This window comes from Anopheles stephensi, chromosome X (genome assembly GCF_013141755.1).
Source record: "Anopheles stephensi strain Indian chromosome X, UCI_ANSTEP_V1.0, whole genome shotgun sequence".
In the NCBI taxonomy this organism is placed as follows: domain Eukaryota; kingdom Metazoa; phylum Arthropoda; class Insecta; order Diptera; family Culicidae; genus Anopheles; species Anopheles stephensi.
This window is the reverse complement of record NC_050201.1, coordinates 16,745,377-16,817,465: the sequence shown is the minus strand read 5'-3', so window position 1 is coordinate 16,817,465 and position 72,089 is coordinate 16,745,377. Positions and strand designations below refer to the sequence as shown.

General features: G+C 42.4%; 3 protein-coding genes across 3 annotated transcripts; 1 reads left to right on the top strand and 2 right to left on the bottom strand.

Moving 5' to 3' along the window:
- Positions 1 to 3,460: 3,460 nt before the first annotated feature.
- LOC118511405 lies at positions 3,461 to 9,092 on the top strand. The gene has a single exon (XM_036054456.1). It carries the CDS (start codon positions 3,814 to 3,816, stop codon positions 8,926 to 8,928), a length of 5,115 nt encoding a protein of 1,704 aa, XP_035910349.1. The 5' UTR covers positions 3,461 to 3,813; the 3' UTR covers positions 8,929 to 9,092.
- Positions 9,093 to 27,767: 18,675 nt separating this feature from the next.
- Positions 27,768 to 30,327, bottom strand: LOC118511726. The gene is made up of 3 exons (XM_036055173.1): positions 29,628 to 30,327; positions 29,363 to 29,556; positions 27,768 to 29,289 (listed from the first exon to the last, which is right to left on the bottom strand). Exons 1-3 carry the CDS (start codon positions 30,140 to 30,142, stop codon positions 28,694 to 28,696), a joined length of 1,305 nt encoding a protein of 434 aa, XP_035911066.1. The 5' UTR covers positions 30,143 to 30,327; the 3' UTR covers positions 27,768 to 28,693.
- A 28,083-nt stretch (positions 30,328 to 58,410) lies between these two features.
- On the bottom strand, positions 58,411 to 60,858 carry LOC118511862. Its single transcript, XM_036055446.1, has 3 exons — positions 60,008 to 60,858; positions 59,743 to 59,936; positions 58,411 to 59,669 (listed from the first exon to the last, which is right to left on the bottom strand). Coding segments are annotated over exons 1-3 (924 nt in total). The 5' UTR covers positions 60,010 to 60,858; the 3' UTR covers positions 58,411 to 58,941.
- Between the last annotated feature and the right edge of the window lie 11,231 nt (positions 60,859 to 72,089).

Genomic DNA, 72,089 nt, shown 5'->3' with positions numbered 1-72,089 from the left:
AACAATCATTTATTGATGGGGTTTAAACATAAATATGGTAAACCCACAGAACCGATAGCAATGAGGACAAGATAAGGTTGGCTAATTTACGGAAAAACAACTGAAAGCCAAGAAGAGGAATATTCCATGATAGTGCAAAAGAAAGAAAGTTTTCGTAAACCAATATCCAACAAATTTTCAGTAGAAAAGTCTGTATTGAAACCAGTTGTTCAAATTTCTTTACCTACGGATATCGCAAAGTCAAGCTTAAAACAATCAGCAAAAAGACGGAAAATAAAATCTGAAAAAACGGCTCTCAGAGATATCAATAGCCATCAGTCAAAGAGAGACAAATCCGGAGAGGTTCAAACGGGCTACAAATTAATAAATGAAAATCCAGTTTTTCAGGCACCAACTACAAAAAAGAAAAGAAATAGGATTTCTACCTGCAACGCAAACTCCAACTTTTTTATGGAAGTACAGATGAAAAAAGATCAAAAAGGATCTACTCCTGTAAAAACTTTACACGGGAAATACAATGAACTGGCGGATTTGAATGTTTACAACAAACAAATGTTTGAATCACCGTTAAACAAGAAACAAAGGCTACCCAATAAAGGACCAATTGAAAATAGTTTCATAGGAATTCATGAAGAAAATATGATTAAAGAGGTAATCGATAAAGAATTAACAACAATAAAGATGAAAAGTAAGAAAATAATTTATGATACATGGAACTACGAGGTTTTGACAGCCAGCTCAAGGAAAGCTACTGCAATCACACAAACGATGAAGCCTATAGGAAAAGGCAAATTGGCTTAATCAAAGGCCTCATGGTATTGTTCCACAATTTATCGACCTTTATATTAATCATGTTATTTCTCTTTTCAGCTGAAGTTTTGGGCAATACAACAAGGGGATTGATTACATATTTGATTGCAACCAACAAACTATTCTCAAAAGAAAAAAGCCTCTTGCATGCCACAAATGATATAAGAAGACAAGAAAATTTATCAAATCAAATCGACACAAATGATTCAGGTATCTAACTTTCAAAAGTTCAAAGTAGAAAACGATCGTCAAATGGACATTGCGAGAAAATTAGTTTGGTTAGTTTTCATTAGTTTTCTAAAAGAGTAGAAGTGAAGAGATTAGCTCAAACGTTTGAAAAATCGACTATGACTCTCTTTATATTAAAAGTCAGGTAATTGCAAGGCACCCGCACAAGAGCAACGCATTTCATCAGTAACGTCTGAGTTCAACCAGAATCAGAGAAGTCTTCAGAGCGTCATTCTTCATCCGGCAGAAACAGTTGGTCTGCTATCAACAATTAGATGACAACGGTCAACGTCGAAGGGAACTACGAAGCGGTAATATGCGGTTGGCTAGTGCTTAGATACGAAATTGGCTATCTCAACAAAAAAGTGGAACTTCAAACGGTGTGCGAAGTCACAACTATAATCTACGAAGAAAGCTAGCTAATGGTCAACTATCAAACGTTCAAGGTCGAACAAATGCTGTATGTCCTGCTAACGCCATCGAGAGACTACTGATTGGTCATATGGGCCGAGTCTGATGGAAAGCAAGGTCAAGATGCTGAGATCTCCAGAAGATGAAAAACCTGCTGTACAAAGTGATGAGAGAATCACTTCTTCTGTGCAACTAAATCAGAGCTGAACAACACCCAAGTCTACAATAGTTTCCGCATAACGCCTTACTGCGGTCTAAACTATAATCTTGGTCGAAAAGCTGATTACAATGCATCTTCAACTATCGATATCTAAATCTCCAGCATCAAAATGACGACTATTCTTCACATCGTAGCCACTTGAGAAATCGCCCAACTGAAGCCATCGTGTTTTAAGACGACGACGTGTGAAATCAACGAGCAACTACAACATCTCTTATCCTGTAGAGATTCTTGAAAATCGTGTCAATCAAAGTCGTACCTGAGCTTCATCGGCCAACGCGCAGCCCTACGAGTAGTCCAATGTGCAACCAACAGTGAATTATGCCTCACAACTATCATCTCCTTCGTTATCGCCTCGACAACCTACGAGCACCAACGCATCCTCACCGGCTAGACATCTGAAAATGGTTTCTTCAACCGACTGCAAGCATCGATGAACCGTCAACGGCAGAATGCGTGCAATTACAATCAGGTGTCGTTTAATGAGAGCGCGAGACAATTCAATTGATTAAAATATTAGGAAAATCAACTCAACAGGAGAAGTTAAATTTTATCTTGGCAGTAATACGTCGCGTTTATTTGGTAAAACTAGTAGTTTTACGAGGGCCGAAATGTTGCGAACGCGACAAAATAAAATTGAGCTAAACTGACTGACATGCAAGAGTTAGATGAGAAACTTTAAATAACTAAATATCATTGTTTAGTATATATTCTCATCGGCAAATATTGTCTTAGGAAAACAACCTTAAGTCACAGAGAGGCCTCATACCGTGAGAAAGACGAAATTATGGTAACATGTCAGGGTATGTCATAAAACATCTCGAAAAAGGGACAATATCCAGACATATGAAAATTATAAATAAACTCAAGCCATGTAATAAAAACGAAAGTGAAGAACATGGGCCGAAAAGGGTTAACACTAGAACACAACGCATACATTGTCATTGCGCGATTAGTTTCACGAAAAAACGACCAACGCGAATATCAAGGCACGGTCGTAGGGCAGTGAAGGAAAGACCAACTTGACGAATAGAGTAAACGACGCGCAGGCAAAAGGCAATAGGAAAATAAACATACGCACTTGAACCACAGATGCGCGATGCATTACCCATGGTCATAAAACGATAGGGTAACAATCGCCAGACATTGTAACGTTACAGACCTTCTACACTAGTCGACGCCTGGCAGGGGTCAAACACATCGGCATACCGAGTTAGGACAAAGGAGATCGATGTAATGCTATTGCATGTTCTTTTTCCCACAGAATTTTAGTATATAAGACAGGATTTTTTGAGAATAAAAGCGACTTGTAATCCAAACCTCAACGAAGAAGCTTGTGTTTCATTGTTTGGGTATCCATACAGAATCGGGAAAGTTTCACCTTTGCCTTCCCTTCGGAAATTGGTTACGCACTTTGGTGTCTCCCCACTCCGTCGGAAGAATTAGGCGAAATCTAGCCAAGCAAGAACCACGGTTAGATACTTCTCCTGGTTATCCAGGAAAAAAGGTTAATCGTCTGATCGAGCTACGGCATTCCCGTTGTCCATGCCGAGTTAGTGAAGTGCGAGTCCGCCGCTAAAAACTTCTCTTGGTTATCCAGGAAAAAAGGTTAGCCGCCTGATTCAAGCAACTCTGACAAGGCCAGGAATCTGCGCGGAGATCTCCGAATCGATCATTCCTTCGCGTGGTCGGTTCATCAACGGTTCGTTATCGAACTAACACTTGTGGATTGTTATCTGTTTTAAACAGTCGTTCGTGGTAGGCGGATATCGTGCAACTCCCTTTGTTTGTTTCTGTATTTCAGTGGTGTAGGTGAGAGGGTATTTTGTGTGAATGTATGGGTGTTGGTGGCGCCGCAGTGCGCGGACTCGGACTGAAGCGTCAGTCGGTATCAAGAGCTACTAATAAAAGCACGCACCAAAATCGAAGCTAACCGCGTTACTTAAATTGAGTAAAATAAAAACATATCACAACGTAGGGACTCAAAGGCAACGGTCACGGGACGAAACATTGGTGCGTAGTGACCAGGATTTTGTTAAATCCACGAGATTTTGGTAAATCCTACGGTTTTTGGAAAAACCGCAAGTGTCGTGTTAGCGTGCGATTGCTTTGCTAGTGTGTGTGCGCGAGTTTCTTGTGTCAACATGTCCAAGCAGGATAAATTGCGCAGCAAGGAGCTTCGTCGGAAGCAGTACTTGGACTCCATACAACGCGCGTGTGACTTTATTAAAAGCTATTCTGTAGAATGTGAAAATCAGGTTGCAACGCGTTTAGATCGCCTCGAAAAGATTTGGGAATGTTTCGAGCGGGTGCAGGACGACATAGACGATATGGACCTTTCTGAGGAAGATTGCCTAACGAATCAACGGATCAGGGCGGAGACAGAGGAGTTGTATCTTTATGCCAAGGCAAAGCTACAAGATATGCTGCCTAAAGAGTCGAAACCTGTTGCCGCTAGCATTCAATCGTCTTCGTCGAGAGTGAAGCTGCCGAGAATCACACTACCTGAATTCAGCGGAAACTTCGATGAGTGGCTTACGTTTCACGACACATTTGTGTCACTAATACATTCATCGAAAGAGATGTCGCCGATTGAAAAGTTTCACTATCTTCGTGCGTCGCTAAAGGGAGAAGCAGCGAATCTCATCCAAGCAATTACGGTGACGAATGCAAACTATGAATTTGCTTGGCAAACGATCTTAAAGCGTTACTCTAACAAAATAATACTGCGTAAAAAGCATATACGAGCACTCATATCGCTTCCAAAGATGAAGGACACCGGAGCAGTACCACTTAACCGTTTAATTGACGATTTTCGACGGCATGTGCAAATACTGCAGCAGTTGGAGCAACCGGTCGAATCGTTCAGCTCAATTCTCATTGAGTTGATGGCGGATAAGCTGGACGAAGAATCTCTGCGTGTGTGGGAAGAATCCCAAGCCGATAATGATCCGTCATTTACTGAAATGATGGAGTTTTTGGGGAAACGTGTGCGTGTGTTAGAAACGTTGGCGATCGAAAAAGTGTGTGAAAGAAGCAAGAAGCAAGCGAAAACAAAAGTAGTGGTAAACGCGGCCACTACAAACACGAAAATCGTGCCAGTGTGCGTTATGTGCAAGAGGAAAGGACACGGCATAGCGTCATGCAGTGTATTCAGGAATATCAACGTACACGATCGGTTAAAAGTGATCAGTGAGGAAAAGCTTTGCAGAAATTGCTTGAGCAGTGGACATTTGGCTCATAAGTGCTCCTCCAAATACAATTGTCAGCAGTGTTCTCAGCGCCACCATACCTTACTTCATGTGAATAGTGAAAACAACGATGTATTAGTTGCAGAAGCAACCACCTCTACCATGGCGTTGGCATCGTCGAAGAAATCAATGCATGCGTTACTCTCTACAGTGGTATTAGTGGTCGTTGATGTGTATGGAAAGGAGCATTTAGCACGAGCATTGCTCGACACCGGCTCGCAACCGAACGCGATCACTGAGCATCTTTGTCAGATGCTACAACTACCACGACGGCATGCAAGTATTTCGATCAATGGAGTGAACAGCACTACTACTAGTGTGAAACATGCTGTAACCACGGAAGTTCGATCTCGGGTTTACAACTACAGCCAAACCATGGACTTTCTTGTGTTGAAGAAAGTGACGGAGAATATCCCCAGCGCGTCGTTCTCCACCTCTGCTGTAGGTGTTCCATCGGGTTATGTTTTGGCTGATCCAGATTTCGGAACAGCACGTCGCGTGGATATGATCATAGGTGCAGCATATTTTTACAAACTATTGCGTGGTGGACAAGTGCATTTGCGTGGGCAGGCGAATTTACTGGTTGATACGGTATTTGGCTGGATTGTAACTGGAGAAGCGCCGGCCTTTCCTGAATCACGAGTGGAAAAGGCGTTTAGTTTCCACATAATGGAGTCAACAGACAAGGTTCAGGAGCAACTTGAGCTGTTCTGGAAGGTTGAGGAGCTTGCTGTATCGAACTTGTCTCCTAACGAGCAACAGTGCGAGCAATACTTCAAGGAAACGACAAGCAGAGACTCTACCGGAAGATACATCGTTCGAATGCCGAAACACCACGATTTTGCTCAAATGCTTGGTGATTCAAAGGCTGCAGCGCAGAAACGTTTCCGGTTACTGGAAACGAGATTGTCTAAGGACGCATATCTGAAGCAGCAGTATGACGACTTCATGAGAGAGTACGTGTTGTTGGGTCATATGTTTCCAGTGCATATAGAACCTGACTGTTTATCAGCAGCGCATTACCTTCCGCATCATCCCGTCGTCAAGGAAGCTAGCACAACAACCAAAGTGCGTGTGGTGTTCGACGGATCGGCGAAGACGACTACAGGCAATTCTTTGAACGACGTGTTGCTTGTTGGACCAGTTGTGCAGGATGAACTGTTGACCCTCGTAGTGCGGTTTCGCAAGTATGAGGTTGCTTTAATTGCTGACATCGAGAAGATGTATCGCCAAGTGAGTATGCATCCTGAAGATAGACGTTTGCAGTGTATTTTTTGGCGATTTAAGGATACAGAACCAATACAAACTTTCGAACTGGCTACCGTGACCTACGGACTAGCTCCGTCTTCCTTCCTTGCAACGCGGACACTTCTTCAACTAGCTGAGGATGAAGGAGCTCCATTTCCATTGGCATCTGAAGCTGTGAAGAAGAACCTTTACGTAGATGACCTGATCTCTGGCGCAGAAAACATCGAGCAAGCTGTACAACTGCGAGAAGAGCTGACCTGTCTGATGGAGAAGGGTGGTTTTCGTTTTCGGAAGTGGTGTTCGAACAAGATAGGTGTGCTTGATGGTTTGTCTCCTGATTTGCTCGGTATGAAATCTTCGCACGAATTCTATGCTGGTGAAAGCGTCAAAACACTTGGCATATCTTGGGAACCGCCGAGTGATACATTCAGATTCACAATATCGTTTTCTGTTAGCCGACCTTACACGAAGCGTTCCGTTCTTTCTTCCATCGCTCAGCTGTACGATCCGCTTGGATTGATATCCCCCGTCATTGTACAAGCGAAAATCCTGTTGCAGGAACTTTGGGCTCATAATCTTAGTTGGGATGAGGAATTGCCGCGGCATTTAAACAGCAAGTGGGAAGGGTTTTGTGAAGGCCTGCCCTACCTAACTCATCTTCGAATCCCTAGATTTGCGTTGACGCCCAACCATTGCTACATAGAGCTGCATTGTTTCGCTGATGCCTCGGAAGCGGCATATGGTGCATGTGCCTATATGAGATCTCAAAGCAAAGATGGCACCACCCAGATAACGTTGCTAGCGTCTAAATCTCGAGTAGCTCCGCTTAAGCCCCTTACCATCCCTAGGTTGGAGCTCTGCGCAGCCTTACTAGCTGCAAGATTGCAGAAAAAACTATTTGAGGCCCTGGACATGCCAATAAACGAAACCCATATGTGGTCTGATTCCACCATTACACTGCAATGGCTAGCTTCTCCACCGCGAACTTGGAAAACGTTCATCGCGAATAGAGTAGGAGAAATTCAAGCAGCTTCCAAATGTTGTATTTGGCATCATGTACCTGGGACAGACAACCCCGCTGATATGCTATCCAGGGGCGTGTCTGCGGAGACACTCCTGAAGAGTAAGATGTGGCAACAAGGACCAGACTGGTTGATGTGTGATAAGTCGTGCTGGCCCATACCATCGAATAGTCCTCAGAACTTCACCGATGATGAGATGGAAAGAAAAGGTGACCTTATACTTGCTGCTCAAGCTGTCGAGCCCAATCCTTTGTTCCAGCGGTATTCTAAGTTTCGAACGCTTGTGAATGTAGCAGCGTATTGCCTCCGATTTGGCTATAACACACGTAATAAAAACCAGCGTAAGACCGCTTGTCTATCAGTGAGTGAACTACAAAATGCAAAGAAGATGCTGGCGAAGTTGATGCAGCGAGAGGCATTTCCAAGCGAACTGAAGCAACTCACAAGAGAGAAGAGGCTTTCTGGTGCATCTCCCCTCAGACTTCTCCATCCGTTCGTCGATACTGAAGGCATCATACGAGTTGGCGGCAGACTTCAACATACAGATTTACCGTTCTACAAGAAGCATCAAATTGTTATGCCTGGATTTCATCCTTTTAGCAAATTGTTGTTAAGGCACTTACATGAAAGGATGATGCATAGCGGTATTACTGCAACATTATCTGCAGCGCGTGAGGAATTTTGGCCATTGAATGGAAGAAGAGCAGTTCGATCCGTCATCCGAGAATGTTTTCGTTGCCGTCGTGCTACACCAATTCCAATGCAACAGCCGATGGGTCAGCTGCCTCTTCCTAGGGTGACAGCAAACGAGGCGTTTGCATGTACTGGTATCGATTACTGTGGACCGATTTCGCTTAAACCTGTACATCGAAAAGCTGCGGCTCAAAAGGCATACTTGTGCATTTTTGTCTGCATGAGCACTAAAGCAGTGCATTTGGAAGTCGTGAGCGATTTGAGCACGTCGGGGTTCTTAAAGGCTTTAGACCGTTTCATCTTTCGACGAAATAAGCCACAGCACATCTATTCGGATAATGGCACAAATTTCATCGGCGCAAAGAATGCTCTTCACCAGCTGTATCAAATGTTTCATGACGACGCTCAAAACAGACATATTTGCAGTAATCTCGCAGAGGAGGGAATAGTGTGGCATCTTATTCCACCTCGGGCACCAAACTTCGGCGGGCTTTGGGAAGCCGCCGTAAAAGTGGCTAAAAAACTTCTGATCAGACAGCTGGGATCATCACTGCTTTCATACGAAGATCTAGCAACGATTCTGGTCAAAATTGAGGGATGTATGAACTCTCGCCCTCTTACACCTCTCTCAAACGACCCGAATGACCTTGAAGCCTTAACTCCGAACCATTTCCTCATTAAAGGAATGCTACGTCCACCCCCTGAATCTGACGTTCGAGACTTGCCAACTAATCGTCTTGACCAGTTCCAAAGGCTTCAACAGCATACACAGCAATTTTGGCGACGCTGGTGTTCCGAGTACCTTCATGAATTGAACCAACAACATCGGCGAAATCCTGCAGAATGTCAGGTATCGATCGGAGACATCGTAATCATGAAGGACGAACAACTACCTCCTGCTCGTTGGCCGCTTGCTCGCATCGTGGAGACACACTCTGGGCAAGATGGGATTGTACGAGTGGTCACTATCAAAACGGCATCTGGTGTAGTTAAAAGACCAATTTCCAAGATTTGTTTGCTGGAGTGTGCAGATGTTGAAAACTAAGTTGTTCAAGGGGGCCGGTATGTTTGTTTCTGTATTTCAGTGGTGTAGGTGAGAGGGTATTTTGTGTGAATGTATGGGTGTTGGTGGCGCCGCAGTGCGCGGACTCGGACTGAAGCGTCAGTCGGTATCAAGAGCTACTAATAAAAGCACGCACCAAAATCGAAGCTAACCGCGTTACTTAAATTGAGTAAAATAAAAACATATCACAACGTAGGGACTCAAAGGCAACGGTCACGGGACGAAACACCCTTGCTCTTTGATCGTACTCATGTCGCATTATGGTGTGAAAGTGGAAACCGAGGTAAAAAGACCTTAACACACTTTACTCGATCGTTACACATTATCGAACAGACGCAATCGACACGTTGGATGAATCTGACATCGGCTACGCGCTGTATTCTTCTCAGACCTTCCTCAGGCTACGAGACACGAGGCCAATTGTTTGCTCGATCGTACTGCTGATGGCTTGTTCCACCATGGATCAGTAGTCTGTGAGGGTCATCGTCTAGCGGTATTTTCCGGTTGTACTTCCTCATATCATCCATGCAATCACGAAGTCTTTTACCATAAAAACCAGTCTCCATCGCTCTATGTTGAGTCTTGGGGTATCTTGGATCACCTATAGACCAGGAAACAGTATCCTCCTCAGCTCAATTTAGCCATATCATCCATGTTTCTGCGGGGTTAGATGACATATTATCGTTATGTACTTCGTGGAAGTATTGAATCTGAGTAAGATATGGAGAGTCTATGTCATCCTTCAAGAAGCGTCGGATTCATACCCATGGCAGTGCGGTTTTGCTACATAATTGACATTAGAACCTGCTATGGATTTGTTGATGCTGAAGTTTACCCATAAGCAATTGACCAATACTTTCCACCCTAGAAATCTACGCTACGAAACTCACCCATCACACCTGACCTCTATCTGACTGCCACCGAAAACGGCATCTCCAAAGATCCATATATCTTTCAAGGAAGAGGATTGAAATATTGGACTCATACTTATGAATGATAATATTGGATTCGACATTAAAGAGAGAAAGATATCTCTATGTTTTTGGCGATAGAATGAATCCTCTAATAGGTTTTGTGATAGATTATTGATGGCTTGATCCAGGTTTAAGGGTATTTGTTTGATCGGTGAAGATTATCCTGGAAAAGATGAACAATTTAACGGTGAGCGTGTCGTCGATCGAAGAAACCCCTAGCCGTTCACAGCTTCAAAAGCACCATTAAATGAACTTGTTACATAAGGTGGTTTTGAAAGGATATTTTCAGTCCAATCGCTGTTTTTTTGTTTATTCATAAAGAACGGCCTGGCCGTATTGCTTAAAACTAAATTACTAAGCTTAATACAATTGAAGATGGTTTGGAGACATTTCCTTCTCGAAACCGTAAAAGGGCACCTTAACTCCAATCACTTTTTAACTTTGGTAAAAAAAGGAATTTATATTGACCAATTTCAAATTAGTTTTTCGTACAGCCTAGATGCATTGTTTAAAATAAATGCATCATAAGGTTATAAGCACTCTAGTTTGGGGAACCATATTGTTAAACCAAGAAGAAGCAGAAAAGATGTTACTCAAATCGTTTAAAATTACCCAGAGATAATACATGTTAATAGTTAGTCAGCAATAATTAGATATAACACGCGAATAAGTTTCAATAAAGATTGTCATTTCACAATTCGAACGAGTTTGAGTATTATTGGTCTTTAGTCGACGGTACCTGCGCCTGTCTAAAGAAACGCGTCGCGAGGCTAGCTTCGCGCACGCGACATGGTGGCTCCAGAGAGGAACATCAAACTCTCACTCTGACTCGTTCTAAATCGCTAAATACAACGCCTTTAGGTGAAGTGACCCACGGACGGGTCGAAAAGTTTGGCACGTTAGGTGTGATCGCCGGTTAATTTGTACGTGGCTCGGTACATTGAACATTAATCGACAGTTCGATAAATTAGTCGTGCACAAGTGAAAAGTGCGATCTCAGCATCGAATTTTGCCGACCAACTGAACCATCATCCATGGTTCGATAAGTTCGACGCGCGACAGTGAAAAGTGCAATCTCAGCATCAACACGCGACAGTGAAAAAGGCGAAAGAGGCATTAAGTTTCGCTACCTAGATCGTACGTGGTTCAGTGCAACATAATACTAATCGATTCAATAAGTCTAACGCGAGTTATGAGGGGTAATTCCCTAAGGGTTCTTTCTAATACTTTTGCGACTGACCAACACCGAGTTTTGTTGAGGACTAATTTATTTATTACAAACAGAGAAGAGAGAGAATGCAAGTACACACGCCTGGGTTGCGTTGTCGCGTTATCAAGGTGTCTCGTTGCTCCAGACGGGCCGGAATCCGATTGCGTCCGCTTCCTGGTCGCGACGCACTGTCAGCATAACGCTGTTCCCACGATCGGTTAACTCGCCCCCCCTTAGTGTTGAAGCTCCGGATGAAACAGGCCAGCAATTGATACGCTTCTGAATCGCCGAGTCTGTTCTTGTAACCGATTATTTGACCTTGGCCTCCATGTCTATTTTATCTTGCTTTACTTGCACTTCTATGTTTGTCCTTTTCCGTAGTGCGATGACGATGATATATAGAATAACACCAATTACTATAGGAGTAAAAGACAGTCCTCCAAATAATGACCAATGCGGCCACTGAATGCTGGTTGCGTTTAGCTGCAATGGCTTCAACTCTTTTCGTGTTTCTAGATGCAGCTCATGCAAATACTCCAAGCTTAGGTTCATGATGTTGTCGTTCTTTTCTTTGGGTATTCCATAAAGCGGTAGTTGCAAAACAGATTCTGGCATTGTCTGTATCTCATTTGCGAATGTATCGTTGTCTTCTTCACATCGCACTCGTTGAATGATATTATGAATGCTCCAGATAAATTTCTGTTTGGTATTCCGCAGCTTGTTTCAAATGAAAAGTTTCGACGGTAGTTTACTATCAGGTGTTGTCTGTCTATTTTCACGATCTCCTCAATTGTGTTATTCAATAAATCGCACCTGGCTAGTTTTCCTTGCAATACATTTGGAACGCACTCGTCTCGTTTAAAATTTTTTTATTTAGAATTCCTATCTTAGCTAACATTATTGTTTCGATTATCTGATTTATCTTTTCGTGTATAATGTTTAGATTGAAGTAAAAGTTGATAACTAATAATTCGTAGTAGTATGTAAATTCATGACCGATAAAGATTCCTTATCCTTAGCTTTTAATATTGTCTGTTTAATTTGGTTATATAATCTGTATTAATTCTGATCTGCTGATTATTCTCTTCTTCTTTGGCACTACAACCTCAAAAAGTCTCGGCCTGCCATTTCTGGCTTTCTGTGACTTCATTTTACCCGCAGTAAAGTAGTCAGCCCTACGCACGGGGAGGCCGTACTGGTGAGATTTTAACCTCGGTCCTGCCGTGTGAAGATCGGCACCGTTATTGCCTCGGCTACCGGACCGCCCTGCTCATTATTGTTGGCTATTAAATCGTTCATTGAATTGTTAATTAATTTTAAATCATTTGCATCTGGAGTTCCATCTTTGTATTTCCATACGGTTCCTAATGTGCCCCATCTCTTATTTCTACCTATTGGTGTAATATGTTGTAACGCTGAACTAATTTCATCGAATTTGTTTAAGATTAGCGAAGTAAAGCGATTAGCTCCAATATAATTCAATTTTTTCTGTAATCCGTCTAAGTTAGCTTTCAACAGATGTAATTTAAAATGATGTAGATGATATTTAAACTCGTTTTGGAGACGACACTCTCCTTTGTTGTCCAGTCAAGTGCGTAACTCGGAGGTGATCAGAAGTATCTTCTCGGTGACCCAACATCAGAATTATAGTGACAGTGATAAAAATACACGAGTGAAAAAGACAACTACAGTGTGACAGTGGCAAAAGGAAAGAGACAGATCTACCTTTGGCGAAGACCGCATGGTCTAACACGGGCACGCATAGACGGATTCAAGAAGAATTTCAAAATTTAACTTATCTTTATATTGAGACTGTAAGTACACTACACTTTACTGCTTAAGAGCTCGCCTCCCTTACAAACATGGGAGGGCCAGGCCCAGCCTGGGGGAGTAATCCCAACGCTCCACCTAATATAAGGGACAGGCAGGCTCCAATTTGGATGGATTTAGATGGTAAGCGAGGAGAACTGCTGTTTTTGGTCATGAGTCCAAAAGTAGGGTTTGTTCTACCAAAAAACCCTTTCATAATCCAAAAAAGTCTAGTAAACCATGCAGGAGATATCGAACCTTGCAAGCCGGTCGATAAAGGTTCTAAACTCTTGCTGAAAACTAGAAGCCGTGCACAATTCGAGATACTTCAAAATCTCACAAAACTGATTAACGGTACAGAGGTGAACATTCCATCACACCCATACCTTAACAGTGTGCAATGCGTGATCGTCAGTGATAGTCTTGATGGCCTTTCAGACGATGACATTCTAGATGAAATGAAAGAGCAAAAGGTAATCTCGGTCAAACGGTTCATGAGAAAAGAGAATGGACAGCTTAAGCCAACTAGTTGTCTCCTTCTAAAAATTGACTCTGTAGTAGTCCCAAACGAAGTGCGTGTAGGTTGCCTGATAGTAAAAACCCGCACTTACTATCCTAGACCAATGATCTGCACAAATTGTATAATTATTGGACACACGAAGAACAGGTGCACACAACCCAACAAGTGCTCAAATTGCGGAGAGCCAGAGCACGGAGATTGCTCTTTTCCTCCCAAATGCAAAAATTGCCTAGGCAGTCACACATCTCTCAACCGATCATGTCCATCATACTTGGAAGAGCAAAAGATTATCAAGCTCAAAATCGATAACGGCATCTCTCACGCACAAGCCAAAGCTTTGCTCAACAACACAAATACAACACAACGTAACACAAACTCAGTAAACGAAAGATTACAGATCGCGCAAAATGACATGGACAAGGACGAAATTATAATAGAACTGAAAAAAACAGTAGCTTTGCTACAGGACAAACTTAACGAACTCACTCACACAACCGAAAATTTGCAAAAAGAGCGTGACAATCTGAAATACATGATTATCAATACACTGAAGCCGCAGAATATTCCACACACTACACCGAAAAACACCGAAAACTCCGATATTGAAAACAATACAACATTTACAACAAACACACAAACAATTAGCCAAAAACAAAAGAACACAGATCTCATGGACAGCGACAAAGATGAACAAATAAGTAAACAAAAACGCAAAGTAGACTCATTCTCCTCCACGGAAGAGTTATTCGAAAATGATACAAAGAAAACCTTCAATGACGATACTACGGACACTGGCACCAGTAAACCAAGAAGAAAACGATCGAAAAATCGGAACAGAAACTAAAAATTAACCCATACTTCGATTTGGCCTCTGCATAAATAAAATTTTGACTTTACGTTTAACAATTGTGTTGAATTCAAATAATAATACGAACCCTACTCCATACATTCTTTCGTGGAATATCAGGGGCATGAACAAGAATATTGATGAACTCAAACTATTAATTAACAAATACAACCCGGCTTTAATTGCTCTACAGGAAATAAACCACAGCCCGAAAAATATTCATCACAACACATTAAACAATTACACTTGGAAATTTAATCACAAATCTACATTACAACATAGCGTCTGTCTAGGCATTAGAAAAGAAATCCCTTTCACTGACTTAAATATCTCCTCAGAACTTACTCTTATTGGCGTGACCATAAATCTACCTTTCGAAATTAATGTTATTAGTACATATTTTCCAAACAAAATGCATCCAACTAATGAATTATCCATTTTTCTGTCTCAAACACTACATCAAATTTCCAACCCCATTATCCTTGTGGGTGACCTGAATGCTTCCAACAAGACATGGAACAACTCGAGAACCGACAACAGAGGAAAAGTTCTCCAAAATTTGTTTAGTTTAAATAACTTAGCTGTTCTAAACAACACTCGTCCCACTCGCATATCACCTAGTGATGGTACAGGATCTATTATCGATCATTGTGTTGTATCGACTTGTTCCTCTGCACAGTTTACAATCTCAGTAGAAGAAGATTTACACGGAAGTGATCACTTTCCTATTCTTATAAATTACAAGTCAACCACTGACCGACCTCAGCTGCGACCTAGATGGAAATATGAAAAAGCCGATTGGTGCAGCTATCGTTTTCTTGTCGACAACGCGATAACAGTACCAACATTGCTATCAGTTGATACCTTCTGTAACATAGTAATCAAGGCAGCGGAGTCAAGTATCCCACGTACAAATGGAAAAATTTCAAAAAAATCAGTTCCCTGGTGGAATGAGTCTGTTGGGATGGCAATTGCTGCAAGAAGGAAAGCTCTGAGGAAATTCAGAAAGGCTAGTAACATCAAGGACAACCCCAATATCGAATATTTAGCATCGAAATACAGAGAAGCTAATCAAAAAGCTAAAGCCGAAGTAGAAATAGCAAAAAAGCAAAGCTGGGATAACTTTGTCACAAGCATCAACCCGTCACAGTCCTGTAAAGAAATATGGAGAAAGATCAAGAGTCTCGCAGGGAAAAGGGAATTTATATTTCCAACGCTTGCGAAAAACAAAGACCCAATCGCTTCACCTTCCGAAGTAGCGGAAACTTTTGCACAACATTTCTATAATGCCTCTGCAACCGATAAATATTCTCCTTACTTCAAAAAACTGAAGAATCCTCAAAAACCATCTCCTATTTCCTTCCCCAATAAACGCTTTGAATCCTACAATAAACCATTCTCCTTAGATGAAGTACGCTGGGCATTACAAAAATGCAAAGGAAATTCAGCCGGGCCAGATAACATTGGTTATCCTCTTCTCAAGCAGCTTCCTGAAGTAGCAATGCATTGCCTTCTAAACATATTCAACAACATCTGGAACACAGGAGAGATCCCTACAAAATGGAAATCTAGTTACATCATTCCCATTCCTAAAACAGAAACAACAAACTTTAATGCTGAGAATTATAGACCCATCTCCTTACTGTCCTGTTTGAGTAAAGTTCTAGAAAGATTGGTAAACCGAAGACTTGTACAGGCACTAGAAGAGAGAAGCTTACTAAGCACACAACAGCACGCTTACAGAGGCGGTCTCGGCACAGAATCATACTTCGCAGCTTTTGGGAATGTTATCGCTGAAGCTAGAAGCAGGCAACACCATATCGACTGCGCAGTGGTTGACCTGTCAAAAGTGTTCGATCGCGTTTGGCGTCCGAGTATCCTAGAGCAATTAAAAAAATGGAATTTTGGTGGACAGCTCTCAAAATTCATTCAGATTTTTTTAACAGAACGCACTTTCCAGGTCTTGATTGGGAACTGCGTATCACAATCGAAAGTTCTGGAAAACGGAGTCCCCCAGGGGGCAATCTTGTCACCCACACTTTTCCTTATTAGTATGGAATCCGTACTCCTATCTATCCCACCTAACATCCTCAAGTTTATATATGCCGATGACATAACGCTAATATCATCAGACACATCACAAAAAAGAAACAGAAACAAATTACAATTAGCCTTAGTTAAAGTCTATAAATGGTGTGATGAAAATGGTCAAAACTTATCCACCACCAAAACAAAAATACTACACATATGCAACAAAACACATAAATCCCCCTTGAAACATTTAAAAATCAAATCCAACACGGTTCCAAACACAAAATGTACAAAAATTCTAGGAATTTTCATCGATACCCGGTTGAAATTCCGACAACACTACCTCCACATCAGAAAAGCAATAAAAAGAAGATTGAACCTTCTACATTTATTAGGGTGCGGAAAAACACGTTCATCAAGAAATAGCCTACTCACGATCTTAAACAGTTGGTTTGTCCCAAAACTGTTATATGGAATTGAGTTTATATCCATGCTAAACAGCAACTTTAGTTGTAGGCTCACTCCAACCTACAATTCCGCACTAAAAAAAAAATAACAGGAGCCTTTATTACGAGTCCAAATAACACTGTTTTGTGCGAAAGTGGTCAGCTACCACTGAAATATGTCATAGCACTAAAGATAGTCAATGCAGCTTTAAGACTCGAAGAAAAAGGACTTCTAATGAAACAGCAGCTAGAGCTTGTTCAGGTTGTTCCTGTCCAGAGCTTGTTCCTGATCAACAGACAGGTTACACCATTCCAAAAGTCGCCAAACTCGTGACCCTCACAAGTAGACCTTGGTACTACAAGAAACCATCTATTGACTGGACTCTCCTTAATATGACTAAAACAGGTTGCAATCAACAAGAAATGCAGCAATATTTCCATAATTTGATAGCCAGCGAATATAGAATTCATCACAAAATTTACACCGATGGGTCAGTAGAGGATAGCTCCGCTGGCTGTGGTATTTCTTCCTCAAACGCTAGCTGTAGTATAAAGCTTCCAGATAACACCACCATCTTCTCAGCAGAAGCTATTGCCATCTACTTAGCAGCAGAAGAAACCACAGTTGACGACAGACCTAACGTTATCTTCACAGATAGCGCTAGTGTACTGAAAGCTTTGGAGAAAGGTTCCATGCGTACAAAAAAAAGAAACCTTTGGAGAAAGGTTCCCCCACATACAAGCCATTGATTCCATCATAAATGACAGAGAGCTCGTACTATGTTGGATACCAGCTCACATGGGAATAACGGGAAACGAGGAAGCTGACCGTCTCGCAAACGAAGGTAGACGCAAATTAGACAAAATAGATGGTACCATCTCCAGGGCCGACTCATCCGTGTGGCTCAAAGCAGTGGTACAGCAGTGTTGGCAAAACGAGTGGAATATATCGCCTTTGAGTCATCTCAAAAAGATCAAGCAGACGGTTGCCTCTTGGACCGATCCTTCGAATCAATGCGATCAAAGAGTTATAACACGATTAAGAATTGGACATACGCGACTAACCCACACACACCGTTTGAAAAAGGAGTCACCATTGATATGCCAGTACTGTGGCCTGGATGTCACAGAAAGAAACACAAACTGAGTGAACATCTGGATGTGGTGCTCTCAAATAACATCAATGAGAATAAAAAACTTATATTATTTTTAAAAGATGTTAAATTATATGCAGAAATCTAATCCAATCTTTACATAACAAAAACATAACTCCGAAATCTAAACCTATATGATGGCTGAAGGAGAGGCGAATGCTAAAAAGCCTCGTAAAAAAAAAAAACAAAACAACAACAACAACTCTCATTCTGCCTCCAGCTTCCGTGGCGATAAGACGTGTTTCGCTGTGGAGCGTCAAACGGGTCATTTGCGTACGGCAGATAGTGGTCGTTGTCCTCGTGTGCGATTGCGTAATCAACGTGATTACCCGTATCGCACTAATCGGTGTCTCCGCCTTTCTCCGGCTTTCGCTCGGAGTTTGTGTTTATCGATCGAGTGGCGCCTAGCCCCGATCAACGTGTGTTCTTAGTGTTGTGAGTGTGTGTATCTGTTGATCGTTGCGATAAGCAAGCGTATCCACGCTGCATCGTCGCATCGATCGTGATCAGTCCAGTGTGTGTGAGTTTGTGTGTGTACCTTTGCGCGCGTGCTGTCTATCGTGTGTGACGGTAAGTTTTGTCCTGACCCACCTCTCCCGTTGTCTTCGGTCCTGGCATGGGGTCAGATAATTCTGACTCGGAAAGGGAGATTGAGCCCAATGTAAAGCGTAAACCAGGTCGCCCTAATGCCGCTCCTGCTACTAAAAAGGTGGCATTGGAAGAGAGACCGTCTTCCTCGAAGGCGTCGAGTGCCCCACCGGCAAATAGTTTTTGTGCCCCGCTGACAAAAACTAATCAGCCATCTGAACATCGAGCTCGTGCTTGCCCGGTGTCGTGGGAGGGTAAGCCATTAGTTTATTTTATGCCACGTACCAAGCAGCTCGATTTAAGGACGATCGCGGCTGTTTTGTTTAAAAAATACCCGGGTGTTGCCGATGTGTTTCGGATGCGCCCAAACAAGATCAGGGTAACCGCAAAGGACCGGGCTCAAGCCAACGTCATTGCGGCTGACCCAGATTTTACGGAGCACTACCGGGTTTATATTCCCGGTAGTCTGGTGGAAGTTACCGGCGTGATCGAAGACTTCGATTATCCGGAGGAGGAGGTGATTAAATTCGGCCTAGGTGCATTTCATGCACCAGACACGCCGAAGGTAAAAGTCCTGGAGGCAAAAAAGCTTTTTAAGCTTGATGCCTCATCGAAAAACGAAAAAAAATATATCCCGACCACCTCCCTCCGGATCACGTTTGAGGGAACGGTACTTCCGCAGGCCCTCATTTTAGAAGGCCTCCGGATACCCATCGACTGGCCATACGTGCCAAGGGTGGCCACCTGTTCGAAGTGCAGCCGGATTGGACATGCCGATCCGTTCTGCACTCGCAAGATTTGCTGCGGAAAATGCAGAGGGGCTCACGCTACCGAGGAGTGCAAAGCCCCATCCCAAAAATGATCGCATTGTCGGGAGGAGTGGCATAAGGTAGCCTTGTGCCCTGTGTATCGAAAACTCCAGATGGAGCAGACAAAAACTGTAGCCGAGCGGGCACGCGGCTCGTACAGCGATGCTCTCAAGGGAGCAAACGCATCGAACCCTTTTGCAGTTTTGGGTACAACTGCAAATGGCGAGCCTAGTCCGACTGCACCCGAACAGGTGCCACTGAGATCGGTAAAGATCATGAGAGTGCCCTACAAAAAGGTACAGCGGAAGGTTTTAAAGACGAAAAGTAAACCTTTGGCACCACAGCGCTACGCTAAAGTTTCTTCCCCCGGTCCAAAACGTGGTGCTGATCCCAAAACTCCAGCCCCCCAAATTGCCAGGCAGCAGCCCAAGAAGAAGCGATCTTCTCGGACTGAAGCTCCGGTGGAAAGCCTGGCTTTTCCGACGGAGCCCACGAGCTTCCCGAGAACTCCCACCCCGTCCCTTTCCGAGATCCTTGAGTCCCTCCTAATGACCCTTAACCTCCCGCAGCATCTGCACATGATCGCTACTTGGGCCCTTCCTTTCCTGGCTCAAACAGTGGCTGGCTCAATGGCCATGCTTAAGTATGATGGTCCGTTTGGATGATTAATGGCTCCTACGGCTACTATCATACAGTGGAACTGTAGGAGTTTGCTTGGCAAGCTAAACTCCTTTAAAGCATTAGTGGGCGAACACAACTGCGATGTGTTTGCCCTCTGTGAAACTTGGCTATCGGATGAAATTAAATTAACCTTCCCGGGATACAATATAATCCGTGAAGATCGCGTTACTAGGGTTGGGGGGGTACTGATTGGTGTTCGAAAGAGTCACATTTTCACCAGAATACCCACCCCTAGACAGGAAATGATAGAAACTGTCGCAGTTAAGGCAAAACTGGGCGTTCTTCACGTGACAATTGCGTCTATTTATATCCCCCCGATAGCCAACAATGAAAAAGAAAAAATTGAAAAGTTCAAAGAGGATCTTGGAAATTTAGCAGTGGTCTTGCCTGGACCGCTTTTGATCCTGGGAGACTTTAACTCCCATGGAATCGACTGGGGGTGCGATAAGGATGACATTCGCACTCCTATCATCCGAGATTTCTGCGACAGATTTGGTTTTTCCATTCTCAACTCAGGAGAGGCAACTAGGATGCAGACACCTCAAAGTAGGGCGAGTGCACTGGACCTGTCTCTATGTCCATCAGCAATGGCCCTGGATTTTAGTTGGAAGGTGATCCAGGACCCTATTGGCAGTGACCACTTGCCGATAGAAATTTCCTACATCAAGGGAGGATGTTCAGTAGAAGGAATCCCTGTTGCATGTGACTTGACGAGGAACATCGACTGGACGAAATACGGCGAATTAATAGCCGCTTCGCTTTCACTTGACTTGGAAGATTTGTCTCCTGTCAAGGAGTACGAAAAACTTGTTTCACTGATAAACAAGTGCGCCCTTGAGGCCCAAACAAGGCGCTCCCACCAAGCAAGGACATTTAAAAAACCTCCCACTCCTTGGTGGGACAAGGATTGCCAAGCGGCTTTTACCAAGAGGCGTGAGGCATTTAAAACCTTCCGGGACACGGGCTCAGGGTCCTTATATGAAAAATATAAAGGACTGGAGAGAACGTGCAAAAACCTGTTGAAGGCGAAGAAAAAGGGTTATTGGCGTAGATACGTCAATAATCTAGTCCCCGCCACTTCACTTAATTCGCTTTGGAGAATGGCTAGAAGGATGCGAAACAGCAACAACATCAATGAGAGCGAAAGCTTTTCTGGCGAGTGGCTGTATGAATTTGCCCACAAGCTTTGCCCCGATTTCGTTCCTGCGCAAAGCTTTACACAACATGCGCCTGGTAGTGACCCTAGGATGGACTCACCGTTCACAATGGTAGAGCTATCACTTGCTCTCCTATCAAGCAAAAATTCCTCCCCAGGTCTGGATCAGATTGGTAGCAAATTGCTTCAAAATCTGCCCGACATAGGGAGGAAACGTCTGTTAAGCATCTTTAACAATATGTTGGAGGTCAACAGCGTTCCGCAAGAGTGGAGAGAAGTGAAAGTTGTCACTATCTTGAAGCCTGGCAAACCGCCATCAAGACACGATTCTTATCGGCCAATATCGTTACTGTCGTGTCTGAGGAAACTCCTTGAAAGAATGATTCTTTTTCGGTTAGAAGAATGGTTGGAATCAAACAACCTTCTCTCGAATACCCAGTTTGGTTTTCGTAAAGCCAGGGGTACTAATGACTGCTTAGCCCTTCTGGTAACAGAAATAGAGCTTGCTCGTGCACGCAAGCAGAACATGGGATCTATTTTCCTGGATATACAGGGGGCATTTGACTCAGTATCACCATACAAGCTGAGTCAAAAATTAGAAAATGTGGGGCTGGGTCCAAAGTTGAACAACTTTCTGTTCAACCTTTTGTCGGAAAAAGCTATGAGTTTCAACAATGGTCATGTGCAACTAAAGCGGACCAGTTTCCATGGACTAGCACAAGGGTCCTGCTTGAGCCCCCTGCTATATAACTTCTATGTCAGTGAAATAGATTCTTGCCTAGCTCCGAACTGCAGCATTAGACAATTAGCAGACGACGGCGTCATATCTTTTGCAAGCAGGGACGCCGCCGAAATCCAACTGGCTTTACAAACCACTTTGGACAACCTTGCCGAGTGGTCTGAAAATCTTGGTATCAAGTTCTCTGCAAAGAAAACTGAGATGGTAGTCTTTTCTCCCTTCAGCGACACGACGAAAAACAGGGAGAAAAGACTATTTGACCCGAAAATTGATGTCTTTTTATACGGTGAAAAGATATCAACTACCGACAATTTTCGATACCTTGGAGTTTGGTTCAACTCAAGGCTAAACTGGAGTACACACATCACCCATCTGGTGCAAAAATGCAGTAAAAGAATCAACTTTCTAAGGACAGTCACAGGATTCTGGTGGGGCGCACATCCATCAGACGTCCTGCGACTGTATAAGACAACGGTACTATCCGTGTTGGAATATGGAAGCATATGCTTTCATTGGGCATCCAACACGCATATCCTCAAGCTAGAGAGGCTACAGTATCGTTTCCCTTAGACTCGCACTAGGGAGCATGAAATCAACACACAACATGTCCCTAGAAGTGATGACCGGAGTGATGCCGCTAAAACTTCGTTTTGAAATGCTGTCGCTTCGCCTTCTAGTCCGTTCTTCAGTATCAAATCCCTTGATCGAAGAAAGTTTTAAAGCGCTTCTAGAGACAGGTTCTAAGAACAAGAGGGCACCGGCTTCGGCGTTTTAAGAGAGTCCGCCGAAGCATTTTTCAAATTGCGGGAGCCGTGTAGTGTCTACACCGCAGAACTAGCCGCAATCTTGTACGCACTATTGATGAGAGCAGCGAGACCTTCGGATCAGTACTTCATTTTTACAGATAGCCTTAGCGCTATTGAAGCACTAAGGTCCCCGAAGGCTGTTAAGAGTCAGGATTTCCTTGTCATTAAAATCATAGAATTGCATGGCTCCATGTTCGACAAGGCGTTCAGGATTTCGCTAATTTGGGTACCTGCTCATTGTGGAATTCCCGGCAACGAGAAGGCAGACTCACTGGCCAAAACAGGCGTCCAACAAGGCGCATTTTACGACCGTCCGATCTCGGCCCGAGAGTTTCTTCGCCTACCACAGCAACTTTTCCTGTCTCGCTGGCAGAGCATGTGGGAGGCGGACGATCTCGGGCGATTCCTTTTCTCGATCTCTCCGCAGATCTCCAGTCCCTGCGGCCTTGGTTCGGTGGGCTCTCTGTAGACCGGGCGTTCATACGCATGATGTCTCGACTTATGTCGAATCATTTCGCGTTGAACGCTCATCTTCAGCGTATAACTCTGGCTCAGACGAAGGTGTGTGGCTGTGGTGACGGATTTCACGATGTGGATCACCTTCTGTGGTCCTGCGTGGAGTTTGAAACTGCAAGACCCTCCTTGTTAAGCGCAGTCGAGAGCATCGGCAGACGACCGGGTATAGAAATAAGGGAAATGTTGGCGACTAGAGACCTCGCATACATGAGGCTCATCTTTCGATTCGCCAGAGACAACGGTCTCATCCTTTGATTCCGCATCCCTATAATCCTTCCAATCCACATCCGCCACTCCTTTTTTGTTATTCGTTGTGTTGTCTTTGTCTTAAGTGTTAAGTTTTTTTTTTTTTGTTGTAGTGCCACGGGTGATCCGCTGACGAAGCAACAGCATCCGGGGTCAAAGACGTCACTGTCGTAAGAAGAGAGGCAGAATTTTCTGTAACAGTGTCCTTCATCTCTGTCTAGCCTTGATGGAGCGAGTGCGGCCTTGCTGGCGTTGGGTTCGGAGGTGGTCGGCGGGTTCAACCTCGTAATTAGCAGAGACCCTGCTGTTACGGGATGGAACTCGCCGATAGCTTCTGAATTTGGTGCTGGCTTGATCGAGCTCGGGCTATCACTGCTGGGCAGATTGAGGTCCACTGTTCACAGGCAAATGTTTGTGCTGTCACAATTGTTGTTTTCCTTCTGTTTTGTTTCAGTCCAGATCCGTTACACGGAAGGATGGAGTCCCGTGTGTACACATCTCAACCACCAACACACTCTACACAGCAATAGACCCGGACCAACAAAAGAACTGGACAAACTCACCACAACCTCCACACATCTACAACCGAGCACGCCCGGGATAAGGCGAAATAACAGGGAGGAAATGCCTTGGTAATTTTTTGTGTCATTGAATTTTGTACTTCGTCAGCACATGCGGTACTGACCATACGGCGTCAAGCCGTCATAATCGAAAATAAATAAATAAATAACAACAACTCTCCTGTGTTGTAAGTGAATAACGGGACATCTCCAATTTTCTTTATCGTTATAGTTCTGCCGGGGCCTAGTCCGAGGACTAGCAGTATCATTAATCTGAAATTGTAGTAATTAAAAGATATTAGTTTTGGCGAATCTTTATATCATTTTTATGAACACGTCTTTCATCAGTAGTGGTTATAGTGCTTCTATCAACTTTATCTATTCTAATTTCCTTGTACCGCGGAGCTGTTTTTGATCTCAATCGTGTTTTTTTAAAAGCATTGTTTATAATATTTATTGGCTTAGCTCTTAAATTCTTTTAATGATATTTTAGATTGCTTTCTTGTTTTATTATTTGGTTTTTATACACATTTGATACAATCTCTGAACTGTTACTGCTGGGAATTATAATCTCGTATGGGCTATATATGGTACAAGAATGAATGGTATTGTTATATTTTGTAAGGGAAATGTGAATTAATTCAGTAGGAGTCTTGTTGTAATTTTCTGCTTTAGTGACTCTATAGATTTCTTATAATGTAGAATGGAAACGTTCCACGGTTCCGTTCATTTCACTTCGCCCTGTTGCTACTAGGTATGTTTTAATTGAATTCTCATTGAAGAAGTTGACTAATGAACCTATTTTAAAAGTTTTCTCATTGCCCTTAACTATCAATTTCGGAAATTTGTATTTAGAGATAAGTTTCTTTACTGCTGGTACCACGTCAATCGCAGCTCGAGATTTTACGAGACGGGCTTGTGCAAGTTTAGAAAATTTATCAATATATGTAAGGAAAGTAAGATTTGCAATAAACATTATATCCAAATGTACTATTTCAAACGGTTCAGAAGGATTTTGAGTTGCTTGAATTGGAAAACGAATAGGATTTCTATCATATCTACTTTGGTGGCATACTTGGCAATTTTTTGTAAATACCTTTAACTTTTTATTTAAATTAAATAAGTAAAATTTAAATTTAAATTAAATTTAAAGTAAAATTTTCTTAAAATTTGCGATTTATTTTCTTCCAATCCACGATGAGCGCGATGGTGTTCTCTCAAAATGATATCCCATTGCTCGGTTTCATCTGGTACATTGGTTAGTTTTTTTTTGTGTTATACGGATTTTTACAGTTTTTGTCTTCCAAAGTATTTTTTGTATGCATCTTGAATTTAAGCCGTGATAAACTCATCTGTTAATAATCCGTTCACTTTTGAAAAGTTGAAATGCTGCTTTAGTATCTGTAAAAGAGAGTCTTCATTAATATCTTGTATATGAATTATTTTGCGTTCGAAGTTAGGGAAAGGATGTTCTATTTCTACATTATTATTGCCTTGATGAATTATTACTTGGTCTCGGAATACATTGAATGGTGCTTCAGTGGATATGATGAACATATCGCCACTATCAGAAGCAGAATGTTGTGTACTTGTAAGGACATTGACATTCCTACTTAATGCATCCGCTACTACATTAGATTTTCCAGGTTTATACATGATTTGATAATCATTTTCTTCAAGATAAGCTTTCATGTTCTTAAGCTTTGCGTTCGTGTTTTTTGGAGATAAGGCAAAGGTTAATGGTTGGTGATCTGTGTATATGATGAATTTAGAACCATATAAATAGTTTCTAAATGTTTTCAATGCCCAAAAAATTCTCTTTTACGGGTACAGAATGCTTCTCTTCTGATTTTGTCAAAGTACGCGACGCAAAATGAATTGGTAAAAGCACAGCACCTATAGCAAAATCGAATGCGTCCGTTGTCAATATATACGGTTTAGAATGATCTGGATGTATTAACATATCTGAAAAGGATAATTACAATTTCATCTTTTCAAAACACTCCATTTCATTTTGTAGCATCCCTGCTATACATCTCAAAAACACCTCATGAAAACATTCATTTTATAAACACGTACGTAGGAACGATCAATCACACCAGAACCTTACGCCACAATTATTTAAACTCAAGCACCCTATACCCCACCAAGTACAGCATATTCAGCAAATTTGATCAAACACCCATTGCAATAAGAACATTAAAAACCGACTAGCGCACTCGGCTAGCGAGTTGCGCAAGGCAATACGAAACCAAACCAACCAATGCACCAAACATCGCACTGTGCAGACAACGGTCAGCAACTAAGCGTAACACTTTATCCACCCCGAACCATCGCTAACAAATTGATCCAAACAGACATAATCCTTAGCGACACATTTTATGCAATCGCAGCAATCGATCGCACTGCGACCAACTTATCCATAGCGACACATTTTATGCAAGCGCAGCAATCGATCGCACCGCGACCAACTCACCCATAGCGACACATTTTATGCAAGCGCAGCGTTCGCCCCGAAACAAGCAAATCAATGAATGATAATTTCATATCAGCAGGTGAACGAATAAAGAAACGGAAACGACTCAAAACGAAACCACCCTAAGGAAAATTCTATAAGGAACTTAATTCTTTTGTTTACAACAAAGCGCTATGCTCTTGCCGTCAACCAAGAAGTTACTCAATAACGTAAAGAGTTTTAACCTTATTTAAGGCGAATGAACTAACCATAAACTAAGAAATTTTTGGTATAAATAAAGCTGTCTTCCCCAGCCAACGAGAGAGTTGGTTCTGGGCTGAGACTTGACGCAACTCAAAATCTGACGTCCAATTCCCCTCAAAAGCTTTGAGAGTCCCCCTACCCAAGGTAAGGCCTCAAAGGCTCCAACGTGCCAGTAAGGGATGTTCCCTGTGAATATCGAGAGTCGTCTGGCCGATTCAACGCCGATGAGCTTCGAGTGTCCCCCTACCAAAGGTAAGGCCTCGATGTCTCCAACAATCCAGTAAGGAAGATTCTCATCTAGAATCTTCACGATTGCCTGGACAGTCGATAAAGGGAAGAATTGGTTCGCTCAGCAAGTTGCTGTTCGTCGCTCTCGTCTTACGTACGGCGCGACTCAAATCGCATATGCGCAAAGCCCTGTCGACCGATCCCGCGTACTACATGGCGACCATTTTCCTTCACGTTACATGGCGACCGTATTTCCTCCATATTACTACACAAACACATACATAGTTAGAATATTAGCAAGATCTTTTTTTTTATTCATAAAGAACGGCCTGGCCGTATTGCTATAATCAAGATCATTTTGTTAATAAATTCAGTATAAATCTAGGACTCAAACAACAAACGTCTCGAATTATTCTTTTGGGAATGGTTTCGACGATTACTAGGGCAGGTATGATTGTGGCTTGGTGTCATCGCTAACAAAGATTGAAAAAGCTTATTAATGCGATATAGACACTAAGGGCGACCAGCGGTAGAGACTATAGTGGCGCCGGTCTTCAAACGGTACGACCGAGGTTCTATTCGCATCCGAACCGTTTCCTTGTAGTGAGGACAGGTTATCCTCTTCCGTGGTATGAATAAGTCTAGTACGCCATTAGATTCCAGTCATGACCATGACCTAGAAGGGCTACTAAGCTAAGAAGAAATAGAAGAAACTACATAAGAGTAGAGAGTGGCAATCAAACACTCGGAAGTATTTGGACGAATTTCAATTGGAAAGAACATGTTAAAAATTTCATCGTTTTGTACAGATATGCTGTTTTAAAGAGGTATTATCTATGTTTGTTCGTTTATTCCTCGCGTTTATTATGAGCCATCCTGTATCGTTCAGTAACTCGTCAGGTTTGACGAACCTCACGGCACGATCGCTACCGAGCGCAGGAAGGGGCGCACACTTGATGTCAGGCGGCCGAGCGTGACGGACACGCGTTGTGTGATACCAATATGGAAAGAAGTGTAACGTAGATGATGTAACGTTATAAGTTTGAGATTTATCTTTATTCCCACGCCAAAGTGAGGTACAACAAAGTGAAAGCACTAAAGCTAAGCTTTCATTTACACGAACGAATGATCACTAACCAGCAAATCAGCTGGTTGAATTAACACCAAGCGATACCTGTAAACTATCAGCGAGCCGTCTCGTGTTCGATTGTCTCAATGGCCATAGCGCGGACCAAAAATGGGTTATCACTGCCAGCAGTTTTTCGTACCGTTCTGCACTATATCCGTAAGCTGGCAGAATGGCGTCTATTTGCCGGGGATACCACGCACTAGGACTGTATTCGATTAACTTCAGCAACTCATCGGTTGATGCGTACTTTTCCATATCTACCCACAACTGGACATCATGCTCGAAGCGTATTTCCTGTAATTTAAACACTGCCCCAGCACAGCTCCTCAACACGGCCAGAAAAGAGCTTTTTGTAAGCCCGGTATTTAACGACACATCCAAATGCGTCAACGAAGGACAATTTCGCGCGATGACAGGTAAAACTGAAGATTCTAGCTCATCATCCGACAGCCGACAGTTGGCCAGATTGAGCATTCGCAAAACATCGATTCGATTGTGGGAAAGTGTTTTCCAAAGTATCGGCTTAAGGGTGTTACAATAGACAGGAAGCGATTTAAGGTGTGCTTCACGCAGGAAACCTTAGCCAAGCAGCTTCAAAAGATACTGCACGAATTTTTCTGTTAGCGGATTTTCTGAAACATCTAAGGTCTGTAATCTTTTGATGTCCATGTTCTTGGGTAAGTGTGTTATATCTGTTGAACTAATACACAAAACTTGTAATTTTGATAAATTTCTGCACAACCGAGCAAGCGGAACTAAAGCATCGTCGGACAGTAAGTTGTGGCTTAGATCCAGCTCGGTCAATAGCCCTCCTCCAAGAGCATTTGGGTTTGCTGCTGCGCCGATCGCATCAACCGAGTCGGTACATCCAAAGTAAAGCATCTTAACCGCTTTTTTTGTGAGACAATTCCCATTCAAGCGAAGGATACGAAGTTGTCGACAAGCTGGCAGATAAAGGACAAGCGTTGCAATATCATCGTCCGTGATTCTATTCATTGAAAGGTCCAAATGCTTCAGCCAGTCCTGCTGAAAGAAGCTTACAAAAATAACCATGTAGAGTATGTGCTGCGGTGGAATGGGCCTCGTTGGAATGTTATAGGCAAAGTCGGGCATGAGAACGATGCTGGCAGCTCGATCCATCAGTAAGAGCTGTGTTCTTAAACCGACATCAGTTTCTACAAACAAACAATTGAAAAAAGTAAACAATATTTGTAATCTTGTGGGAGAAGACTCGCGCAACAAACCTACCAAGGTTGTGTGCCTGACAGTACTCGTCATAAAACTGTTCCAAATTAATGTGATTCCTACCGCAGACTTTGCCTCGCACTATGATGCCATTGGGAGAGTTATGTTTTAGCAGCTTCTGGAGTGTATCGGAATCCGCCCATGTGTCACATCCATCCGACAGGTATAGTTTGATTGAGGGATCTTTGCCGTGTTTCCTGCATAGAAATAACAAAAGAAGTTATAATGTTTTGATCGTTCTACTATACACAACTACGCAGCCACTCACATAATATACTGCAAAGCAACCGCATTCCGTAACCATTCAACCGTCTGTGTCGTTGAAATCAGCTTCTGGTCGTAATGTACCGTATATGTTTCACCCGTATCGAGGATCACCTTTATTTCATGCAGCACTGGTGCAGGTACTACAGGTGTCGTGCAGATTGATGTAATCGTTGATGTCGTCGGCGGTTGATATGGCTCTAGGATTAGCTTTCTCTGTTCCTCTGGTGCATTCGTTAAAGAAGAACAGGATTTACTTCTTCCGAATCCACTTCCATGTAGTGAAGAAACACGGCTTTTTTTTCGCTTTATCGCTTTCCTATCATCGATCAGCCAATCGTCCTTTTCCTCTTCCTTATCACTATCTACAAATCGGACGTACGGTCGTGTTCTCTGCGAAGCATAAGGCGTTGGCGTTTCTCCACCCGAGTGATGATTTCTCCGCAGCGCTTTCATCACGTTCTTGTAAGCCCTTAGAGCAGCAGAATCAGACTTCCGCTTCTTTTCACTGTTAGACATGTTGAATAATTCATGCACACAGAATGAATCACGGGGGAAACACGTTTTTTCTGTTCTTGAAGAGATAGTTTATTGTTCATCGTTTTGCTAATGTGACATTTGACATTTCCCCAATTAGCAAATATCGTCGCTGTCCGATATTGATACGTCTATGCGTTAGGTTATTTACATAGCATGTCTCAACGACTTAGTGGCAGGGCTGGCTGAAGCATTTGGACCTCTGAATTGATAGAATCACGAACGATGCACGAAATTGCAATGCTTGTCCGCTATCTGCCAGGTTTAAGGCCCCGCTCTAATCTTTTTTGTGCACTGTGAGCCGTAATTTTTGTTTCACAGTGTGTTTTTGTATGGTCAAAAATCGTGTGACAAATACATTGTGCATTGTTGCTTAATAGACTTGAGAAGCCCCCCCCCCCCACCCCTGACAAAATTTGTTAGGTACTGTAGGATCGACGCCTGAATGTATGCAATCCTGACCATTTATATTGGCTTACAGGAGCTACGTAATAATTTTTGGTCACGCTAAGAGTGACCAATCAGGCTTACAATATACACGGTGTTCCCGGACTGTAACGGAACATTGGTTCGATCGATACTTATTAACGGGCATAGATATTCGGTGAAGGAGGAAAAATAAAACTTATAACATTTCAAATCACTCCTTACAAAGTATATTATCATGCTTTACTCGCTGTCCAGTATTAAGGAACAATGCACAATGTTTATATCAAACGAGAATATGACCATACAAAACTGTGCACTGTACAATAAAAATGACAGGCCACAGTGCTGCACACAAAAGATGTCAGAGGGGGCCTTCTCGGGTCTTTTAGCACAATGTTTTCATCAAACGAGCTTTGACCATACATAAATCCCACTGTGCACTCAAAATGAAAGGCCACAGTGCTGCACACAAAAAGTTCTAGGGGAGGCCTTTTCGAGTCTTTTACCGAAAGGATATTCTTACCCCCACAGTTTTTTCTATGACTATTCGTCTTGTTCTGTCTCGCATGTGGGTGTGTGTGCTTATTGTGATTGCGTCCTTTTCTTCATTGCATCTGTGATATTTGTCAAAGCTTGCTTTGTGATTCTGGAATACTCGGGGGCAGATTGTGAAGTGAAGGTGAGTTGCATCCTTTTTATTGTTCTATACAGTGATTCTGCTTACCGAAAACCTTGAATCCATCGTCGCTGGTGTGATCGTCCAAGCACTTGTACGCGCGGGTATCCTGTAATGATTGTGTATGTTTTCTGTCGTAGCGTATAAAAAAAACTAAACTACCTTTGTGTTTTTCAGCATCATGGACAGCATATATCTGGACCATGGATATTCGTCACCTGTTGTTACAGCCGCAGAACAATCGGTACCACCACCTTTTACCACCCTTTGCAATCTGGCCATCTTTTAATAAAACTCCCCCAATTGTTTTATCATCACCAACACCGTTATTTAATGATCATTTTGTTTTTCCCGGTTGTTCCTGCAAAAACGCTTCAGTTCCAATTAATGTTTCACTATCACCACCAACATTTTCCGATCATCATGTTTGTAGCGACTGAGCGTCCTAGGCTAGAAACGCGGAACAGAAAAACAGCCACGACACAAACACTTGCAGAACGCCATCTATGGGAAAACGCACGAAGTACGAGTTCTGGAAGGATCGGGAACCCGCCACGCGAGGCGGGCCATACGAGCGCGGAAGATTCGGGAATCCGATACGCGAAGGCGGACACAAAGCACCTGAAGGTTCTGGATACGGACACCAGAGTATAAAAACGGTGCTAGTTTTAACGATACCAGGATCAGTATCGTTCCATCCGCGACGAGGATCACATCTCGTGGAGGACCAACCGAAAAAGAAGGAAGGACGACCGCGCTCAACCCACAACCGAGACGAAAAGAAGGAAGAGAACCAAAGAAGGCAGGGAAGAAGGATAAATAAAAAATTAGGACTCCGTACCGGACCATCCTAAATGTTGCTCTACCCGTCCCTACCTGCATGACCACAACTTCGTATGATCCACCAGGATACTAAGGCACAATTGATATCAAAGTTACGATGGCTGCTGTTGCGAACGCGACAAAATAAAATTGAGCTAAACTGACAGGTATGCAAGAGATAGATGAACAACTTTAAATCACTAAATATCTTTGTTTAGGATAATTTTTCATCGGCAAATATTGTCTTAGGAAAACAACCTTAAGTCACAGAGAGGCCTCATACCGTGAGAAAGACGAAATTATGGTAACATGTCAGGGTATGTCATAAAACATCTCGAAAAAGGGACAATATCCAGACATATGAAAATTATAAATAGACCCAAGCCATGTAATAAAAACGAAAGTGAAGAACATGGGCCGAAAAGGGTTAACACTAGAACACAATGCATACATTGTCATTGCGCGATTAGTTTCACGAAAATACGACCAACTCGAAGATCAAGGCACGGTCGTAGGGCAGTGAAGGAAAGACTAACTTGACGAATAGAGTAAACGACGCACAGGCAATAGGCAATAGGAAAATAGGCATACGCACTAGAACCACAGATGCACGATGCATTACCCATAGTCATAAAACGATAGGGTAACGTTAACCACAATTACCAGACATTGTAACATTACATCTACAACAAAACTAACAGACCTCCTACACTAGTCGACGCCTGGCAGGGGTCAAACGCATTGGCATACCGAGTTAGGATAAAGAAGATCGATGTAATGCTATTTCATGTTCTTTTTCCCACAGAATTTTAGTATATAAGACAGGATTTTTTGAGAATAAAAGCGACTTGTAATCCAGACCTCAACGAAGAAGCTTGTGTTTCATTGTTTGGGTATCCATACAGAATCGGGGAAGTTTCACCTTTGCCTTCCCTCCGGATGTTGGTCCCACACTTTGGTGTCTCCCCACTCCGTCGGAAGAATTAGGCGAAATTAAGCCCAGCAAGAACCACGGTTAGATACTTCTCCTGGTTATCCAGGAAAAAAGGTTTATCGTCTGATCGAGCTACGGCATTCCCGTTGTCCACGCCGAGTTAGTGAAATGCGAGTCCGCCGCTAAAAACTTCTCTTGGTTATCCAGGAAAAAAGGTTAGCCGCCTGATTCTAGCAACTCTGACAAGGCCAGGAATCTGCGCGGAGATCTCCGAATCGATCATTCCTTCGCGTGGTCGGTTCATCAACGGTTCGTTATCGAACTAACAGCTGCAATGGCAGAATCTATCAAGCCGATGGAAAAAAACATGGGTGTTTTTACAGAAATAGTAAAACAGAACTCTGCTTACGTTAAATAAATATACAATATCTTCTTCTTCATTGGCACTACAACCTCGAAAGGTCTCGGCCTTTCATTTCTGGTTTTCTTTGACTTGATTTTACCCGTAGCAAAGTAGTCAGCCCTGCGTACGGGGAGACGGTCTGAATGGGAGTTGAACCCCGGACCTGCCGTATGAAGACCGGCGCCGTTGTCGCCTCTGCCACCAGACCGCCCCAACATATACAATATAGTTGCGCCAAAAGACGGACCAACATCAATAAATAATTATATTGATCCAATTGCAAATTTGGAGGATTTAGTTTCACTTAATAACATGTTAGGAACCAAAACATGTATGGGACAAATGTTAAACAGATTTAATTATAATATCAAACATGTGAAGGAGGTTGATTGAGTGCAATTATTGATATCCTCTTTACGGGGAAATTTGTTGTGCAATGTAGCTGGACGGGGGAAAGACTTCCCAACCCAACAATTCCTCTAGGACAGTATGAGGATGTATGAATTTTAATTCAACTGACAGGGGGAAATAAAATCAACAATTTAAACCAAGAATATGTTAAACAAATTCTAGTTAGTAAGATGTGGAATGGCAAAGGAAGGTGCGAAACAAAGACTTTGAGTGGAAACTAGGTGTAATATTTTTGTAATTTCTATAAGTAATTAGCTATATTAAAAAGAATAATGATAGACATATTTTGTAGCCATTTTTCTGGTATATGACTTTTGCGCTTCAAGATTTTGCACACGTAGATGTTGTCTTGCAAAGGATATGTAGGGACTAAAACTTAGACTTTACAATGTTCATTTAAAACATGAGGACCACAACGACAAACGCGAATACCCCAAAATGCACGCAGGTTCCTACTTATACAAGTTATCGCGGAATGCAGAGTTAGCATGTGCACCGAAGACAGCGCGTGCACCGTCCATCGACTCCACCAGCACGTGGCTTGCAGTGTCACCAGAATCGTACACCGTGAGAACGCGCAACGCACCATCGGCAATATCGGCGTACCCGGCAACCGGCCAGCAGCAACACGTCACCTGGATTCATCAGTTCTAGTATGGCCGCACTTGGGAACAGTTCGGTTCGGTTCGGTTCGGTTCGTTATCGGTTGAAGTAGTTAGTACTAAAGAACCAATCTTTTTTTAAAAAGACCCAACAAGTGTTAGACTTGTAACTTACATGAATACGTCATTTGTACTTATCCACGTATTACAGCCGTGGTTGTATAAAAGGACCTTAAAATTGTAATAAATACATACTTACAAACTTTGTAATTATGGATGAACTATCGATTTATAGTAGCGACCATTGAGAATAAATCATGTATAAACTCTTCAGATTAACACAGTAGCATCCCTGCCTTATGAAACAACCAATGTTAATTTATATGTTAACTACATCTGTTTATTATATTGATCCACACGATCCGCACATTAAGGCCGTCACCAGCTAAGAGAAAACGCGGTTCTTCTTTCGATCCTTCGATCCCCCCGAAAATCTTCGTATCGTTCTCTTCGTAGTTTGTCGTGTCTTTCTTCTCGTCTCCGCTGTCGTTAGCCGCCGGACAAATAGCCGTCGTACAACTCGCCGCCGCTCGAAATCGTTGCGGCCCAGCCAAGGTCGCTACAATTGAAACATGGGCTCTACACAGCTATATGAAAAATAAAGAGGGCTAGAGAAAGCAAACTTACTTAAAGCTAAAAAACGTGGATATTGGCGAACATTTATAAACAATTTAAATCCTTCCTCCTCGCTCAGTTCGCTGTGGAAAACGGCTAAGCGGATGCGAAACTGTAATGTCGGAATTGAGGACGAACATTTTTCCAGCGACTGGCTTGAGCAATTTGCTCACAAACTTTGCCCTGACTTCATCCCCGAGTCGTTCACAATATCGTTCCGTTGGAATGGAGGGAGGTGAAAGTAGTCTCCGTCTTGAAACCGGGCAAACCGGCATCAGATCATCGGTCATATCGACCGATAGCTATGCTCTCATGTTTTCGCAAACTTTTTGAAAGAATTATTCTTCTGCGTTTAGAGAAGTGGCTCGAATCCATCAACCTTCTCTCCAGTACCCCGTTTGGTTTTCGTAACGGTAAGGGTACCAATGACTGCTAAGCGCTGCTAAATACGGAAATAGAATTGGCACATGCAAGAAAACAGAACATGAATTCCGTTTTCTTAGATATACAGGGGCTTTTGAGACAGTCACTCCCCAAGCTTTGTGTCACAAGCTAGAAAATGTTGGAATTAGTCCTAAACTAAACAATATATTATATAACTTAAGTTGAGAAAAGGCAATGATTTTTGATAATGGCTACATTCAACTAAAGCGGACCAGCTTTCACGGACAAGCACAAGGGTCCTGCTTGAGCCCCCTGTTATATAAATTTTACATTAGCGACGTTGACTCATGTCTGGCGCCTAACTGCTCCCTACGACAACTGGCTGATGACGGCGTTTTATCAGTCGCTAGCAGGAACGCCGATGTAATCCAAAACGCTTTACAAACCACTCTGGACAGGCTAGCAGCATGGTCTCTTAACCTAGGTATCGATTTTCCTGCAGAAAAAAAAATAAAATGGTGGCATTTTCTTTCTTCAGTAATACTGCGAAAAACAGAAGGGAACGATTATATAAACCAAACATTAACATCTTTCTCTATGGTAAAAGAATAGACATTGCCGACGATTTGAGATACCTAGGAGTTTGGTTTAATTCTTAACTGGAATAAGTACATCAGATTAAGCTCAGTTCAGCTTAGATTAAGCTCAGATCAGTTTAAGCTTAACTGGAATAAGTACATCAGATATTTAGTGCAAAAATACACCTTAAGAACTGTTACTGGATTCTGGTGGGGTGCACATCCAATAGATGTGTTACGTTTATACAAAACCACAATACGATCTGTTTTGGAGTATGGAAATAAAGTTATAGAAACGACACAGTGGGAGTACAGTAGTTTGATTATATACAGCGTTCAAATGCGCTTTTCTAACCTAAATTCTGTATGTTTTGTGTAAAGATTTTGTTGTGTGTTATTGCGATGGCATGCACTGAATTGATTGAATTAATTGATTTTTTTGTACCTAGTAACCTACGATAACCTAATTTAAACTAATGAACATATAACTTAAAAACCTTAAATATATAATTATAATAACAAACTTACCCTAGCTTATTTTTACTTTAACCTATCTCACCTAGTTTGATTTACAATCGGAGTGAGGCTCCTATGTTACGAATTATTTCATATTCTGAGTACATGCATCTCTCGGAGAGCATCGCATTCATTTCTATAGCTAGTTCATGAATTGGTTTAATCCCTGCACTTTCATACAGATCCTCTCGTCTTGTGTATCTTGAGGCATTTAAAATCATGCGCAATACCTTATTTAACATAATTTGCACTTTGTTTAAGTTAGTTTGTGAACAGGACCTCCACACCGAAATTGCGTAAGTAACCATTGGTGAAAATATTTGTTTGTTCAATGCGAGCCTATTCTGTAGTGATAGCTTGGATCTACGATTAATCAAGGGATACAGGCTTATAATTAGCATGTGACCCTTGTTCAAAATACCCTGAACATGTTCTCGAAAGAGCATCTTGCGATCAATTATAAGTCCTAAGTATTTAATGACCGTGGACCACTCTACAAAGTTACCTTCTCCTCGAATACGGCTACAATTAAGAGGAGTCAAAAGTTTGACCTTATACCGATGGGGAAACAGCACCGCTTGGGTTTTTGTTGAATTTATTTTGATTTTCCAATTTGTAGCATATTTGAGGAAAATATCTAGGCAGCTCTGAGCCCTGTTCCTAAACTCTACCACGTTTCTGCCCTTTACGGCAATGGCAGTGTCGTCTGCAAATAGGAACAACTTACCATCACAGGGTAGATCAGGTACATCCGCTGTGTACAAAATGTACAATAAAGGTCCAAGTAAACTACCCTGTGGTACTCCGGCGGGAATTGGTAAGGCATCAGACATCGCAGAGCTTAAGGCCACCCGAAATGTGCTATCCTCCAAGTAGCTGCTGACGATCTTCACCAAGAACATTGGAAGACCGTACACTAATAGCTTATGAATTAGTCCACTATGCCAAACGTTGTCGAAAGCCTTTTCAACATCCAAAAAGGCAACAGCAGTGGATCTAGATGCTGTTTTATTTGCCTGAATGATATTTTTGAGCCTAAGCAATTGCTGTGTAGTTGAATGACCTGATCTAAAACCAAACTGCTCTGCAGAGATGAGTTCCAGCTCAGACACCCGGTTTTGAAGACGATCGAGGATTATTCTTTCAAATAGTTTACCCAAAGCACAGAGTAAACTTATTGGTCAGTAGCTCTCTGCACGAGTAGGATCCTTACCGGGCTTGAGAATGGGAACCACCTTAGCACTCTTCCAAGCGCTAGGGAAGTATCCCAGCTCAAGACACTTATCAAAAATGGTAGCCAACAAGGTAAGTGCTTTCACTTGTAGGTTTTTGAGTAGGATGTTGAATAATCCATCTATACCGGGAGCCTTCATGTTTTTCATCCGCTTCAGTGCATATCGGACGTTTCTCACGGTCACACGGTCATGTTCTGGTCTAGAGAAGCTAGCTTGATGAGCTGATCTTAAGCTTTCAGTAACGTTCCTTTCAAAAGGACTAACAAAATTAGTACTTAGCAAGTGTGCACTAGCAAATTGCGCAGCAATGGCATTGCACTTTTCGTAGGGAGTGACCAAAATGTTTCCACTGACTGTTAAACGAGGGACAGGTTTGGATCTCTGCTTAAGGATCTTGGCTACTTTCCAAAAGAGTGGAATTCGAACATCCATTCGGGAAACAACCCGTTCAAAATTCGCATTCCTTATATCAGCAATTTTTGAAGAGATCACCCTCGCCAAAGATGCTGCTTGACCTTTATAAAGCCTATTACTAGTATTTTGAAAGTTTCGCATCTATATCAGTTCCAATGTATAGGGGTCTATGTTCACAAACTCACTCGGAACGGGCTTAGTCCTAACACATACCTGTTCTGATTTCTTAATTGCCCTTTCTACCATATCAATCGCAAGGTCAATCTCCTCAACCATATTGCATTCTGTTTCATGCAATTCGCCGTCCATTAACCGGCCAAAACGCTGCCAGTCAACACTGAGGAAGTCGTTTCGTTGTAGTTTTGGACTACGGCTAGCTGTGAAGGTCACCTCAGTTAATACCGGAAAATGATCGGAATTTAACTCATCCAGCGTCACTGGCTTCCCTATCCCAACGTTGGTTAAGAAAATATCTAAGGTGCTGGATGAACCTCTCGATCTTACGTAGGTCGGAGAGTCTGGATACTCAACAGTGTAGTGACCTTGCTGGGCGTGGTCGAAGAGAAGTCTACCGTTGGTGTTGGAGCGCATATTGTTCCACATGCGGTGTCGAGCATTAAGGTCACCAGCCACGACAAGTTAGGCATTCGTTCTGGTGATGATGGAGAGGTCGCGCTTGAAGGCAGCATCGTGACCAAGGTCATGCCGACCTTGGAGCGAGCAGTATACAGCTGCGAACCGTATTGCCCCAGTGACTGAATGTACTTCAGTTCCGACAGCTTCTAACATTGTGATTTTGTAGCTCGGTAACGGGGTGAAGAGTATACCACTTCTGACGGCGATAGCTACCCCTCCTCCTCGCGTATTGGACCCGCGACGATCCATCCGTACCAAGTTGTAGCCCGGAAGCGCAAAACTTACATCCGGTTTTAAGTGGGTCTCTGTGATAAGCATGATGTCGATGGCTTGTCTTCGAAGAAAATCAGCAAGCGGGATTTTCTTCGGTCTCACAGAACAAGCATTCCAGGTGGCGATTCGGAGTTTGTTAGCCATAGCGAATAGCAAACTCCCCGATGACGGTGATTTGGTCTCGACGGGAACGGCATGTGCTGAGCCGCTCAACCATCTCTGTGAAAATGCCCATTAAAGTAGCTGCATCATGTAGCGGAGCTCCGGTGTCAGATGGGAGAGGTTCTTCCGCAGTGTTGCAACGAAATGGTGATGTCATTTTTGCCACCATGGCGTACTGCATACCAGGAGGGATGACAACAGTAGGCGGTTCCTTGCGATGTGTATCTGCAGCAGACACAGTCGGAATAGGTCTTTCAGCACGTGGATTCAGTGGCGGGAATACTGAAGAGGCAGGCACCACCTTAGGTTGCATAGCCTTACGAAAATTTACTCGTTGCTGAGCGTTGCTGATGCACGCTCCCGAATTTGACGATATTTAGCCAGTTGAGGACACTGCGGGTCATTTGCTTTGTGACTTCCATTAAAATTGGCGCACCGTAGTGTGTCACTTGCCGCTTTACACTTTGCCAGCACGTATTCTAGCGAACAATTTGGACATTTGGGATTCATTCGACAGTTGCGCGAGCCGTGTCCAAAAGCTTGACATCGAAGACATTGTGTCAATCGTCGACGTCCACCTCGATACGCCTCCCAACGTACCCTGATGGATTGAATCGTACGCACCTCTTTGAGGGCTTCTTGAGAACATGTACCTTTCTCAAAATGCACTAGATACAAGTGCGATGAGTACGTGTTCGTGTCTTCGTTTCGTCGTATTATACGAAAAACCTCAATTGGCTTCATGGAATAGCGGTCTCGCAGTTCTGCCATAACTTCGTTAGCATCCGTCAGCGGCAGCCCGCGAAGGACAGCCTTGAATGGCTGTGGCTGCGGAATGTCGTGAGTATAAAACAGCGCATCCTTTCTTCCTTCAAGAAGGCTGATCAGGCGTTGGTGATCCTCGAGCGATTTCACGTAAACTTTAACTCCTATTCCAATACATTGGAATTCCACTCCAGAAAAATCTTTAAGCTCATGTTTGAGCTGAAATAAGGAAGGTTGTTTTACAACCACAGGCGGCGGTCGAACCTCCTTGGATGCTGCTGCAGATATATTGTTATCGGATGGGGCAGCGTTTACCGATTTACGACGAGCTCCTCCCTTGTAGCTCACCTCTGCAAATTCTCCTATCTCCTCATCGGCGTCGTCAGGAGTACCATCACTCACGCACACAAGAGTCTCTTTCGGCTTTTTGGAGTAAGCTCCGACGGGTTAGAGAGAGATGGCCGAAGCACCTCTCTCTTTTTACGCTTCCCCATAGGCAAAACGCACTAACGCTTTGGGATCGATGATCACTTTTACTTAGAGATTAGACTCAAGATAAGAAAACCGGCTTTAGCTGATAACGAGCGATTTGGGAGAAAACACAAGCTCCTGAACCGCTCGCTTCGACGTTCCAGTATAAACTCCCCATTTAGACCATATAAGCCAGTATTACACTGATGGATCGTCCTCTAAGGAGGGCACCTGCTTTGGCGTTTTTAGTGAGTCCGTCAAAGCATTTTTCAAATTGCGGGAGCCGTGTAGTGTTTACACCGCAGAACTAGCCGCGATCTTGTATGCACTATTGATGATAGCAGCGAGACCTTCGTATCAGTACTTCATCTTTACAGATAGCCTTAGCGCTTTTGAAGCACTAAGATCCCCGAAGGCTATTAAGAGTTCGCTTTTCGCTAATTTGGGTACCTTCTCATTGTGGAATTCCCGGCAACGAGAAGGCTGACTCACTGGCCAAAACAGGTACCCAACAAGGCGCCTTTTACGACCGTCCGATCTCGGCCCGAGAGTTTCTTCGTCTTCCACAGCAACTTTTCCTGTCTCGCTGGCAGAGCATGTGGGAGGCGGACGATCTCGGGCATTTCCTTTTCTCGATCTCTCCGCAAGTGTCCCTGCGGCCTTGGTTCGGTAGGCTCTCTGTGGACCAGGCATTCATACGTATGATGTCTCGACTTATTTCGAATCATTTCGCGTTGAACGCTCATCTGCAGCGTATAACTATGGCTCAGACGAAGGTGTGTGGCTGCGGTGACGGATTTCACGATGTGGATCACTTTCTGTGGTCCTGCGTGGAGTTTGAAACCGCAAGACCCTCCTTGCTGGGCGCAGTCGAGAGCATCGGCAGACGACCGGCTACAGAAATAAGAGAAGTGTTGGCGACTAGGGACCTCGCCTACATGAGGCTCATCTAGCGATTCGCCAGAGACATAGGTCTCATCCATTGAGTCCGCATCCCCATTATCCTTCCATTCCATATCCGCCATACCCTTTTGTTATTCGTTGTGTTGTCTTTGTCTTAAGTTTTTTTTTTTGTAGTGCCACGGGTGATCCGTTGACGAAGCAAGAGCATCCGGGGTTAATGCCGACACTGTGGTAAGAAGAGAGTCAGACTATTTTGAGTAACAGTGTTTCTCTTCTCTGTCTAGCCTCTGTCTAGGCGTTGGGTTCGGAGGTGGTCGGCGAGTGCAGCCTCGTGATTAGCAGAGACCCTGCTGTTACGGGATGAATCTCGTCGATAGTTTGTGGTTGAGCTTGGGCTACCACTGCTGGGCAGTTTGAGGAACGCTGGCAAATGTTTGTACTGTCCAGATTGCTGTTATCTTTTTGTTTCTTCTTTGTCAGATAGCACAAAAGGATGTTGTATGTTTCATACACACCACCACCACCATCACACCTACAGACAGCAATAGAACCGGACCAAAATATCGAACATCCTCCAATAGCAATTCAATACAACCACCACAATAGACCTGGACTACCACGCCGCAATAGCCACACATCCACAGCCGAGTATTCCCGGGATAAGGCATATGACAGGGAGGAAATTCCTTGTTAAATGTTGTATTTTGTTATATTTGTGAAATTGCAATTCGTCAACACACGCGGTGTCCACTATACGGCATCTAGCCGTCACACTTTAAATAAATAAATAAATAAAAGGGAACATCATTAATCACATTTTCTTCTTCTTCCTTGGCACTACAACCTCGAGAGGTCTCGACCTGCCATTTCTGGCTTTCTGTGACTTAATTTTACCCGTAGTGAAGTAGTAAGCCCTACCTACTGACGGGGAGCCGATCTGGATGGGATTTGAACCCCGGGACCCTGCCGTGTGAAGACCAGTGCCGCTGTCGCCTCGGCCATTGGACCAACTCTGCACATAAAACCTGCAATACTTGGCAATCTTCACTCGCCAAACAAAATTTGTACTATACGACGCAGCCAAACAGATTTTCCTTAAACTGCAATCGGATAATAACAAACCCTGCTCACAATATAGGGGTGAACACACTATCCGAAACATGTAGCATAGAATCTAATGGAATAACCATCCAACCAGTTATAGCGAGGCAAAACAAACTCTACAAAACTTACATTAAATCACTCAAACAGCTGTCTTCGGTTTCGCCAATAAACGAAAAGAAGAGCAAAGATCTAAAACTAGTGATAACTATAGGAATAGCCATGAGCATGAAAACCATTGCGATAATAATAGCATCCGTTATTGTAAAGCGGCATCCCCGAAGTCAATAGAAACCATTACCCGTACCATCAAACGCGTAATAGCATTGTAACCCCTCTGAAAGGAATTACGAGGGTGGGGATGTCGCCAACAGGGTCATGGCGTCAGAAGCATCACACACCGCGTCATAAAAGCTGCATCTGCATTTTGCGCGCAACGGTTGATCAACATTCGCATCACAAGTTTAGACCGCGGTTTTCGCGCTGTCTCGAGAAGATTTATTCGAAAACAATTTCGCATAAACTACAGACACACAACCATCCATAACATCAGGAACACTCGTGTAGGCATCCTTGGACGCGATTGTGGGCACGTTTACACGCTAAATACTTTACCTGTATTCATGGCGCGACATTACGCTATCATGCAGAACATTTAAGTATGTTATAAATCTGATTGATAAGCAAAAGAAAGGACAGTGAAATATTTGTCCCTAAATTGCACTTGGTGTTTATGCACTTCAGAGGATCGAATCTCCCTATCCGCTGGATTGACTACAAAGCAGTGAAAGTGAAATAAAGAAAGCTAGTAATTGCCGGCCAAAACCTCTCGAAGTTGTAGTGCCAATGAAGAAAATGATGAAAACTACGGATGACAATGAAAATAAAACTACTATTGGTGAATCGCTGAATTCATTTTGCTTCAATCATTTACCTAAGAACTATTCGATTAATATACTATCCCTTCCCGAGCGGTACTTTGCCACAAAGCTGTGACATTTACCTTGACTGTCGTAAAAACAAATGTTTATAACATGTACACATTAAGACATTTACACATGATACCGAAATAGATATAAAATCCGAACTGAACTGAACTGAACTGAATTAATATTGCACTGGAGAGAAGGAACACCTCTCATCCATCAACTTTACTTCCCCTAAGTAAAGTTTAGTCCACCATCCACAACATCTCTCCCTCTCCCGATGAAAGTGCACTTCCTTGCTTATATATCTCAACAAGCATTCGTTTTAGTTCTAGCGATGCATAACTATTTTCGTAATTTTAATTATTGGTTCGTTGCTCGTTAATACGCACATGCATGACCTACATTTAGGGGCACACTGGAAATTTATTTTCTTTTATGAAATGGGCTAGACTACTAGCGCTCTCTGTTGAGAATCGACACCAACAAGGCATTAACACCAATCACATTCGTACTTGGAGTATCTGTCCCAGTAGCATTGGCTGTTGCTTAGTTCAGAAGTATTTCTTGTTAGCTTCTGACGTCATATTCACGCAACAGCTTCTCCGAATATCAAGAATACTACGACCCGTACTCTTGTGGATTGTTATCTGTTTTAAACAGTCGTTCGTGGTAGGCAGATATCGTGTAACTGCCTCGCTCTTTGATTGTAACTTAGTCTACTACATTACTATCTATCTTATTACTGATACTATCACAAATGATCGATAAAGGTGTTAAAGATACACTACACTCACATCGCATTATGGTGTAAAAGTGGAAACCGAGGTAAAAAGACCTTTACACACTTTACTCGGTCTTTACACATTATCGAACAGACGCAATCGACACGTTGGATGAATCTGACATCGGCTGCGCGCTGTATTCTTCTCAGACCTTCCTCAGGCTACGAGACACGAGACCAATTGTTTGCTCGATCGTACTGCTGATGGCTTGTTCCATCATGGATCAGTAGTCTGTGAGGGTCATCCCCTAGCGGTATTTTCCGGTAGTACTTCCTCATATCATCCATGCAATCACGAAGTCCTTTACCATAAAAACCAGTCTCCATCGCTCTATGTTGAGTCTTGGGGTAACTTGGATCACCTATAGACCAGGAAACAGTATCCTCCTCAGCTCAATTTAGCCATATCATCCATGCTTCTGCGAGGTTAGAGGACATATTATGGTTCTGTACTTCGTGGAAGTATTGAGTCTGAGTAAGATATGGAGAGTCTATGTCATCCTTCAAGAAGCGTCAGATTAATACCCATGGCAGTGCGGTTTTGCTACATAATTGACAACAGAACCTGCTAAAGATTTGTTGATGCTGAAGTTTACCCATAAGCAATTGACCAATACTTTCCACCCTAGAAATCTACGCTACGAAACTCACCCATCACACCTGACCTCTATCTGACTGCCACCGAAAACGGCATCTCCAAAGATCCATATATCTTTCAAGGAAGAGGATTGAAATATTGGACTCATACTTATGAATGATAATATTGGATTCGACATTAAAGAGAGAAAGATATCTCTATGTTTTTGGCGATAGAATGAATCCTCTAATAGGTTTTGTGATAGATTATTGATGGCTTGATCCAGGTTTAAGGGTATTTGTTTGATCGGTGAAGATTATCCTGGAATAGATGAACAATTTAACGGTGAGCGTGTCCTCGATCGAAGAAACCCCTTGCCGTTCACAGCTTCAAAAGCACCATTAAATGAACCTGTTACATGAGGTGGTTTTGAAAGGATATTTTCAGTCCAATCGCTGTTTTTTTGTTTATTCATAAAGAACGGCCTGGCCGTATTTCTTAAATCTAAATTACTAAGCTTAATACAATTGAAGATGGTTTGGAGACATTTCCTTCTCGAAACCGTAAAAGGGCACCTTAACTCCAATCACTTTTTAACCTTGGTAAAAAAAGGAATTTATATTGACCAATTTCAAATTAGTTTTTCGTACAGCCTAGATGCATTGTTTAAAATAAATGCATCATAAGGTTATAAGCACTCTAGTTTGGGGAACCATATTGTTAAACCAAGAAGAAGCAGAAAAGATGTTACTCAAATCGTTTAAAATTACCCAGAGATAATACATGTTAATAGTTAGTCAGCAATAATTAGATATAACACGCGAATAAGTTTCAATAAAGATTGTCATTTCACCATTCGAACGAGTTTGAGTATTATTGGTCTTTAGTCGACGGTACCTGCGCCTGTCTAAAGAAACGCGTCGCGAGGCTAGCTTCGCGCACGCGACATGGTGGCTCCAGAGAGGAACATCAAACTCTCACTCTTTATCGTTCTAAATCGTTAAATACAACACGTTTAGGTGAAGTGACCCACGGACGGGCCGAAAAGTTTGGCACGTTAGGTGTGATCGCCGGTTAATTTGTACGTGGCTCGGTACATTGAACATTAATCGACAGTTCGATAAATTAGTCGTGCACAAGTGAAAAGTGCGATCTCAGCATCGAATTTTGCCGACCAACTGAACCATCATCCATGGTTCGATAAGTTCGACGCGCGACAGTGAAAAGTGCAATCTCAGCATCAACACGCGACAGTGAAAAAGGCGAAAGCGGCATTAAGTTTCGCTACCTAGATCGTACGTGGTTCGGTGCAACATAATACTAATCGATTCAATAAGTCTAACGCGATTTATGAGGGGTAATTCCCCAAGGGTTCTTTCTAATACTTTTGCGACTGACCAACACCGAGTTTTGTTGAGGACTAATTTATTTATTACAAACAGAGAAGAGAATGACACCGGACGACCCAGCCCGTAAAGTCCTTTTAGGCCGTCCACAAGGACAGAGGAGGCGTGGTAGGCCCAAATTGAGATGAAGTGATGGCGTTGATGCGTCCGCCAGAACGGCCGGGATAACGGATTGGCAGATGACGGCGCTGAACCGTGAGCGGTATCGAGGATTGTTGCAGCAGGCCAAGACCGCAAAGCGGTTGTAGCGCCTGATAAGTAAGTAAGTAAGTTTTGGCGAATCTTTATATCATTTTTATGAACACGTCTTCCATCAGTGGTGGTTATAGTGCTTCTATTAACTTTATCTATTCTTATTTCTTTGTACCGCGGAGCTGTTTTGGATCTCAATCGTGTTTTTTCAAAAGCATTGTTTGTAAAATTTATTGGCTTAGCTCTCAAATTCTTTTAATGATATTTTAGATCGTTTTCTTGTTTTATTATATGGTTTTTATACACATTTGATACAATCTCTGAACTGTTACTGCTGGGAATTATAATCTCGTATGGGCTATATTTGGTACAATTGTTATATTGTGTACGGGAATGTGAATGTGCAAAATATTGTTATATTTTGTAAGGAAAATGTGAATTAATTCAGTAGGAGTCTTGTTGTAGTTTTCTGCTTTAGTTATTCTATAGATTTCTTGTAATGTAGAATGGAAACGTTCCACGGTTCCGTTCATTTCACTTCGCCCTGTTGCTACTAAGTATGTTTTAATGAAATTCTCATTGAAGAAGTTGACTAATGAACCTATTTTAAAAGTTTTCTCATTGTCCTTAACTATCAATTTTGGAAATTTATATGTAGAGATAAGTTTCTTTACTGCTGGTACCACGTCAATCGCAGCTCGAGATTTTACGAAACAAATGTGCAAATTTAGAAAATTTATCAATATATGTAAGGAAAGTAAGAAATGCAATAAACATTATATCCAAATGTACTATTTCAAACGGTTCAGAAGGAATTGGAGTTGCTTGAATTGGAAAACGAATAGGATTTCTATCATATCTACTTTGGTGGCATACTTGGCAATTTTTTGTAAATACCTAAAATTTTTTATTTTAATGAGGAAAGTAAAATTTTCTTAAAATTTGCGATTTATTTTCTTCCAATCCACGATGAGCGCGATGGTGTTCTCTCAAAATGATATCCCATTGCTCGGTTTCATCTGGTACATTGGTTAGTTTTTTTTGTGTTATACGGATTTTTACAGTTTTTGTCTTCCAAAGTATTTTTTGTATGCATCTTGAATTTAAGCCGTGATAAACTCATCTGTTAATAATCCGTTCACTTTTGAAAAGTTGAAATGCTGCTTTAGTATCTGTAAAAGAGAGTCTTCATTAATATCTTGTATATGAATTATTTTGCGTTCGAAGTTAGGGAAAGGATGTTCTATTTCTACATTATTATTGCCTTGATGAATTATTACTTGGTGTCGGAATACATTGAATGGTGCTTCAGTGGATATGATGAACATATCGCCACTATCAGAAGCAGAATGTTGTGTACTTGTAAGGATATTGACATTCCTACTTAATGCATCCGCTACTACATTAGATTTTCCTGGTTTATACATGATTTGATAATCATTTTCTTCAAGATAAGCTTTCATGTTCTTAAGCTTTGCGTTCGTGTTTTTTGGAGATAAGGCAAAGGTTAATGGTTGGTGATCTGTGTATATGATGAATTTAGAACCATATAAATAGTTTCTAAATGTTTTTAATGCCCAAAACATTGCTAGCATCTCTTTTTCAGGTACAGAATGCTTCTCTTCTCATTTTGTCAAAGTACGCGACGCAAAATGAATTGGTCGTTCTTTTCCTATTTCTCCCTGAGAAAGCACAGCACCTATAGCAAAATCGGATGCGTCCGTTGTCAATATATACGGTTTAGAATGATCTGGATGTATTAATATATCTGAAAAGGATAATTACAATTTTATCTTTTCAAAACACTCCATTTCATTTGGTAGCATCCCTGCTATACATCTCAAAAAAACCTCCTGAAAACATACATTTTATAAACAAGTACGTAGGAACGGTGAATCACACCATAACCTTACGGAACAATTATCAAAACTCAAGCACCCTATACCCCACCAAGAACAGCATATTCAGCAAATTTGACCAAACACCCATTTCAATAAGAACATTAAAAACCGACTAGCGCACTCGGCTAGCGAGTTGCGCAAGGCAATACGAAACCAAACCAACAATGCACCAAACATCGTGCTGTGCAGACAACGTTCAGCAACTAAGCGTAAAACTTTATCCACCCCGAACCATCGCAGACAAATTGATCCAAACAGACATAATCCATAGCGACACATTGTATGCAAGCGCAGCAATCGATCGCACCGCGACCAACTCACCCATAGCGACACATTTTATGAAAGCGCAGCGTTCGCCCCGAAACAAGCAAATCAATGAATGATAATTTCATATCAGCAGGTGAACGAATAAAGAAACGGAAACGAATCGACCCAACGAAGCGCTATGCTCTTGCCGTCAACCAAGAAGTTACTCAATAACGTAAAGAGTTTTAACCTTACTTAAGGCGAATGAACTAACCACAAACTAAGAAATTTTTGGTATAAATAAAGCTGTCTTTCCCAACCAACGAGAGAGTTGGTTCTGGGCTAGACTAGATGCAAATCAAATCCTGACGTCCAATTTCTTCCAAGAGCTTTGAGAGTCCCCCTACCCAAGGTAAGGCCTCAAAGGCTCCAACGAGCCAGTAAGGGATGTTCTCTCTGAATATCGAGAGACGCCTGGCCGACTCAACGCCGATGAGCTTCGAATGTCCCCCTACCAAAGGTAGACCTGTCTCCAACAATCCAGTAAGGAAGATTCTCATCTAGAATCTTCACAATTGCCTGGACAATCGATAAAGGGAAGAATTGGTTCGCTCAGCAAGTTGTTGTTCGTCGTTCACGTCGAAACCCAAATGAACCACGTAAGTACGGCGCGACTCAAATCGAATATGCGCAAAGCCCCCACGTAAAAGAACGACCGATCCCGCGTATCACATGGTGACCGTTTTCCTCCATGTTACTTGGTGACCGTATAGTACATGGCTACCGTGATATTAATCTGTAGTCTTCGTGACGTGAAAAGTATGTAAGTTGACCGTGATTTTTATCTGAAAAGCGTATGAGTGAATCATTTACCACCGTTAGTGAAGAGTGAGTCGAATAAAGTGCATGAATGTGCCATATCGAATGGTTTAACTGACACTTATGCACAATCAGAATACGAAGTGATGGAGCTGCAATACCGAACTAGTGATATACGTGAAATGAGAATCATCTTAAACCGAGTAAACCCGGTATAAGGGCAAATCAAAGGAGGAAATGCCTTGTGAATTTTGTGTATTTTTTTACGACGCGTGTTTTTTGCAAAGATGTCCTGTTGGTCATTTTTGTTCATAACCAACTTTACAGTGACGAATAGATATGTAGAATCAAATCGTGAACAAATGACCGTTAAGTGAAATGAGCTCATTGGTTAAAATATCAAAAAGTGGTGCTCTTGAATTCGTAAAAATGTTCGATAACAACCATCACAATCCCTCTTTCAATGGGGATGCTCATGTGAAAATAATGAACATTTTAGAAAATCATAAGCAGGCCCACGATAACCACGATTGGAAATTGTGGCTAATTGTTATTTTGGGCTTAGGACAAGTGCTATTTGCTCTATGGAAAGCTTACAAAGCAATTCTTAGAAAGCAAGCAATGAGAGCTTTAGAAATGCAAAGCGCAGCCACAGTGTAAAAAAAACAACGCATGTGAAGTGAAAATCATTAAACAATTTCTAAATTGTGAAACGTCAATTGTGCAAGATGAAGCGACTACCACAGTGGAAGGCGATCCAAAGAAATAGGAATCTCCAACGTGGATGCATATGAACAGTGAAGGTGGTAAAGGTGTTAAAATAACTATGGAAAACCGATGCATGACTTAAGTGCAGTGAAAACAGCCGAAAACAGCAGCTCACGCAACCGCTGACCATCACAAATTCACCGAAAACAAACCTCATGTGCACCAAATAACGGCTATGCTATAACTGGCAACAAGACCACGACTAAGTTTCAGTGCAAAATGATACGCGTTCATGTGCAACCAGAGCCAAAATCAGTCAAGACAGCGACATAATGGAAATTTACCAAACACTGCTAAAATAACGTGACTTAAGTGAAGTGATATAGAACGTTTGGAAAGAGCTATATAAAGGGCCAAAACCAATTCAAGAAGTCACTTCCGTCTCGCCACCAAATCCCGAAGCAATTCTCCAGCACCAGACCGCCATCAGCCTCAGACGAGTACACCGCCGCCGTTAGCTCACAGACGACTAACCCGCCGCCGCCAGCCCACAGAACAACTACCCCGCCGTCACCAGCCCGCCGTCGTCAGCCCGCAGAAAACCACCTTACCCCACCGCTGAAAACAACAGCCAGAAGATGTCTCATGGATTGAGAGACTTTAATGAAGATGGAGAGTACACTGGCCCTCACATCCCCGACGAGAAGGACGTCACGGAGCATCGCGCCGAGATAGAGGCGCTTTTAGAAACGGCCAACCGACCAGAGCTGGCGTCAGACAGCAAATTTACTGCAGGTATGAAACGGGATACTTATCCCACCGAAAAATGTTCGCTATAGGAACTGAAATCCTCATGTCGTTGTTGAGATTGTAAAACAAAAGATTATAACAATAGTAATAAATTTTTTTTATTCATAAAGAACGGCCTGGCCGTATTGCTCAATAGTAATAAATACAACAAAAAAAAAAAACAAAAAAATGGTAACAAAACTTTTTCTTTTTAGGCTTGAAAAATTTGAAAGAAATAAAAAAAAAACACTTAAATTCATAAATGATAAAACAAATTAACATTATCAGGTCTCCATTGAATGGGAAAAAAGAGAGAAATCCGAAAGAAAACCTAAAGCTGCAGTATCCACCTCGCAAAAAGAAAAAAGGGAATAAGTTCGCATAGGATGAAAAAGAAAAATGGAAATGAGTTTTATAAGGAAAACACTCCTCGTTTCAATTTCGCTTCTTTAAATTGATTCTATGGAAAGAAAGAAATGATGATAACATACATGCATTCATAAACTGGTCCCAGCATCGACATTATGAAAGCGCGAATTAATTTTATGCTGCATACAATGGTTAGCTTATTTTTCTAGCTTCATAATATATATACAAGCAAACATATAAATGACGAAAATATTAGATAATATTGAAAGGTTGCATAGTATTGAAAAGAAATTGCAACAAAGCTCCACTAAACTTAGGACATGTAATTTAACGCAACTTAAACTTCAAGCAGAAAAGTATTTTAAAGAAATACAAAGAGAAATTGATGATTGCAAAAGCAAATACACTATCAATGAGCTGTTGAATCACCGTAAAGTTTCACGAACCCTTGTAACGGATATAAACTCTAGAATAGAGTTTGAATATATTACGCCGAATAACGTAGAGGAAAATCTTAAAGAAACCGACAACGAAGAAGCGAATAGCACAGAAGATATTTTTTATAACACAGTGACAGTAGAAAAAGAAATAAAAAAGGCATTCGACATAAAAACTACGAGTGCCTTAGTACCATTCTACGATGAGTCTAATGAGAAATTTATAACCTTCTTGAATTCAACAAATCTGGTTAAGCAATTGAATGGACCAGAACATGAACCACTTTTGGTTCAATTCCTAATAACCAGGCTAACAGAAAAAGCAATTGCTGGCTTACCAAGCAACATAACCACGTTCGACGAGTTGATTGAAAACGTCAGAACAAGGTGTCAGAAAAAAGTAGACCAGAGTAACATAATTGCAAAACTCAAAGCAATTAGAACACATGATCCCAAATCTATTTGCAGCCTGGTAGAATTACTAAAGCACGAACTGAAAAGGGTTTATTTGGAGCGCTAAACGCCTCAAGATCTAGCAAACGAAATGACAACAAAGGCTGGAATTGATACACTCATAGAAAAAATCCCCAGCAAAGAAGCCAAAACAATTTTGAAATGGACAGAATTTTCGTCCATTACAGCAGCCACCAACAAAATTGTCCAAAACGAAAACAATGAAGACAAAAGTGGCTCGAATGTTCTGTCATTTAGACAAAACAATTACAATGCGAATAGAAGACCAACAAACAACTCAAACTATCAACGACCATGGCATAGATACCCCCCCCAACCCTCCCATAAGAAACTAATACGTTAGGAGTTACTATCCAAATAATAGACAAAACAACTACAGCAGCAGGAACTTCAACAACAACAGGAATCCGAGGAACGACAATCAAAACATAAATAGTAATAATTACACACCTAACAGACTGGCGATCACAAACTACAGCCACAATAATCAAAATCAGGATAGACAAAACACCAGACGCGTCTATGTGACCCAAGCACATGAACCAGACGCACAATTCTGGAGACAAAACCACGATATTGAAAGAAGTGTTAGTCAAGGAAGGGAAATTCTCTTATCAAACCAAAAGCAAACCTCTTTTTTAGACCCGAATCAGCCGTAAATGATTCGCGGCCAATACAAACAATTTACCTTACAGGAACAGACTATATCAAGGTTAAAGCATGTTTTGCAAAAAATCATTGTACGTTCATAATCGTTACTGGAGCATCGATATCTCTTTTTAAAGCCTCAAAATTGAAACAGAACCAGATAGTGAACAACAACGAAAACCTAACCTAACGAGGAATTTCAGATAAATCGATCAATACACTAGGTCACATTACTTCAGAAATAAGTTTTGGCAATGCAATAATCAAACATGACTTTTACATCGTACCAGAGGATGTTGGTATCTATGCAGATGGCATTCTAGGAAGAGACTTCTTCAAACAACACAGATGCAAAGTAGATTATGATTTCGAACTACTCCGTTTCAATTATAATGGAGAAGAAGTACAGCATTCATTAGAAAATGAAGATGCTGGTGGAATTATCCTACCTACACGAAGTGAGGTAGTCAGAAGAGTTTATCTACCAAACATTAAAGAGGACGCAGTTATTTTCGCTCAAGAAATTAAGCCAGGTGTATTTAGTGCAAATACTATAATAAACAAAAACAATCAAATGGTCAAGTTCATAAATACAAACGATTCCAATGTTTACATTACCAACAGAGATTTTCAACCTTCTCATGCACCATTATCAAACTATAGCATGCAAAATAACGCAGCCTCCGAAACATCAGCTAATACATCAACAAAAATAAAAAATCATTAGGAAAAATTCATGTCGAAAATACACCAAAATCAGAACAAGAGAAGCTAAAGCAACTAATATCACATTATAACGATATTTTTTATGTTGATGAGGATCCAATAACTACGAATATCTTTTATACACAAGAAATTACACTCAAAGACAATATACCCACATACATTCCAAATTATAAGCAAATCCACTCCCAAACAGAGGAAATTCAGAAACAGGTAGATAAGATGTTCGAAAATGACATAATAGAACACTCAGTATCATCATACAACTCACCGATTCTTTTGGTACCAAAGAAATCGAACGATGGTGATAAAAAATGGAGACTGGTAGTAGATTTCAGGCAATTGAACAAAAAAAATCCTATCACATATATTTCCATTACCCCGGATTGACACTATATTGGACCAGCTAGGAAGAGCTAAATACTTTAGCACTCTTGACTTAATGTCAGGATTCCACCAAATACCGTTGGAAAAGAATTCTAGACGCTTTACAGCCTTTTCAACGCAAGCAGGTCACTACCAATTTAGACGCATGCCCTTCGGTCTGAACATCTGTCCAAACAGTTTTCAGCGAATGATGGCAATAACTATGGCTGGATTAACTCCAGAGCTAGCATTTGTATATATAGATGATATCATTGTTACTGGATGCAGTGCACAGCATCATATCAGTAACATAGTTAAGGTTTTTGATAGGCTAAGAAAATATAATCTTAAGCTTAACCCAGATAAATGTTGTTTCTTCAAAACTGAAGTTACCTACTTAGGACATAAAATTACAGATAAAGGAATTTACCCAGATGATTCTAAACACGAAGCAATTAGGAACATTCCTGTACCAACTAATGCCGATGAATCCAGAAGATTCGTAGCTTTTTGTAATTATTATCGTAAATTTATCAAAGATTTTGCAAAAATTGCCAAACCGTTAAATAATTTATTTAAGAAAGACGTTACATTCGATTGGTCCAAGGATTGCCAAGAAACATTTGACACTCTTAACCAAATTTATTATCACCACAAGTTCTTAAATTCCCTGATTTCACCAAACAATTCATTATAACCACGGATGCATCAGAGGTAGCATGTGGAGCAGTTTTATCACAAATCACAGATGGTAATGACCACCCGGTAGCATTTGCCAGCAAAAGTTTCACACCAGGAGAAAGGAACAAACCAATAATAGAAAAAGAACTAACAGCTATCCATTGCGCAATCAATTATTTAAACCATACGTTTACGGACGAAAATCAGTCAGTCCTGAAAATAGTCAGAACAGACCATCGTCCACTTGTTTATCTGTTTGGCATGAAAAATCCAACTTCTAAACTAACAAGAATGAGATTAGATTTAGAAGAATTCGACTTCGAGATAGAATTTTTAGCAGGTAAAGCAAACATAACTGCAGACGCATTGTCGCGTATAGTAACTAACTCAGATGAATTGAAAGCATGCATACCTAAAACAAGAGCAGAGGTAACAAAGCCAATATTAATGGTTAATACAAGAGCTATGACAAGAAAGAAGGATATTCCTGTATCCTTCGACTGATCAACCTGTAGTATGGGAAACAGATAGGCCATCTGAGACAAGGAAACTCCTGAAAATCAAATCAAGCATTGTAGAAAAAAAGATTGAGCTCATTGTATACAATCATACTTACAAGAAAGCGCTAGGGAAAACAGTGATACCCACAAAAGAAAAGGCCAAGAATAGTCAAACATTAGAGTTTGCTATAAATAAAATACGCAAAATAGCCATAAGATATAAACGAGACAAGCTAGCTATATCCTCGAAAGATAAAATATTTGAGTATTTTTCCATGCAGACAATCAAAGACGTTGCAAACAGAGCGATTTCCGATGTTAAAATTGTCATCTTCACTCCACCTAGGTGGATAGATTCGCAGGAAGATAGGCTGAGAACAATCTCTGATTATCATATGACCCCTTCGGGAGGACATATAGGCCAATATAAGCTATGCAAGAAGCTACATGAAAAATATAAATAGCATAATATGAAAGCAGATATCCGGAAGTTCGTAAAGAACTGTAAAGCATGCATTAGTAATAAAACACTTAGACATACAAAAGAAGAAACCGTTGTGACGACAACGCCTTCTAAACCATTCGACATAATTTCTATAGACACAGTTGGACCATTACCGAAATCAAACGACAATAACCGCTACGCAGTGACTATTCAATGTGACTTGACAAAATACGTAGTACTAATTCCAATTCCCAACAAAGAAGCTAACACCATAGCCAGAGCTCTAGTAGAGAACATTATACTTACATTTGGAAACTTTATGGAAGTGAAATCAGATCGAGGATTGGAATATAACAACGAAATTCTTCATAAAATATCAGAAATTTTAAAGATAAAACAAACCTTTGCCACAGCATATCATCCACAAACAATAGGAGCACTAGAACGTAACCATAGATGCTTGAATGAATATTTGAGAAGCTACACAAATGAGCACCATAACGATTGGGACAAATGGACGAAATTTTAAGAATTCGTATATAATACAACCCTTCACACAGCTACAAAATTTACACCATATGAACTAGTCTTTGGAAGGCAAGCAAATTTACCACAAAATATGTACAAATCAAAAGTTGACCCACTGTATAACATAGAGCAATACTATTATGAAATGAAATATAAACTTCAAAAATCAAACGAAATAGCCAGGAAAAATCTCATTGCAGCTAAGGAAAAGTAACAAGCTATACTTAACAAAAAAACCAACCCAATAATTATGAAACCTGGAGACCAAGTATATTTAATAAATGAAAACTGAAGCAAGCTAGATCCAGTCTACATAGGACCTTTGACGGTAATAGAAATAGGAAATGTAAACTGCAAAATCAAACACAACATTTCTAACAAAACGTCAGTACTACACAAACATCTATTAAAACCGACATAGGTGAATAATGTTATTCTTTCGCCAGACCATGCTCAATCATAACATTATTCAACAAAAGAAGGGAGGTGTAGCATCTCTGCTATACATCTCAAAAACACCTCATGAAAACATACATTTTATAAACACGTACGTAGGAACGATCAATCACATCAGAACCTTACGCAACAATTATTTAAACTCAAGCACCCTATACCCCACCAAGAACAGCATATTCAGCAAATTTGACCAAACACCCCTTTCAATAAGAACATTAAAAACCGACTAGCGCACTCGGCTAGCGAGTTGCGCAAGGCAATACGAAACCAAACCAACCAATGCACCAAACATCGCACTGTGCAGACAACGGTCAACAACTAAGCGTAACACTTTATCCACCCCGAACCATCGCTAACAAATTGATCCAAACAGACATAATCCATAGCGACACATTTTATGCAATCGCAGCAATCGATCGCACTGCGACCAACTTATCCATAGCGACACATTTTATGCAAGCGCAGCGTTCGCCCCGAAACAAGCAAATCAATGAATGATAATTTCATATCAGCAGGTTAATGAATAAAGAAACGGAAACGACTCAAAACGAAACCACCCTAAGGAAAATTCCATAAGTAACTTGATTCTTTTGTTTACAACGAAGCGCTATGGTCTTGCCGTCAACCAAGAAGTTACTCAATAACGTAAAGAGTTTTAACCTAACTTAAGGCGAATGAGCTAACCATAAACTAAGAAATTTTTGGTATAAATAAAGCTGTCTTCCCCAGCCAACGAGAGAGTTGGTTCTGGGCTGAGACTTGACGCAACTCAAAATCTGACGTCCAATTCCCCTCAAAAGCTTTGAGAGTCCCCCTACCCAAGGTAAGGCCTCAAAGGCTCCAACGAGCCAGTAAGGGATGTTCCCTGTGAATATCGAGAGTCGCCTGGCCGACTCAACGCCGATGAGCTTCGAGTGTCCCCCTACCAAAGGTAAGGCCTCGATGTCTCCAACAATCCAGAAAGGAAGATTCTCATCTAGAATCTTCACGATTGCCTGGACAGTCGATAAAGGGAAGAATTGGTTCGCTCAGCAAGTTGCTGTTCGTCGCTCTCGTCTTACGTACGGCGCGACTCAAATCGCATATGCGCAAAGCCCCGTCGACCGATCCCGCGTACTACATGGCGACCATTTTCCTTCACGTTACATGGCGACCGTATTTCCTCCATATTACTACACGAACACATACATAGTTAGAATATAAGCAAGATCATTTTGTTAATAAATTCAGTATAAATCTAGGACTCAAACAACAAACGTCTCGAATTATTCTTTTGGGAATGGTTTCGACGATTACTAGGGCAGATATGATTCTGGCTTGGTTTCATCGCTAACAAAGATTGAAAAAGCTTATTAACGCGATATAGACACTAAGGGCGACCAGCGGTAGAGACTATAGTGGCGCCGGTCTTCAAACGGTACGACCGAGGTTCTATTCGCATCCGAACCGTTTCCTTGTAGTGAGGACAGGTTATCCTCTTCCGTGGTATGAATAAGTCTAGTACGCCATTAGATTCCAGTCATGACCATGACCTAGAAGGGCTACTAAGCTAAGAAGAAATAGAAGAAACTACATAAGAGTAGAGAGTGGCAATCAAACACTCGGAAGTATTTGGACGAATTTCAATTGGAAAGAACATGTTAAAAATTTCATCGTTTTGTACAGATATGCTGTTTTAAAGAGGTATTATCTATGTTTGTTCGTTTATTCCTCGCGTTTATTATGAGCCATCCTGTATCGTTCAGTAACTCGTCAGGTTTGACGAACCTCACGGCACAATCGCTACCGAGCGCAGGAAGGGGCGCACACTTGATGTCAGGCGGCCGAGCGTGACGGACACGCGTTGTGTGATACCAATATGGAAAGAAGTGAAACGTAGATGATGTAACGTTATAAGTTTGAGATTTATCTTTATTCCCACGCCAAAGTGAGGTACAACAAAGTGAAAGCTCTAAAGCTAAGCTTTCATTTACACGAACGAATGATCACTGACCAGCAAACCAGCTGGTTGAATTAACACCAAGCGATACCTGTAAACTATCAGCGAGCCGTCTCGTGTTCGATTGTCTCAATGGCCATAGCGCGGACCAAAAATGGGTTATCACTGCCAGCAGTTTTTCGTACCGTTCTGCACTATATCCGTAAGCTGGCAGAATGGCGTCTATTTGCCGGGGATACCACGCACTAGGACTGTATTCGATTAACTTCAGCAACTCATCGGTTGATGCGTACTTTTCCATATCTACCCACAACTGGACATCATGCTCGAAGCGTATTTCCTGTAATTTAAACACTGCCCCAGCACAGCTCCTCAACACGGCCAGAAAAGAGCTCTTTGTAAGCCCGGTATTTAACGACACATCCAAATGCGTCAACGAAGGACAATTTCGCGCGATGACAGGTAAAACTGAAGATTCTAGCTCATCATCCGACAGCCGACAGTTGGCCAGATTGAGCATTCGCAAAACATCGATTCGATTGTGGGAAAGTGTTTAAGGGTGTTACAATAGACAGGAAGCGATTTAAGGTGTGCTTCACGCAGGAAACCTTCGCCAAGCAGCTTCAAAAGATACTGAACGAATTGTTCTGTTAGCGGATTTTCTGAAACATCTAAGGTCTGTAATCTTTTGATGTCCATGTTCTTGGGTAAGTGTGTTATATCTGTTGAACTAATACACAAAACTTGTAATTTTGATAAATTTCTGCACAACCGAGCAAGCGGAACTAAAGCATCGTCGGACAGTAAGTTGTGGCTTAGATCCAGCTCGGTCAATAGCCCTCCTCCAAGAGCATTTGGGTTTGCTGCTGCGCCGATCGCATCAACCGAGTCGGTACATCCAAAGCAAAGCATCTTAACCGCTTTTTTTGTGAGACAATTCCCATTCAAGCGAAGGATACGAAGTTGTCGACAAGCTGGCAGATAAAGGACAAGCGTTGCAATATCATCGTCCGTGATTCTATTCATTGAAAGGTCCAAATGCTTCAGCCAGTCCTGCTGAAAGAAGCTTACAAAAATAACCATGTAGAGTATGTGCTGCGGTGGAATGGGCCTCGTTGGAATGTTATAGGCAAAGTCGGGCATGAGAACGATGCTGGCAGCTCGATCCATCAGTAAGAGCTGTGTTCTTAAACCGACATCAGTTTCTACAAACAAACAATTGAAAAAAGTAAACAATATTTGTAATCTTGTGGGAGAAGACTCGCGCAACAAACCTACCAAGGTTGTGTGCCTGACAGTACTCGTCATAAAACTGTTCCAAATTAATGTGATTCCTACCGCAGACTTTGCCTCGCACTATGATGCCATTGGGAGAGTTATGTTTTAGCAGCTTCTGGAGTGTATCGGAATCCGCCCATGTGTCACATCCATCCGACAGGTATAGTTTGATTGAGGGATCTTTGCCGTGTTTCCTGCATAGAAATAACAAAAGAAGTTATAATGTTTTGATCGTTCTACTATACACAACTACGCAGCCACTCACATAATATACTGCAAAGCAACCGCATTCCGTAACCATTCAACCGTCTGTGTCGTTGAAATCAGCTTCTGGTCGTAATGTACCGTATATGTTTCACCCGTATCGAGGATCACCTTTATTTCATGCAGCACTGGTGCAGGTACTACAGGTGTCGTGCAGATTGATGTAATCGTTGATGTCGTCGGCGGTTGATATGGCTCTAGGATTAGCTTTCTCTGTTCCTCTGGTGCATTCGTTAAAGAAGAACAGGATTTACTTCTTCCGAATCCACTTCCATGTAGTGAAGAAACACGGCTTTTTTTTTCGCTTTATCGCTTTCCTATCATCGATCAGCCAATCGTCCTTTTCCTCTTCCTTATCACTATCTACAAATCGGACGTACGGTCGTGTTCTCTGCGAAGCATAAGGCGTTGGCGTTTCTCCACCCGAGTGATGATTTCTCCGCAGCGCTTTCATCACGTTCTTGTAAGCCCTTAGAGCAGCAGAATCAGACTTCCGCTTCTTTTCACTGTTAGACATGTTGAATAATTCATGCACACAGAATGAATCACGGGGGAAACACGTTTTTTCTGTTCTTGAAGAGATAGTTTATTGTTCATCGTTTTGCTAATGTGACATTTGACATTTCCCCAATTAGCAAATATCGTCGCTGTCCGATATTGATACGTCTATGCGTTAGGTTATTTGCATAGCATGTCTCAACGACTTACTGGCAGGGCTGGCTGAAGCATTTGGACCTCTGAATTGATAGAATCACGAACGATGCACGAAATTGCAATGCTTGTCCGCTATCTGCCAGGTTTAAGGCCCCGCTCTAATCTTTTTTGTGCACTGTGAGCCGTAATTTTTGTTTCACAGTGTGTTTTTGTATGGTCAAAAATCGTGTGACAAATACATTGTGCATTGTTGCTTAATAGACTTGAGAAGCTCCCCCCCCCCTCACAATATTTGTTAGGCACTGTAGGATTTACGCCTGAATGTATGCAATCCGCAGTACACTTCTCAAAAGCTTCACAGTGTGCTTCCAGTGTGGTAAAAAATGGTTGAATAAAGTCGAATGAAATATTACTTATTATTCGATTAAATCCCCCTCCCTCTATCCTGACCATTTATATTGGCTTACAGGAGCTACGTAATAATTTTTGGTCACGCTAGGAGTGACCAATCAGGCTTACAACATACACGGTGTTCCCGGACTGTAACGGAACATTGGTTCGATCGATACTTGTTAACGGGCATAGATATTCAGTGAAGGAGGAAAAATAAGATTAATAACATTTCAAATCACTTGTGACAAAGTATATTATCATGCTTTACTCGCCGTCCAATATTAAGGAACAATGCACAATGTTTATATCAAACGAAAATATGACCATACAAAACTGTGCACTGTACAATAAAAATGACAGGCCACAGTGCTGCACACAAAAGATGTCAGAGGGGGCCTTCTCGGGTCTTTTAGCACAATGTTTTCATCAAACGAGCTTTGACCATACATAAATCCCACTGTGCACTGAAAATGAAAGGCCACAGTGCTGCACACAAAAAGTTCTAGGGGAGGCCTTTTCGAGTCTTTTACCGAAAGGATATTCTTACCCCCACAGTTTTTTCTATGACTATTCGTCTTGTTCTGTCTCGCATGTGGGTGTGTGTGTGATTCTTGTGATTGCGTACTTTTCTTCATTGCATCTGTGATATTTGTCAAAGCTTGCTTTGTGATTCTGAAATACTCGGGGGCAGATTGTAAAGTGAAGGTGAGTTGCATCTTTTTTATTGTTCGATACAGTGATTCTGCTTACCGAAAACCTTGAATCCATCGTCGCTGGTGTGATCGTCCAAGCACTTGTACGCGCGGCTATCCTGTAATGTGTATGTTTTCTGTCGTAGCGTATAAAAGAAACTAAACTACCTTTGTGTTTTCAGCATCATGGACAGCATATATCTCGACCATGGTATTCGTCACCTGTTGTTACAGCCGCAGAACAATCGGTACCACCACCTTTTACCACCCTTTGCAATCTGGCCATCTTTTAATAAAACTCCCCCAATTGTTTTATCATCACCAACACCGTTATTTAATGATCATTTTGTTTTTCCTGGTTCTTCCTGCAAAAACGCTTCAGTTCCAATTAATGTTTCACTATCACCACCAACATTTTCCGATCATCATGTTTGTAGCGACTGATCGTCCTAGGCTAGAAACGCGGAACAGAAAAACAGCCAGGACACAAACACTTGCAGAACGCCATCTATGGGAAAACGCACGAAGTACGAGTTCTGGAAGGATCGGGAACCCGCCACGCGAGGCGGGCCATACGAGCGCGGAAGATTCGGGAATCCGATACGCGAAGGCGGATACAAAGCGCCAGAAGGTTCTGGATACGGACACCAGAGTACAAAAACGGTGCCATATCCAAACCAGGACCAGTATCATTCCATTCACGACGAGGATCACATCTCCTGGAGGACCAACAGAGAAAGTAGGAAGGAAGACCGCTCTCAACCCACAATCGAGACGATAAGAAGGAAGACCGTTACAGCTCTAACCCAAGAAGGCATGAAAGAAGGAAACGGAAAGAAGGATGAATAAAAATTAGGACTCCGTACCGAACCATTCCTAAAACATTTTCAGGCTAAATTCATTGAAAAAGTGCTATTCTTATCAATATAAACAGCATTTTATAGGCATATTGAGTGAAACAACCAATGTTAATTTATATGTTAACTACAGTACATCTGTTTATTATATTGATCCACACGATCCGCACATTAAGGCTGTCACCAGCTAAGTGAAAACGCGGTTCTTCTTTCGATCCTTCGATCGCCCTGAAAATCTTCGTATCGTTCTCTTCGTAGTTTGTCGTGTCTTTCTTCTCGTCTCCGCTGTCGTTAGCCGCCGGACAAATAGCCGCCGTACAACTCGCCGCCGCTCGAAATCGTTGCGGCCCAGCCAAGGTCGCTACAATAGAAACATGGGCTCTACACAGCTATATGAAAAATGAAGATTTTCGGGGGGATCGAAGGATCGAAAGAAGAATCCTGCTTTCTCTTAGCTGGTGACGGCCTTAATGTGCGGATCGTGTGGATCAATATAATAAACAGATGTAGTTAACATATAAATTAACATTGGTTGTTTCACGTGTATATTAGTGGATTCTTGTAGGTAGCGAACATGTAAAAAACACGGTACACAAGTTGAGCGAATACAAGAGCGACAGCTTCAACCAACGAACAAAGCAAACCAACAGAACTCTACACAGCAAGGACGAAAGCTACAAGTAACGACGCTATAAGACCACTTACGGATGATGCAGCAACAAGATGGAGCTGCGATCGCAACACTTCAACCGAGTATGTTCGGGATAAGACAATACAGTAGGAGGAAAAGCCTACTACAATTATATTCTGTAAACACCATGTCGAGAGTCTTCTCGACCATACGGCATGACCGTAATAACGAAAATAAATAAATAAATAAAACTAAACCGTCAAGCATCAAGGTGTTCAGTAGCACACTTCAGAACTTCAAAGTCTGCAGCAAACAGTCACATTATCCACACAAGTGTTCGGAATTTCTAGCATTGTCGGTCAGCGCGAGAAGGACTAAGGTGAAGGAGCTCGGTCTATGTTTTAACTGCCTCAGAACTGAACACTCGGTGAACAGGTGCCCATCCAAATGGGTGTGTCGTCAGTGCCAGCGAAGACATCACTCCTTGCTACATATGGAACAAGACGCAATAGAAGCCGCTGTGCTTTCAACAACCCAACACGAACCTATGCCGTCCAGTTCCACTTTCACTCAGCTTAGCTTACCGCACAAAGCTCTAATGAAGTCGACGATGGGTTAAGAATGAAGGGGACGGTGCTGTTATCGACGGTCATACTCAACATTGTGGACGACAACGGGATCGAGTACCAAGCTCGAGCGCTCCTGGATAGTGGGGCCCAGTCCAGTTTCATCACTGGGGAATTAGTGCAACGTTTGAGGCTGCCGCGGAAATTAGTCAACGTGCCATTGTCTGGTGTTGGTGGCAGTACCGGAATAAATGTGCGGCATTCCGTCAGAGCAACCATACGACCGAAGTGTTCGAGCGACGAATTCACCATGGAAATGTTGCTACTCTCCAAACTTGCCTCGGATTTACCAACTCATCAATTAGATATTTATATTTATTTATTTTTTTAGTTAGACGGCTTGACGCCGTATTGACAACACCGCGAGTGTTGACAATTACAAGTACATTTAAATTAACCAGGCATTTCCTCCCTGTTATTTTGCCTTATCCCGGGCATGCTCGGATGTGGGTATGTGGTGATTGCAGTGTAGTTGTCCACGACCAATGTGAAGGTTGTGTTGATGTTGGTTGTGTGAGGTTGGTCCGGTTCTATTGTTTTCTATTGGTTTGTTGGTGGTAGTTTAGTGTGTGAAGCGGAACATCCTTCCGTGTAGCGGATCTGGACTGTAACAACACAAAAAGAAAACAGTAATATGCACAGTACAAACATTTGCCTGCGTAAAGCGCTCCTCAAACTGCCCAGCAGTGATAGCTCAAGCTCAACCAGGCCAGCACCGAATCCAGAAACTATCGGCGAGATTCATCCTGTCACAGCAGGGTCTCTGCTAATCACGAGGCTGTTCTCCGAACCCAACGACTAGACAGAGGCTAGACAGAGATGAAGAACACTGTTGCTCAAAAAAGTCTGCCTCCCTTTTTACAACAGTGTCGGCATTAACCCCGGATGCTCTTGCTTCGTCAACGGATCACCCGTGGCACTACAAAAAAACACTTAACACATACGACAAAGACAACACAACGAATAACAAAAGGAGATGGCGGATATGGAATGGAAGGATAATAGGGATGCGGAATCAAAGGATGAGACCGTTGTCTCTGGCGAATCGGAAGATGAGCCTCATGTAAGCGAGGTCTCTGGTCGCCAGCACTTCTCTAATTTCTACACCCGGTCGTTTGCCGATGCTCTCGACTGCGCCCAACAAGGAGGGTCTTGCAGTTTCAAACTCCACGCAGGACCACAGAAGGTGATCCACATCGAGAAATCCGTCACCGCAGCCACACACCTTCGTCTGAGCCAGAGTTATACGCTGAAGATGTGCATTCAATGCGAAATGATTCGACATGAGTCGAGACATCATGCGTATGAATGCCCGGTCCACAGAGAGCCCACCGAACCAAGGCCGCAGAGACACTTGCAGAGAGATCGAGAAAAGGAATCGCCCGAGATCGTCCGCCTCCCACATGCTCTGCCAGCGAGACAGGAAAAGTTGCTGTGGTAGGCGAAGAAACTCTCGGGCCGAGATCGGACGGTCATAAAATGCGCCTTGTTGGGTACCTGTTTTGGCCAGTGAGTCTGCCTTCTCGTTGCCGGGAATTCCACAATGAGAAGGTACCCAAATTAGCGAAAAGCGAACTCTTAATAGCCTTCGGGGATCTTAGTGCTTCAAAAGCGCTAAGGCTATCTGTAAACATGAAGTACTGATACGAAGGTCTCGCTGCTATCATCAATAGTGCGTACAAGATTGCGGCTAGTTCTGCGGTGTAGACACTACACGGCTCCCGCAATTTGAAAAATGCTTCGGCGGACTCATTAAAAACGCCGAAGCCGGTGCCCTCCTTAGAGGATGATCCATCAGTATAATACTGGCTACTTTGATCTAAATGGCCATACTTATCCCTGAAAACGCCCGGAACTACCATCGGGCGAAAATCATTCGGTATGGTCTTAATTTCCTCGTGCAACGAGGAATCTGTTGTTAAAAGGGAACTGTAGGTCTCAGGAAGGGCAGCACGGTTTAATGCCTGTGGAGCGCTAGGATGCACTTGTAGGGCAACAAAATCTTCGTAGATTTTCAAGATCTTGCTCTTAGAACCTGTCTCTAGAAGTGCTTTAAAATTTTCTTCGATCAAGGGATTTGATACTGAAGAACGGACTAGAAGGCGAAGCGACAGCATTTCAAAACGAAGTTTTAGCGGCATCACTCCGGTCATCACTTCTAGGGACATGTTGTGTGTTGATTTCATGCTCCCTAGTGCGAGTCTAAGACAACGATACTGTAGCCTCTCTAGCTTGAGGATATGCGTGTTGGATACCCAATGAAAGCATATGCTTCCATATTCCAACACGGATAGTACCGTTGTCTTATACAGTCGCAGGACGTCTGATGGATGTGTGCCCCACCAGAATCCTGTGACTGTCCTTAGAAAGTTGATTCTTTTACTGCATTTTTGCACCAGATGGGTGATGTGTGTACTCCAGTTTAGCCTTGAATTGAACCAAACACCAAGGTATCGAAAATTGTCGGTAGTTGATATCTTTGCACCGTACAAAAAGACATCAATTTTCGGGTTAAATAGTCTTTTCTCCCTGTTTTTCGTCGTGTCGCTGAAAGGAGAAAAGACTACCATCTCAGTTTTCTTTGCAGAGAACTTGATACCAAGGTTTTCAGACCACTCGGCAAGATTGTCCAACGTGGTTTGTAAAGCCAGTTGTATTTCGGCGGCGTCCCTGCTTGCAAAAGATATGACGCCGTCGTCAGCCAATTGTCTAATGCTGCAGTTTGGTGCTAGACAAGAATCTATTTCGCTAACATAAAAATTGTATAACAGGGGGCTCAAGCAGGACCCTTGTGCTAGTCCATGGAAACTGGTCCGCTTTAGCTGAACATGACCATTGTTGAAATACATAGCTTTCTCCGACAAAAGGTTGAACAGAAAGTTATTGAACTTTGGACCCAGCCCCACATTTTCTAGTTTTTGACTCAGCTTGTATGGTGATACTGAGTCAAATGCCCCCTGTATATCCAGGAAAATAGATCCCATGTTCTGCTTGCGCGCACGAGCAAGCTCTATTTCTGTTACCAGAAGGGCTAAGCAGTTATTAGTACCCCTGGCTTTACGAAAACCAAACTGGGTATTTGAGAGAAATGTGGTAAACAATGCGGATGACGCTTCGGCACACGTTCGATTCTATGGCTTACGATCGCTGTACGATTTGGTGCGCGGCACTCATTGGAAAGTGCTAACTCGGACTTTTACGCGATGACACATCGAGCGGAGGTGAACTTAGACAACTGGTGTCGGATCGAGGTTCCCTTCAGTGATTGAACAACGACGGGTTGAAATGAGACTCTGGACGTTGGTTACTTTTACTGACGTCGGAGTCTCGAGTTGCATCAGCAACATGCTTCGTCTGTAACTCGGCACTGTCTGCCTTTGCTTCTCGAGCGGTTCTATTTATTTGAAGCTTTCTTTGATGGTCAGCCAACATTTGTCCAACATATGTTTGGTAAACGTGTGGCTGCTGAGTTGTTCCGGGTTTTGGGTTTACAATGTGTCTTCCTTATTTACAGAGTGCGGTTCTTCCGTATCAGTTTTGCGTATGGCCCTAGTGACAACAATAAATGTTTCGTTATGCTTGTTTATGACCTATTTTCTGCATGTTTGTATTGTCGCATCGGCATGCGGTAGTTTGTGCTAATTTCTGTTTCTTTTATGATTCTTGCCCTTTTCTTGGTTTGTGAGGCAGGTACGGGATGATCTAACATGCTGTTAGCAGATGTAGCAGATATACTACAGAAGGTTGTTTGATTCCAACCATTCTTCAAACCGGAAAAGAATCATCCTTTCAAGGAGTTTTCTCAGACACGAAAGGAACGATATTGGCCGATACGAGTTATGCCTTGATGGCGATTTGCCAGGCTTCAAGATAGGGACAACTTTCACTTCTCTCCACTCTTGCGGGACGCTGTTGACCTCCAACATATTGTTAAAGATGCTTAACAGACGTTTCCTCCCTATGTCGGGCAGATTTTGAAGCAATTTGCTACCAATCTGATCCAGACCTGGGGAGGAACACTTGCTTGATAGGAGAGCAAGTGATAGCTCTACCATTGTGAACGGTGAGTCCATCCTAGGGTCACAACCAGGCGCATGTTGTGTAAAGTTTTATGCAGAAACGAAATCGGGACAAAGCTTGTGGGCAAATTCATACAGCCACTCGCCAGAAAAGCTTTCGCTCTCATTGATGTTGTTGCTGTTTCGCATCCTTCTAGCCATTCTCCAAAGCGAATACAGTGAAGTGGTAGGGTCTAGATTATTGACGTATCGACGCCAATAACCCTTTTTCTTCGCCTTCAACAGGTTTTTTCACGTTCTCTCTAGTCCTTTATATTTTTCATATAAGGACCTCGAGCCCGTGTCCCGGAAGGCTTTAAATGCCTCACGCTTCTTGGTGAAAGCCGCTTGGCAATCCTTGTCCCACCAAGGAGTGGGAGGTTTTTTAAATGTCCTTGCTTGGTGGGAGCGCCTTGTTTGGGCCTCAAGGGCGCACTTGTTTATCAGTGAAACAAGTTTTTCGTACTCCTTGACAGGAGACAAATCTTCCAAGTCAAGTGAAAGCGAAGCGGCTATTAATTCGCCGTATCTCGTCCAGTCGATGTTCCTCGTCAAGTCACATGTAACGGGGACTCCTTCTACTGAACATCCTCCCTTAATGTAGAAAATTTCTATCGCCAAGTGGTCACTGCCGATAGGGACCTGGATCACCTTCCAACTAAAACCCAGGGTTATTACTGATGGACATAGAGACAGGTCCAGTGCACTCGCCCTATTTTGAGGTGTCTGCATCCTAGTTGCCTCTTCTGAGTTGAGAATCGAAAAACCAAATCTGTCGCAGAAATCTCGGATGATAGGAGTGCGAATTTCATCCTTCCCAGTCGATTCCATGAGCGTTAAAGTCTCTCAGGATCAAAAGCAGTCCAGGCAAGACCACTGCTAAATTTCCAAGATCCTCTTTGAACTTTCCTTCAATTCAATTCAATTCAACTTCAATTTTTTCCTTTTCATTATTGGCTATCGGGGTGATATAAATGGATGCCATTGTCACGTGAAGAACGCCCAGTTTTGCCTTAACTGCGACAGTTTCAACAATTTCTTGTCTTATGGTGGGTATTCTGGTGAAAGTGTGACTCTTTCGAACACCAATCAGTACCCCCCCACCCCTAGTAACTCGATATTCACGGATTATGTTATATCCCGGGAAGGTTAATTTAATTTCATCCGATAGCCAAGTTTCACAGAGGGCAAACACATCGCAGTTGTGTTCACCCACCAGTGCTTTAAAGGAGTTTAGCTTGCCAAGTAAACTCCTACAGTTCCACTGTATGATAGTAGCCGTAGGAGCCATTAATCATCCAAACGGACATCAATTAAATATATCTGCTTGGAAAATACCCTTGGAATGCACACTTGCCGACCCAACGTTCCATCGCCCTGGCCCCATTGACATAATTTTAGGAGCGGAATTCTGTTATAATTTCCTCCTAGAACGGAGATTGTCGCTCGTTAATAATCGTCCAACACTTCAGGAGACTAAGTTTGGATGGGTTATCAGCGGAAATGCACTCACTCCATCATTAACGCAACCTACCGTATGTGCAACAGCAGTAACATCTCTCGAAACCCTGATGAAACGCTTCTTCGCCATCGAGGATTTGAGAGCTACGCCAAGTTGGAGTGTGGAGGAGAGAGCATGTGAAAAAATATATGCGGATACGACAGCGCGTGATGCTGACGGCAGATACATAGTGACATTTCCCCGTAAACCTGAGATGATCGGACAGCTTGGCGATTCCCAACCAATCGCATTACGACGATTGTTGGCCATCGAAAGACGCTTAGAACGAGAACCTGCAACGCGGAAAGCTTATACGGATTTTATGAACGAGTATCTGGAGTTAGATCACATGACCAGAATGACTATCGACAAACGGCCTTCAGAATGCTACTACCTTCCCCATCATCCCGTTTTCAAGGCGGATAGTACGACAAGGAAGTGTCGAGTAGTGTTGCGAATGCGACAAAATAAAATTGAGCTAAAATAACGGCGTGCAAGAGTTAGATGAAAAACTTTAAATAACTAAATATCTTTGTTTAGGATAAATTCTCAACGGCAAATATTCATTTATGAAAAACCTAAACTAACAGAGCGACCTCCTACCATGAGAAAACAAGAGTATGATGCGTTTTGGAAATATCTCGAAAAAGGGACAAATCCCGACATGTGGAAATCATAAATAAACTCAGGCCAAGTAATAAAATACGAAAGTGAAGAACATGGGCCGAAAAAGGTTAACGCTAGAACCCAACGCATACATTGTCATTGCGCGATTAGTTTCATGAAAAAACGACCATCGCGAAGATCAAGCCATGGTCGTAGGGCAGTGAAGGAAAGACCAATTTGACGAATACAATAAACGACGCGCAGGCAATAGGCAATAGGAAAATAGGCATACGCACTTGAACCACAGATGCACGATGCATTACCCATAATCATAAAACGATAGGGTAACGTTAACCACAATTACCAGACATTGTAACATTACATCTACAACAAAACTAACAGACCTCCTACACTAGTCGACGCCTGGCAGGGGTCAAACACATCGGCATACCGAGTTAGGATAAAGGAGATCGATGTAATGCTGTTTCATGTTCTTTTTCCCACAGAATTTTAGTATATAAAACAAGCTTTTTTGAGAATAAAATCGACTTGTAATCCAAACCTCAACGAAGAAGCTTGTGTTTCATTGTTTGAGTATCCATACAGAATCGGGAAAGTTTCACCTTTGCCTTCCCTCCGGCAATTGGTTACGCACTTTGGTGTCTCCCCACTCCGTCGGAAGAATTAGGCGAAATAAGCCAAGCAAGAACCACGGTTAGATACTTCTCCTGGTTATCCAGGAAAAAAGGTTTATCGTCTGATCGAGCTACGGCATTCCCGTTGTCCACGCCGAGTTAGTGAAGTGCGAGTCCGCCGCTAAAAACTTCTCTTGGTTATCCAGGAAAAAAGGTTAGCCGCCTGATTCAAGCAACTCTGACAAGACCAGGAATCTGCGCGGAGATTTCCCGAAACGATCACTCCTTCGCGTGGTCGGTTCAACAACGGTTCGTTATCGAACTAACAAGTAGTGTTCGATGGTTCGTGCAAGACGTCGACGGTAGTGTCACTAAATGACACTCTTATGGTTGGTCCCACAATACAAAACGATGGGACAACGACTCTAGTACGGTTCCGGGTGCATCAAGTGGCATTAACAGCAGACGTCGCTAAAATGTATCGCCAGGTATGGATACACTCTCGAGACCGTCCATTGCAACGCATTCTTTGGCGATCATCTCCTTCCGAGCCAATTACGGAATATGAGCTGAATACGGTTACGTATGGAACGGCCACTGCACCCTTTCTGGCAACGAGAACGCTTCAGCAGGTAAAAGAGGATCATGGTTTAGAGTTCCCTCTAGCAGCAGCAAGGGGCAATGATTTCTACGTCGGCGACTTTGTCTCTGGTGAAAAGTCCGTAAGGGAAGCGCAAGAATTGCAATGCCAGATGAATCCATTATACACCAAAGGTGGATTTTCGCTTCGTAAGTGGGCATCTAACCAACTAGACTCACTCGCAAGTGTTGATTTGCAACACTTGGATTCAACCCCGTATTCGAACTAAGACAGCGAAGGATTTCTTGTGACACTCGGCCTTGTGTGGGATCCCTCATCCGACTCGCTGTCATTCAAGGTGGCAGAGTATAAGCTGCCCGAGAGTATCACAAAAAGGAATGTGCTTTCCTGCATCGCAAGCATCTACGACCCATTGGGGATTGTATATCACATTAAAGTACTTGCCAAGCAGTTCCTGCAACGAGTATGGAGTCTTCAAAACAACAAGGCACAACCATTTGGGTGGGACCAGTTCAGCTACAGATGGAATGGAGTCAGTTTCAGTCCCCGCTAGTTCACCTGACGGAGATAAAGATTCCCCGAGTAGTTTGCGGCGCGGTCCCGGTGACAGGTTCACACTGCGAAACACAGTTCCATTTTTTCTGCGATGCCTCTGAGCGGGACTACGGAGCATGTTGCTACTTTCGCAGCTAATCGTCAGATAGAATCTCGATCATGCAGCTCCTTACATCGAAAACCAAGGTAGCACCCCTTAACAGCAAGCACTCAATAGCCAGGATGGAGTTGTGTGGTGCACACCTAGCAGCACAACTATACGAGAAGGTGAAGA

What these genes read in the sequence shown, in the direction of transcription:
- LOC118511405 (XM_036054456.1), top strand. Translation starts at nt 3,814, where the DNA reads ATGTCCAAGCAGGATAAATTGCGCAGCAAGGAGCTTCGTCGGAAGCAG.
- LOC118511726 (XM_036055173.1), bottom strand. Translation starts at nt 30,142, where the DNA reads ATGTCTAACAGTGAAAAGAAGCGGAAGTCTGATTCTGCTGCTCTAAGG. An exon ending in GTTGCTTTGCAGTATATTAT is followed by an intron (nt 29,557 to 29,627) that starts GTGAGTGGCTGC and finishes ATTTCTATGCAG; the next exon opens with GAAACACGGCAAAGATCCCT. An exon ending in CTGTCAGGCACACAACCTTG is followed by an intron (nt 29,290 to 29,362) that starts GTAGGTTTGTTG and finishes GTTTGTTTGTAG; the next exon opens with AAACTGATGTCGGTTTAAGA.
- LOC118511862 (XM_036055446.1), bottom strand. An exon ending in CTGTCAGGCACACAACCTTG is followed by an intron (nt 59,670 to 59,742) that starts GTAGGTTTGTTG and finishes GTTTGTTTGTAG; the next exon opens with AAACTGATGTCGGTTTAAGA.